This window comes from Arachis hypogaea, chromosome 11 (genome assembly GCF_003086295.3).
Source record: "Arachis hypogaea cultivar Tifrunner chromosome 11, arahy.Tifrunner.gnm2.J5K5, whole genome shotgun sequence".
Classification (NCBI taxonomy): domain Eukaryota; kingdom Viridiplantae; phylum Streptophyta; class Magnoliopsida; order Fabales; family Fabaceae; genus Arachis; species Arachis hypogaea.
The window spans coordinates 140480597-140552094 of NC_092046.1; the positions used below are offsets into that span (position 1 = coordinate 140480597).

Here is a 71498-nt window from a genome sequence, read left to right on the forward strand (position 1 = left end):
CTTGAGAGAAAAGCCTAGAGTTATTTTCAGATTTCTTTAGGTATGTCTGTGTCTTGTATCTTGTACATATGAGGTATCCCTTTCTTAGTTGGGTTAGCACTAAGAGTGAATAGTTAGGTATTAGCATAGCCAATGTCAAGTTAGGTTAGAACTTGAGTGTGAAAGGATTGTGTCAATCCTGTAGAATTGGTGTATGTAATACTTTTAACTATAATGAAAATTCTTTCATTGTTGTGGAGGAGACTGGATGTAGGTTGCATAGCACAAGGCAACCGAACCAGGATACATGCTGGTGTAAGCTTATCTCTTCTCTGCTGTGTTCTGTTTTCTGATATTCGTGAGACAAAAATAAATTGTCTCATAAATTTCTGCTGCTGAGTTCAAACAGAATCAGAATTGAAAGTTTGTTTTAAAGGGTCATTTCAGTAACATAAAAGAAAGGCATAGATTCAACCCCCCTTCTCTAAGCCTACCACAACCTTCAGTTACAATTCTCGACTCGGAGCAAACGACGACAGAACTCAACCCTTGCCTTTTATCCGGAGTCTCGAAACTCTTACTGGAGAAAGTAGATAACACCACTGCATCTTACCCGGAGTCTCGACTCATACCCGGAGCAGGTGGACAAAGCCACTGAATCTTACCCGGTCACATATACCTCAATATCATTCAATTCATTCAAATATCATACTTTAAAATCAATCATCATCATTCTTCATTCAAATTCAATCATCATTAATCCATCTCTCATTCAATTTGCAATTCATCATTATCATCATCATATTTATCAATCACTTCTTATTTAACATCACCAACACTTCATTAATTCAGTTATCTCTTCGCATATCCCCCCAATATCCCCTCAACTTATTTAACATACTCATCTTTATTCTAAGGTTTAAAGGCTTACTAATGGATCTTAAACAAGTATAAAAGAGGTTTGGAAAGCTAGTAAGTATATTTAAAACTCAAAAATATTATTTTTCCAAAACTACGCATGACCACCCCATGCGTATGCACGGATCTGATTTTAGCCAATCTTGCGTAAGCGAGCACCTCCCATCTTCTCCAAACAGAGGGGTGACTCGCGTACGTGTAAACACCTCCTCGTACGCGTAAGTTTAAATATGGGCATTCTCACGTACGCATGTATCATGCGTATGCAAGACTCATAGGTAGAGCCTAATGCTTGCGTCGCGTGGCATGTCGCGTACGCGTGAGTCCAAATTCCTTTAAAAAGCTTTTAAGCTGTAGAAAACTAATTTTACATGTCCAACTTTGAACGGGCATAAATTTTTCGTTAAAAATTATTTTTAATTCGTTCTTCGAATGTTATAAACTTCACGGATCCAATTTTTATTCAAAATGAGTTTTACAAAATTTGAGGGTCTGAAAGTCAAGTTATGGCCCACTGAAGTTGGTCAAAAATAAGTTTTTACCAAAAGTTTCCAAAACACAAGTTTTCCAAAATCCTCAATCCAATTTAATTCAACTACAACCAAAAATCACTACCAATCGCCTCTCCATCCTTCCTCAATCATTCCACACCCAATTTCTCAATTCAATCAACAATTCACATTCATAATTATACCAATCCTCACCAACTTCAATAATTATCATCATTTCATAATCATCAAATAATCATCATTTACAATTCATATATCTGAACATGTCAACATACAAATTTATTCAAAATTTTCATGTATTATCACTAATTATCAGTAATTCACATAGTTTAACTTATTCTACAGTTAACTAGCTTAATTTTTTACGTGACATTAAACATTAATTACGAGAAATCAAAACTATAGCCTGGCCGATTCCTCCCTAGCCAAAAACACCTAAAATTGCCTCTCCTTCACAAGCTCCAAGACGCTAATTACCAATTCTACAAGTCCAATCACCCGAATTTCGTTCCAAACCGCCAATTTGAACTCCAAATCAACAAGAATACAATCTACTTTTCACAATATCATTATAATCATTATAGGGTTCACTAATTCAATGATTCACAAGGGTTCGGATTTTTTTACCGTTATCCACAGAGTAATTGAACAATACCCGACTATATCTCACGCTATAGCATCCCTAAATCATCAAAATTACAAAATCTTTCAATATAAAAAAAACTAAAATTGCAGAAATTGAAGGGGGTGAGAACTAGGCACGAAATTTGTCAATCGGAGCTCCGAATTAAAAGATATGATGAATTGAAGTTGGAGAAGATTTGGGAATTAAGGTTTTGATCGTAATTATCAAATCGGATCAGACCAGCTGGTTCGACCGGAAAACACGCACATCACTCAAATTTAAAAAAATTGGAGAATATTCTAGGCGTTGCCCTTTGTATTATATTGTGTTTTTTTATAAATATATTACTAACTATTAGACATATCCTAATTAATAACTTATGTATTAATTCTTTTAGTCATGCAAATTTAAGATATTTTTTTTATCTTTTTACTCTAATGAATAGTGTTCATATTAAATTAATTTATTTTTTATTTTATATTTACTCTTTCTTAAATTAATTATTTTTTAATTATATATAATTATTAAAATAAAAATTAAACTTTTTTAAATATCTATAAATTAAAAAAGATAAACAAAATTTTTATTAATCATAACATATTTTTGTTATTGATAATTATATGACATCTATCAATATTAATATTTTTCAACATATATTTGAATAATGTAATAGATACTAATTAATTAATGAATTAGAAAATAAGTTAATTTGATATAAAAAAATTAAATTTTATACAATTATTTAATTATGACGGATCAACCGGTTTAACCTATGACTCACTGGTTGAACCAGTAACTCAGTAATCTGGCGGGATCGATTATCGGTTCGGTTCTGATAACTATGGTTTTGATTTATGTGTTCCCCCTTTCACCCATTTCAGCGTGTTTTTATTTCATTTAAGGGAAGGGAGCAGAGTGTTAGCTTCTTATATATTGAGCTTTGGGTTTGATTTGGACTCGGTCTGACTGATTCGGTCCATCATCCTAATTTTATGCCAAAATTTTTAAATTAATAGTAAAATTTGTATTTTAATTATTTCTATTTTTTTATTATAAAATTTAATTTTTTAATTTTTTAAATAATAATTAATTTATTAATTAATTATTTACTAATTACCCGAAATTTATAAGTATTTCTAATAAAAAAACAAAAAGAGAAGAAAGAAAAAGGGATCCACTAAAATGATTGTGGTTTTACTTTTGAAAAAGTCTAGGGGCCAGTAAGTTTTGTATTTTCTGACCAGCACTTAACCATTAAAACAAAAGTAAGTGATCTCCCACCATTAGATGTAATCTCACACCATTAAAAATACTATAGATAGCTAATTAATGGTTACAAAACACCAAAATTATTTATCCCTAGCATTCCTCTTTACTTTTTATTTTTTCTTTTCTTTATCTCCTCTTTTTTCTTTCTCCTTTAGTATCTTTTTCTTTTATTCAATTGTAGCTTAGGTCCTGCTTCCTTTTCATATATCCAATGAAATAAACGCAGGAACATAATATACGTATTATGTCATATAATATAACTAAATATGCATACGTGGGATGCAGTGAAAACATCCTCTCTTATTCTATTGCACGTAAATCAACTTAACAATAAAGTGTTGCATGCATAGATCCATTTTAATTAAGGTCGTGCATGACTTGTGAATTGCGAGCAACCCTTTTTGACGTTTATTATGTTTAATAAGTGCTAGTATTTTCAGGTGACGCGTTTAACTAATACATGTGATGCTCTTTCTGTGTTTTGGGAAATTTCAGTCACTATGTATGGACGTAAATCCCACGTTCAGTTTTACTATAAAGTCTTAATTACTTTTCAGATGTACATAGTAGGAACTAGGCAGTGAATACTGAATAGACTTTATGTTATGTAAGGCTCGAACGGTCGAACCTCGAAGCACTATCTTCACCTACGGAATATCCAACCTGATTAAAGTGAATATATAGGATTGAAATTAAAAGTTTTTAAGTATACCATTATATCAGTGTATCAGTGTATCAGTGTATGTTCAGTAAATTTTAATCATTGATCTTAATTATATATATTATATATATTTTTTATAATTAAGATCAACGGTTAAAAATCATTGAAACATATCAATACATTTGAAAGTTTTTCGGATTAGATTAGCACAAAAGAGTGGGTAAAATTGCTGGTACGATAAGGTTCAGTTTAAAGGCCTATTCTACTGATCAAACCGTAATTCGATATTCCTGATATATACATGTTGAATATATATATCTGTTCTGAGAATTATTTGAAACGGTGATTTGGGACTAAACGTGAGGTTTAGACTCCTTTTGAGGCAGTATCCGACTTGTGCTGATGCCGAGGTGCTGCCGTCCGAATTCTTCGTGAGGAAGTTGGGGATGGTACCTACAAGAGACTCCGATACTTAAGTTAGCAAGGGTTTTAAGCAAATTTTTAGTAGGTTGGACTTGAATATAAGTGTCAGTATATTTATAGTATAATAGATAACCACCTTTTAGTGTAGTTCCACCTTTGATGGTGGATAATTGTTCCATTTTTCTAAAAAAGTTTGTTGAGATCTCCTTTCTAGAGGGATAGGAGATATCTTAGGAAGTAGTTACTTATTTAGATAAGCGAGGCTGAATTCCGGTCGTCGTGCCCGACCTTTATAAGGTCGGGTAGGAGTAGATGAGACCACTGTCTTTGGGTGGGCTTTATTTCTTTTAGGCCTGACTTCATTTTGAGCCAGGGTATGAACAGTGTCCCTACTTGAATCCGAGCTTTTATAAGGTCAGGCTTGAGCATTTGTAAATTTTGCATGTTCTTTGGAGTGTTGACACGTCACGTCGAAAAATACCGCCTTCCATGAATAGATCAAATACTCGACGTGTTTAAAAAAAAATTTGAAGCGTTATGCCTCTTTGCGCACGTTACCTCTATGGTTACTTTGGTAACCGTGCGTCATAAATAAAGGATGGAAAATTACTCCCTTGCCCTTAGTGCCTTATAAATATCCAATTCTCTTCATTTTTTTTCTTTTTTTATTTCTTCCTGAAAAGTTTGCACTCTTCATTTTCTCTTAAAAGATTTTTTCATATCCTTTCTTCATTTCGTCATTTTGAATTTCTTACTTGGAAATTTTTCTTCGCTTGTTGGAGGTTCTTGGATCGTTGGTGTCTTGCTGTCGAAGTGCTCTTTTTTGTTTCGTATTTTTGAGATTGGTTCTTATACATGCTTTTCTTTATTTTAGCATTTTGGGTAGTGTTCTTTCTGTGTTTGTTTCGAAAGAATGGTTGCTTTGAAATGTTGCTATCTGAAATTTTACTTCTTTCTTGGTCATAAACTTTGTTGTTGCCGTTGTGATTCTGAATGGATTTTTGTGTTGTGTTGCCCCCAAATGATGCCACTTTATCTATTGAAGATGGCACCATTTCTGTATCTGTTAATGTGGTGGTGGTTGTTGTATGTATGAGAATTCGTAAGAACTATGATGTTAGTTAGTGTTGTTGATGCCGACTTCTTATAATTTTTGTAGATACTTTTCTATACCCGACTTTTCGACTTGTTGTGACAATATTGTTTGTTATATTGTAGGTATAGCTTATATGTCTCGTTCAGTAGTTCACAACATGTCCTCTAAAGTTCCGTCTGACCTGACTTGGGTAGATGTATCTGTTCTTACTCCTGTCCCTGTTATAGATAACGAGTATGTCGAGACCTTTCGCAGGTATTATAGATTATGTTTAAATTGAAAGAATGAGAGAAAATACGAAATCGTAGTTGTGGATCTTGAAGAGAGGGTTTGATTTCCGCGACTTGATAAGTCAGAGCGTCATTTCTTTTATATATATAATTGCTTTTTCACAAAATTAGGAGTTAGCCTTCCGTTTTCTGATTTTGAATCCATGGTTCTCAAGGTCTGTAATGTTGCCCTTTCCCAACTTCATCCCAACTCTTAGGATTTTCTTAAAATCTATCAACTTCTTTGCCGTGAACTTGGTGTCCTTCCTTCTCTTAAAGTTTTTTTTTTAATCTTTTTGTTCTAACCAAGCCTTTTAGTTCAAAAAAACAAGGCTGGATCTCTTTCTGAACTGTTCAATGGAGTAAGGTCTTTGCCATTTTTGATGATTCCTTCCACGACTTCAAAATTTACTTCTTTAAAATCTAGACTATTGAGGGTGTCCGATCTTTTTTTCTGGACGAAGGACGAAACCCTTTTTCTTTTGTATTTGGGAAGTGCTTCCCGTAATAGTTAAGTATAATTTGAATGACTTAAATGAAGTTGAGGAGAGCGTAATCAATTTATTCCAGAAGTGTTGGAGTTGAGCTCCTTATTTGGATACCAAAAAATTTTTAGAGAATCCAAACCAACTTCAGTCCAAACTTGGTAGCCTTCTTTTTCATTTTTATAGATACTCTTTTGTTAATTTGTTTTGGTGGTTAACATTAGGGGTCACAAAACGGGTCTAACCCGTCGGGCCGACCCGCCGAACTCGCTAAAAAGGCGGGTCAGGCTAGGATTTGGAACCCGTCAAATTTAAAAAAGTCCGCCAAACCCGCACCGCCAAATTTACGGGTTTTGGCGGGGCGGGGCGACCCGCCGGGCTAAAGCTATTTATTTCTCCTTTTTTATTAAATAAAAGAGTAATTACTACTACAAAATTAATAATTATATAATTTTTAAATACTTTTATTTATTTTTTATTTTTATTCTTTTTTTAGTTATTTACTTTATTTATTTTATTTTACAATTTCGTATATATGTTCAAATTATGTGACTTATTTTTTAAAATAAAGATGGTTCTATTGACAAATATTATTTTGAACAATTTTATTGAAGTTAAAAATTAAAAAAAAAAGTGAAAAAAATATGTTATAATTTGACTATTTTTAATTTGTATTTAATTTTTAATTATTATTTTATGGTTATTTTTAATGAATTTTATTTTTCAAAAAAAAAAAGAGTCAAACGGGCTAGCCCGCCGACCCGCCAATCCGTCATAAAGCGAGACGGGTTAGAATTTTGAACCCACCTTAGTTGGCGGGTTGGCCCGCCCCGTTTATGGTGCGGGCCCCTGCCCCGCTTTGCCACCCCTAGTTAACATGTCTGAATTTGATGTCATGTAGAAAGGATGGCTCCCAAGTCTGCTACTATAAAACTCTCCGAACTGCCAGAAAAAATGTGGTCGCTCGAAACATACAACTAAAAGAGACCGATGAACCTGACGATCTCTCTTTGCCCTCTAAGTCGGACTCGGATGCCTCGCCTTCTTTAAAGATTACTTCTGATCTGACTCCCCAGCCAATCCTTCCTCCCTTTAGTTCGGCCAAACGAACAGCTCTTCCTCCACCTCCCAATTTTGAGCCAAACCCTAAAAAACATAAGTCTTCAGACTCGGGAGTATTTATGAGTAGGGCTTTAATGCTATTGCTTGGGGTGAGAAATACATTCTTCCCCATAGCTTTATCAGCATGGATGATGTTTCAATAAAGAGCCATCTCTAGGTGCTTGCTTGAGGTGGAATTCGGACAGTTGGTGTTTGTACGACTTCGTTGAGAGAAGTCGAAAAGACTCCTCTTAGTGCCACTTAACGTACTCTGGCTGATCTACAGGCTGAAGTGGTATCTTTGAAGGAATAAAAAAAGGAGTGAGATGGTGAAAGGGAGTCTGTCATTTCTGACCTTGGCAAAGCTCGGGCGAGAGCAAAATAAGCTGAGGCCGCTTTAGCCATGGCGGAGGGTTTAAAGAAGAAGGCCGAAGAGAGTTACACCAGGGTCTTTGGGGAGAAGCTCGACTTGGTAGATGAAATTTTCAAGTCTAGAGATAAATATACAGAGCTTGAGGCGATCATAGCTAAAGATATGGATAAAATGGTGGAGAATCTAAAGGCTTAGTTCCAAGTTGTTGCTCCTGAGGCGGACCTCTCCCTTATCAGTCCTGACAATATTGTGGTTGATAGAAAGATTGTCCCTGCACCCGAAGACGATGAGGACACTCTCCCATACCCGACACGAAGATGTCAGAAATCCGAGTTGAGGGAGCTTCTCAGAGCTTTTCAACTCGGATGGAAGGTGAACCCATCCCTTCTCAGCCTGAAACTCTCCCTGCTTCTACTGTGCTAGTGTCATAATCGATCTCGACTTTCTCTGCTCAACCTGAAGTTACCATTACTGGTGAACATCTCATTCCTTTGTAATTCATAACTTTGAATGGCCCGACTTGTGGATCTTTTATGAACAATTAAATTCTTTTTAATAGTTGTAGCTTTAAACAACTTTATTTTACTGTTTAAAAATCCTTTGTCCACTAATCTGATAGTAGTTTTTTGCACGAATGATTGTATTATTAATCATCTTTTAGTTGGTACAGCTGTTAGCTCAATAAAAATTTCCATCAAGTTGTTTTAATAACTTTCAATGCTGTTTTTTGCTAAGTTGAAAAAGATGTCAGTGAAGTAGATTGGTTATTTCTAGACCTTTTTCATATAAGTATTATTTTTCCCTTAGTTGTTTGAAATCCGACTTCTAGTGGTCAGACTTTATCAAGTTACTCTTACATTTTGTTTTAGGCCCGACTCTTTTAAGGTTGGACCACGAATTGCTTATACAACTTCTGACACTAATTTGTACCTCGTCGCTTCATCTTTCCGATTATATAGGTCAGGCAATGATTTTCGCGATTTTTCGAACTTAAATTAATGCTTTATGATGGAAAAATTGGTAGAAAATGAATTATCATTAATAAAAGGAAAAGATTTAAATAAGTCAACTTGCTACTAAGGGTTTTTCTTTTTACCGTTAGCCTTTGCTATGATGTCTCGTTAAAACTCCCTCAAGAAAAACTTTTCTCAGGAAAAACCATGAAGTCAGAAAAAAGAGTACACCAGGGAGCAAGGTGCGCTTTCTAGCTGTAGTACCTCTTTAAGTTACATGCGTGCCATGACCTTGGGAGCTCGTTCCCTTTTAAGTCGGACACTTTATAGTAACATTTTTCTAAGATTTCGACAACCTTGTAAGATCGTTTCCAGTTTGCAGCAAGCTTTTCCTTGCCTGACTTCAGAACTCCGATGTCATTTCGGATTAGTATGAGGTCGTTTGTGGTGAAGCTTCTCCTGATGACTTTCTTGATATACCTCCTTAAGGTGACTTTTGTGTGAGGACTTAGTAACTCCTCCTCCTGCAAATCCTCCATTTATCATGTGTATGTGCCTATCAGGGGGTTTGTGGTGGCTAATCTCGCCGACTTCCCTATTCATCTCCTCACTTCCTTTTTCCTGGATCGTCCGACTTTTCAGCGAGGTACCTTTCAAGTCGACCTTCTCTAGCCAACTTTTCTATATCATTTTTCAGATCATAACAATCATTGGTAGAATGCCCATATATTTTGTGATACTCGCAATATTCTGTCTGACTTTCGGCCTTTTGTGTTTAATGGGGCAAGGAGGCAGAAGTTTTTCAGTGTGACAAATCTCTCTGTAAATATCAATAAGAGAAACTCAGAGTGGGGGTGTAGTTATGGTATCTTTGAGGATTCTCCGAGCTGTACTCCTCTTTTTGCTTTCTCTCCTTCTCCTTATCCCGAACTTGGTAGGAAAGGTTTTGCTTCGGGACTGGATCTCTAAGTCGAGAGTTCTCCTCCATGTTGATATACTTCTCTGTCCGTTCTTGTACTTTATATAAAGAGGTCGGGTGCCACTTTGATATGGATTGAGAGAATGATCTTTCTCTAAGGCTAATAACTAACCCCATTATTACTGCTTCAGGAGGCAAATTTTGTATTTCTATGCAGGCTTTGTTGAACCTTTTCATGTAAGTTCGGAAGATCTCTCCGACTTCTTGCTTTACCCCTAAAAGACTTGGAGCATGTTTGACTTTATCCTTCTGAATTGAAAATCGGGTAAGAAACTTCCTTGCCAGGTTGTCAAAGCAAGTCACCGACCTGGGTAGTAAGCTATCGAACCACTTCATTGCTGCTTTGGTTAATGTGCTCGGGAAAGCCCTGAAACGAATTGCATCAGACGCATCAGCCAAGTATATCCAACTTTTGAAGTTACTGAGATGATGCTTTGGGTCGGTCATGCCATCACAGAGATCCATGTCGGGGCTTTTAAAATTTCTTAGAACCCTAACCCGCATGATATCTTCTATGAATGGATCTTCTCCTCCAAAAGGGCTTTTTTCTCGTTAAGCTTTATTGGTCCGAGTTCGTAGATCAGCTTCTATTTTTAAAAGCTTTTCCTCGAGTTCTTTTCTGCGTCGTACCTCCCTTTGCAGATTTCTTTTTGCTTCTCTTTGTCACTTAATATCTTGCTCGAGTTTCTCTAACCGGATTTGATGTCCGTGTATGAGTCCCATGATCTCGGTTAGGTGTGGGGACTCTTCGTTCTCAGGTGGATGTACTTCTGACTGTTGTCGTCAGGTGTGAGAATTTTGTGATGTTCCTTCCCATTAGGATTACTTGTTCCTTCTTGTCGTGGGGGTATTACGAGGGCTCGATCGTCGTTATGAGTTTCTGGTTCGGACTCAGATGCAGTGCGTCCATCTTCAAGTTGCTCGTCCGCCATAGTGGGGTGTAGACTTCCAAGTTCCCGGCAACGGCGCCAATGTTCTGAGGGTTACCTGAAATGGTGATTTGGGCTTGAACGTGGTCCAAACTCCTTCTGAGGCAGTATCCGACTTGTGCTTGTGCCGAGGTCCGAGTTCCTCATGAGGAGGTGGAGGGTGGTACCTGCAAAAGACTCCGATGTTTAAGTTAGCAAGGACTTTAAGTAGGTTTTTAGTAGATTGGACTTGAATATACCTGAGGGTGTCAGTGTATTTATAGTAGAATAGATTACCATCTTTTAGTGTAGTCACCTTTGATGGTGGATAATTGTTCTCTTTTTTAGGCAAGTTTGTTGAGATCTCTCCTAGAGGGATAGGAGATATCTTAGGAAGTAATTACTTATTTAAATAAGCGAGACTGAATTTCTGTCGTCGCGCTCGACCTCTATGAGATCGGGTAAGAATAATGAGACCACTGTTTTTGGGTGGACTTTATTCCTTTTGGACTTGGCTTCATTTTAGGCCAGAATATGAACAATATCTATGCGTGTGATTCTAGGTTTGAAATTGGTTCTTTTTCCCCTCTAGGTTTTGGACTTCTAATATATATATTGCCAAATATACAAAAATAATATTTAATTATTATTATATTTATAAAATGTTAAATGGCTAAACATTGTTTTAAGATAAATTCACTATTAATTTTTTTCACATAAAGTTGAGTCGGATGTAGAATTATTTCTGCTGATAAAATTCTAGTAGGATAGTTTTAAATCTGAAATAGAATAAGATTGAAGTTTACAAAATATTTATCCCCACAAACCCTAAACTAGAACCCTGCATATCCTACCATTGCCAACCCAAACTTTGTTTCTCACTTACCCAAAAACGGACCTAATTTCTGCAAGCCATGCGGCCTAATCCAATTCATCATACCCAAAAGAAAAGAGGGGTTAAAAAAAAAAATACCGAGAGGTAAATAGTAAATGGTAAATGTTTGATCTTGTTCAAGTCCCACTTCACCTCCTTCCTCAAATGCCACATATTTTTGACATCATTATTTATTTATTTTCCCGAATACAAGCTCTGTGGGGCATTTCTCCATCCATTTGATGGTCCAAACTCCAAAGGTTCCGTCTCCTTTGCATTAACAAGCACAGATCATAAAACCTAACATTCTAATAACATAAAATGCCAAATAAACCGGATAATAAAGAAAACAAAAAGGAAAGAAGCATGTGATTCTAGTATGCCAGTACTAGTTAGCTAAACCCATAATTAGTAGTAATTTTTTATTTAAAAATAGAAGGAGAGGAAAAAGGGGAAGAGAATAAACAAAACAGGAAGAGTTAAGTTAGGAGTATGGCGGCAGAATCGGGAAGCTCGAAGTTCGATCTTCCCGAGGAGGTGGTACAAGTGCTACCGTCAGATCCCTTCGAGCAGCTTGATGTGGCACGCAAGATCACATCCATTGCGCTCGCGACGCGTGTCAACGCACTCGAATCTGAGACGTCTGATCTACGCGCCAAGATCGCCGACAAGGACAATCTCATCGCCCACCTCCGCTCTCAGCTCGCCTCCCTCGACGCCTCCCTCTCCCAAATCGCCGATAAGCTCGTCCAAGCCGACCAAGATAAGGTCCCAACCACCACCCACCACCCGTCGAACCCGGTTCAATTCGCTCCTTTGAACCACGTTTGACCGTTTTTCTTTTCTTTTTTTCTTTGAGATAATAGGAGAGCTTGCTGAAGGAGAATGCTTCCCTTTCCAGTACCGTCAGAAAGCTCACTCGGGAGGTCTCCAAGGTCTCAATTTCTACTCTTCATATTAAATTCTGAGTTTTAACCTAGAAATGGAAGTGAAAGAAGAAATTGGGAATTGTATTGTTAGAGTAACTTCGAGTAGAGCGTGATTGAATAATTGATGAATGTGATGTGACTGTGAATGGTTAATGGAATAGGACTAATGTGCTCTACGTTTACAGTTGGAGGGTTTCAGAAGGACGCTTATGCAATCACTTCAAGAAGATGATGATAATTCTGTAAGTGACTGTTATTGTCATCGTCATTATCATTATTTATTATTATTTTCAGGGAGAATTTTTTTTACCAGTTATGGATTTGTTTCTCATAGGGTGGAGCTCCAGAAATGGTTGCTAGAATAGAGAGTCAATCGAGCTTGACTTCCACTTCCCATTTTGGAGGTACTTTCTAGTTTCTACTCTGTTCTATTGTATATTATCCAACTTTATAAGAATGGATTTCTCTTGAGAACTGGTAGGAAACGATTTAGGTTCTCTTTGGGGGAAAACAAGAGGAAAAGATAGTTAAATGGAGGGAAAAGTTACTATTTGTTGCTCATACTGCAATTCAAACCTGATCCCTTATGGTTGAGATATAGTTTTATCGTTTCTGGCCTTGAGTAGTTCTAATTGTATTGCAGACGATGATGCTTCACGGCCACCGTCGACATCTTCATCGCAAACACATACTTCTGATGTTGGAAATTCTTTTGTCCGGGATCATGAATCTGATGGTATGCACTATTACTATCATCCATGAGGGGATGGGTAGATTATAGACATACATTTCAACTATGCATTGCCAAAGATAATAAAAAAATGAACTATGATTGTGCATTCTTGCATTTATTTTCTATTTCTGTCATTGCAGCCACAAGACCTCGAGTATCACAAAGTCTCCTCTTAGCATCCCAAACTAGCACCCCTAGAATTACTCCACCCGGTTCCCCTCCAATTCTTTCGGCATCAGTGTCCCCAAGAACATCCCAACCTGTGTCTCCAAGGAGACATTCAATTTCAGTCTTGAACTCAAGAGGCATGTATGATGACAGGTCTTCAGTGTATTCCTCAATGTCCTCGGTTCATAATTCAGTATCTAGCTCTGATGTAGGAGCTGGATCACAATTTGGTGAGTCTTTCCAACTTTTCTGTTATTGCTTTCGTATCTAGGAATATTTTTATGATGTCAGACTAGCATGGATTGCTCTCTCGGATCTTGGCCGGGCTAGTGTACTCACGAGTTTCTGTATCATTTTTATAATTGGGTGTCATAGGACGAACCCGGGTGGATGGAAAGGACTTTTTCCGCCAAGCAAGGTGAGGCCCCTGTATCATGCATGCTACTTAAACTCTTCGTTACTTGATCACTCTTAATGGCTTACCTATTAGATAATTTGATGTTATCAGATTGAAGTATTAACAACACTTAAATCTGATAACACTATGTTAAACTTCTACTGGTCATGTACGAGTCCCAAATTTAATCTATTTTTTGTTATCAATAGGAACCGTTTGTCCTATGAGCAGTTTGGAGCATTTCTGGCGAACGTTAAGGAGCTGAATTCCCATAAACAAACAAGAGAGGTAATCCCTGCCTGCTGCTTTCTTTGCCCCATCTCTTGTGCTTTCCTTGATCCTCTTAATCCTTTTTCTTTTTCAGTTAACTGAAACCTTTATCTGTGGTGAAATTGCAGGAGACGCTACAAAAAGCTGATGAAATTTTCGGGCCTGAAAATAAGGACCTTTATGCTATATTCGAGGGATTGATTACTCGCAATGTCCATTGACGTTATGGCTAGCTGAATTTTCAATCGGAGTTTGTTACAACTGATGAATTCGTGTTCGTTTACGGCTTTACATACTTCTTTGTCCCCATTGTGTGTTACATCCTGTTAATTTTTGTATGATAAAATAATTCTTTGGACATGAAAGCCTGTAAATTTATATTGACCAAGACATTTCTTCACGGGACATTTTCTTGGTTGGTTCATCCAATGTAATACCTTAATTTATCTTACTTGTATAATGGTTTGGACGAATTTAGTCAATTCACCATGAAATCCACGAGGAATTCGTGAATTATACTTCCTTGTACTATGTGATGCGATTCCTAAATAAAACAATGAACTCGAGCTAATCGCATGGTTTGCTTGTATTGTAATTGCCGAAAACCATACAAGGCTTCGAACTTCCACCGGATAATGTAGAAGTACGCACTCCTGTTCGTGTGGATGTTGTACGTGCAAGAAATCAATGTATTTTGGTTTCTTGTTTTTAACTAGTTTCTTTTTTCGCCCTCAAACTAAAAATGATTTCTTATTTTTAACCATACCTTTTTTTAGTACAGTCATAGTAGTTTCTAGCAGTTTTATATTTAGATAGATTAACTTGGAAATACTTCTAGTTTTTAGAAGCATTCATAAGTTTGTTTGGATAAAATAATAATTTTTCTTTTCAACGATTGAGTTATGGGGGAAAAAAGAGGCATTTCAAAATAGGGATTGGTAATGGTAAGAGCTAGAAAGAGAAATAATGAAATATAGTGAAAACTAAAATAATAACTAAGCAAATTAATATGAATCTAACACGCATAGAATATATTTCTCTTTTTTCTATTTTTATGAAAAAAGCCACTCTATATATGCGGCTATTATCTAGGAGTAGGAGGTCGTTTTTTTAAAGGAAAAAGAAGAAAAAAAGAGGAATAACATACGCAAATTTTGATGCACTTTATTTAGATTGGTCAAATTTCACACAATCTTGTTATGTGCAATTTACATTGGCAAAGGCAACCTGGTTATCTCCATGGAAACGAAAAACAACGAGGACGAGTTAGTATATGGAAGTTAGAACAGCTAATATAATTGACCATTTTAGGACTAGTTACTTCTCTAATGGAGTCATTTACATTACAAATTCTGTTGCAGCTGATATAACAAACGCCATCTCTGTCTTGCTTCTTTTGTTTCATCATCTCCTCTATGATGTGGTCTGCTCCTCGTTCTGCTTTATCCGCCATGGCCCTTGAGCCACCGCCCTCTCCCCAACCTTCCTCTGCCACCAGGTAACACATTTCTAAATGCAACCTCCAATCTTCCATTTCTTCTCATCCTTTCTTCCTTCCAACCATTTTGCATTCACATATTATCTTAGATATGCTATTTCTATATATGGTATAATATTTGCAGCAATGATGGATTGCAAAGCAAACAAAGAGAGCAGAATGAAGCAAAGCAGAGATCAATAATAAGGTCTCTAAGGAGGCTAACTGCGCTATCAACAGGTTCACTTCCAGGTATCAAAACATGTTGAAATTTAATTAAATGTTTCTATGTTTTTAAGGTCATTGTGTATCATACTAATGATGAATTAAAATGATTGAATACCGCATTAGATGTGGAACCTCCAAGAAGTGAGGATGTCTCTGTATCTAGTATGAAGAGTTGTCCGAGTCCAGGATCCGAAAGCTCCTCTTCCAACACCGGTAGCCCTTCTAATTCCGGGGAGCAGTCGGATTTAAAAGGCAACAATAACAATAAAATGAATGGCATTGTTAGTATTCTGAAGAAAGGATCCCAGATGCCCCTCTATACCTTAACCTCAATCAAGGAGGCTCCGTATTTCAAAAAGAGAACCTCCGCCGAACGAATCCCAGAGGAATTTTCTGCAATTCTTAAACAAGGATCATCTCTTAATCCTGAGGCTTATCGCTTTAAAGCGTCCTGGAAATTATTCACTCTCGCAGATCTCCAGGCCGCGACCAATAATTTCAGCCAGGGTGTGCAATCCTTTTAATTTCTTGCCTGACAAGAAACTCTCGTATTAACATTTTTGTTTATTTATTTATTTTTCTTTCCAAGCTGATAACCAACTTTCATACTTTTCTTTCTTGAAGAGAATTTGATCGGGCAGGGAGGTTATGGTGAGGTTTACAAAGGCCAATTGGCAGATGGAACCTTTGTAGCAATTAAAAGGCTAACAAGAGGGGACCAAGAAGAAATGACTGCAGATTTTTTGTCCGAGCTTGGGATTATAGTGCATGTGGACCACCCCAATATTGCTAAATTGATTGGATATGGAGTTGAAGGTGGAATGCATCTTGTTCTTCAGTTGTCTCCACATGGCAGCCTAGCTTCCATACTATATGGTCTGTTAACCTCTAACAAGCTTTGAATATGATCAAGCACAAGTTTTTTATAAAACAAAGTTAATTAACTGGTTTCTTCCTTTGCTTGCTTGAATTCTGAAGGACCTAGAGAGAAACTGAATTGGAACATGAGGTATAAGATTGCATTGGGGACTGCTGAAGGCCTCCACTATCTGCATGCACAATGTCAAAGAAGGATTATTCACAGAGATATCAAGGCTGCTAATATATTGCTTTCAGAGGATTTTGAGCCACAGGTGCATTTTTCTTTGATTATAAACACCAGTTACCAAATTTATATGCTTGAAACAATGTTAACTTGAATGTTGCACCAGATAGCTGATTTTGGACTATCTAAATGGTTACCTGACAAATGGACTCACCATACTGTCTCCAAAGTAGAAGGCACATTCGGGTTTTTATATCTAAGAAACTTGCCAAAGTTTTCTTTCTAATCCAGTATTTTCATTATTTGGCACTTCTAATGTTTGTTTTCTTTCTTGATGTGAGAACAGTTACCTTCCTCCTGAATACTTCATGCATGGTATTGTTGATGAAAAAACTGATGTATTTGCTTATGGAGTGCTATTATTGGAGCTCATTACCGGCCGTCCGGCTTTGGACAAAGCTCAGAAAAGTCTTGTGATGTGGGTATGTTAATGTCAGCTATTTCATGGCCTTAACTTGATATTCAAAATGTCAATATTTATATTTATTATGCCTCTGGCTAAGTAAATAATTGGTTGCAGGCAAAACCACTGATATCCAAGAGCAAAATGGACGAGCTTATTGATCCATGTCTTGCTGGTGCCTATGACGAAGAGCAGATGAAATATATAATCTTAACAGCTTCTTTGTGTATAGCGGAGTCGACCGTTCGACCGCGAATGCATCAGGTATGTCCCTTAATTGATACTTGTCAAGTTAGCTCAAGCGCGCTTAACTAATGTTATGGAGTGGATTCATGCAGGTATTGCAGATAGCAAAAGGTGAAGAAGGCAGCATGGAGTTAGTTAGGGAACTCCTGGAACCTTTATGTGATGATGAGTTCCTTGAAGAAGAGTTTCCTTCACCTGAGAGTTCCAATGACATATCTAAACATTTGCAGACTATTGGACAAGATTAAGACTCTGCTGATAACAGCAAGCATTAAAGACTAGATTATGGCCCCTCATTTCATTTCAGATATTGCAACTGTGCAAAAGTTTAGGTGTAGTGATTTTATTTGCAGAATAGGTATTTGTGTGTATATTTCGTTATTTCTTGTGTGTATTCAATGGCAATCCAAGATTTCAAATGTATGCTGATAATATTACGCAGTGAAATTCACTATGAAAGATATTTTATCTAATTTACTTTTTCCTTATGTAGCAAAATTAAGCACAATTATACATGCTTTTTTATAAATAAATTAGGAAATTTTCATATAGAAGATGACAAATGAAGAAGCTAGAAAGTGTGAACATTTTCTTACAAGTTATAATTGTTGAAGAGAAAACAGAAACCAAAATGTCAACAGGAAAATTAATAATTAAATAATCATTAATTAATTATTAATTAAACTGATAGAAGTTGAGGTCAATAATAATTAATAAAGGAAAGAAAAAAAAACAAAATCTAATCCTCCCGCTCGATGAGTTGGATTTGGAAGGAATCAGAAGGAAAACGAAAGACGAGAGAGAAATAATTTTACTGGAAAATTCAACTTCGAGATCGAATCAGAGAAGATGAGTAATCATAGGGTTCTGCTCTTGTTCTTGGTGACGTGGATCTCCCACTGCGATGAAGTGTTGAGCTCGTACGCTGGTTCGGCGAGCTCCATCATCAACCCTTCCAAGGTCAAACAGATTTCATGGAATCCAAGGTCCTCTTTCATATTATTGTTACTCATTTCGCTCTTCCTTCTAAATCTAGCAATAATCAACTAAGTTCTTGAATCTCAATCCGATATTTGCAGAGCTTTCGTTTACGAAGGTTTCCTCACCGACCTGGAATGCGATCATCTGATCTCTTTGGTGAGTAATATATAACTATAATATAATATAATATGCTCTCTTTCTCTTACGTAGAATCCGTTACTTGCTAACTGTTAGTTTTCTTTGCTAATCCGAGTTACGCGTTGTTTAATTCAGGCGAAATCAGAGCTTAAGAGATCTGCTGTAGCGGATAATCTTTCTGGAGAGAGTCAGTTGAGTGAAGTTCGAACAAGCTCTGGAATGTTCATTCCCAAGGACAAGGTTTCTTCCTCTTCTTTATAATCTATCTACTGTAATCCATTTCATTTTTGAAATTCACGTTGGAATTAGTGTGATCTACTCCCCTCCCTGCCTTGAAATTATGCTCCTGAGTTTTGTAATTAATGCTGCGTATGGAGGTTTTAATTCCCTTCTAATTTTATAGGATCCTATTATTTCTGGCATTGAGGATAAGATTTCGTCGTGGACCTTTCTTCCGAAAGGTATGTCATGCCATATAAATAATTTTCTTGGAAATATATGCTAACTTATATTAATTTCTTCATCTTCTTGCTATCCTATATATGTTTGTATCTGTGCTCAATGTTTGGTTGGTCTTGGTATCATTACATGTCAAGTGTAATGATATGCTTCTCTGTGTTGTACTTGTCACCAGTTTGTTTGTTTTTCCAGTTCATGAAGAAATGAGAAGTAAGATTTGTTAATTATAAAACATGAGAAGACAAGGTTTAATGTAGCTTTTATTTTGTCATCTGTCATAGCTTGCTGTTTTTGCATCTGCCCCGGCTTTAGCAGAAGGAAGTTGCTAAAATCTAGATTGCTCTATGCTAATATTTTCACTTGTGGAATGAGAAAGTCTGCAACATTTTAACAGATTGGTTAATTGAGTCCGAATTGTAATTTCCAGACAATTTAGAGCAATTGGGCAGAGATACTAGAAAAAAATTAGACAGGAGTTTGTTAGAAAACATAATTAACCTTTGACTGCCAATCATCTTCATACAACAACATCATTGTTCACTTGCAAGCTAGGGATTTCATAGGGGAATGAACCTGTATCTCCATGATCATTTAAATGATTTCATAGGGGCGCGTTATTGTACCAAAGACGTTAGCATTAATTAGTGTCTTGTAATATTGTTATTAAATTTCAGAAAATGGAGAAGACATTCAAGTATTGAGGTATGAGCATGGGCAGAAATATGATCCGCATTATGACTACTTCTCTGACAAAGTTAATATAGCTCGAGGTGGACACCGTGTTGCAACTGTTCTCATGTATCTCACTGATGTGACCAGTGGTGGTGAAACAGTGTTCCCTAATGCAGAGGTTTGTATAGTAATTGATGTAGTTCGTTCCTCCTAGTTATAAATATATTATTGGAAAACATTTGCAGTTCATTTCAATCTGGATAACTATATCTCTAACTATACCAAACTTTCTAGCCTGTGATCTGAATTTCTCGTGTTTCTACGAGATGCTTGTATTTTATTCCGTTGCCATCTCGGCGACCAATATTAGAAAGTAGAAACCTTTTAGGAGTTTAAAGTTTGTGTACGCTTGACTGGGCCCTCTTGGGTGGATACTTTGGCAGCATATAGTTTGACTCTGCATTTAGAAGATAGTACATGTAGTTCACACCATACACTTTTCATTTTTCATATGATATTCTCAAGATCTCCTCTTTGGTTTCTTCCACTTCAAGCAGCAGATCTAAAAGCGTTTTGGTTTTAAAGAGGAAATTGTTTCTAGCTTTAACGACCAATAGCTAATTTGATAGCTTCTGAATTTTCACTCTGTTCACAGGAAACTCCACATAGAAGAGGTTCTGAAAAAGGAACCGATCTCTCTGAGTGTGCCAAAAAAGGAATTGCAGGTGGGCAACTGTATAATATTTTTACGGATTTCTCGCCTATGTTTGCATTATACTCATTGAGCTTTATATTCTTTCCTCACCTGGCATTACACAGTGAAACCACGTAGAGGGGATGCACTTCTCTTCTTCAGTCTTCACCCAAATGCTATCCCCGACACTAATAGCCTCCATGCGGGATGCCCTGTACTTGAAGGTGAGAAATGGTCAGCAACAAAATGGATTCATGTTGATTCATTTGATAAAACAGTAGGACCTGGGGGAGACTGCACTGATAATCATCAGAGCTGCATGACATGGGCTTCCCTTGGAGAGTGCACAAACAATCCTGAGTATATGATTGGGTCTTCAGACCTTCCTGGGTACTGTAGGAAGAGTTGTAAGGCATGTTAGAAACTTCACTACAGATTCCCACATACAAGTTTCTGCCACTGGATTTCAGATTTCGGTTGGTTCTTAATTTTATTCCTCTTCTATCCTGGATTGTAAATTAATTCTGTATCATTATGGCGAGTAGTTACTAGTTATAAAGATGATACTGTTTCCTTTTTGGGGTAAAAAACTCAAAATGGCCTCTGCCACACTTCCAAGTGATAGAATTGAGTTGTAATGCGGCATCTTGCTTGTCATTTTGTTGGCTATTTTATATGGATAAACAAGCGGGAAATAATAACACATGCATAATTTGTCACTAGGGTAAATCTCAATAGTTTAAATATTATTTACAATAACTATTTTAATGCTTGCTATGCAGTATTGTTAAAGACAAATCATTGTAGACAATAGCTGGTGAGATTTCAGTTTAAATTAAACTAGTATAGTATGTACGACGTATTTTTGTTGCATTGCAATGTTACGATGAAGTAATTATCATTTTGGCTAGAGGATAATTGAATGACGTAGAAAATATTAAAACGAGGAAGAAACCAATATGATGCTTATACATAATTTACATAGGGATAGCAAGTGATAAGTAATATAATTTATTAAAATAAAAGTTATGCCATAATTTAAAGGTGGATATTCTTGGTGATATCTTTACATGAAGATGGCATTGTGAATCATTAGATAATTTGATATGTTTGATTGAACTATCTAACGGTTCACAATGCTATCTTTATACGAAGATGTTTTTATAGGAGTATTTTCTAATTTAAAAAAGAATGTTTGTTTTTAAATTATTGTTTTTTAAAGAAAGCATTTTCAGACAAATATGATAAGTGGGGTCAAAGAAGCACCAAAGTAGAGTGCGAATCCATATAGGAATAAAATTTGCAGCATTAATAGCTGATAGTAAGTGGGTGCTAGTGTTTGTGTTGTGTGACAAAAGAAGGACTAAGGCAGGAAAATCATGGAGGTGGGTCAGATGCAGAGACAGTGGATAGACTACACCAGATCATTATTCATTGAGGTTTTCAATCTAAACACACCATTTCTTTCTTTTTATCTATTTATTTTTTCTCCATTTGTTTATTTTTGTGATCTTTGGTATGATGAGAGAAGGGGTTCTTGGATGCGCAATTCCTTCAACTTGAGCAGCTACAAGATGACAACAATCCTGACTTTGTTGTTGAAGTTGTTTCTCTCTTCTTTCAAGATTCTCACAAGCTTCTCAATGATCTCACCATTGCTCTGTCAGTCTATCATATTGTTCTTCTCACAGAGATTACTATCACTAATTAGCATATATATTCTCTTATCTTCTCTTCTCATGTGCAGAGATCAGAAAAGTGTTGACTTCAAAATGGTTGATGCTCATGTTCATCAGTTAAAAGGGAGTAGCTCAAGGTATGATATAACAATATATCATTTGCCTTTAATTCAACACAATCCGAGAGAGAAAAAGAAAAAAAAAAAAACATGTTTGTTTTGTTAAGTAGCTATTGTTTTTTTTTTTTTTTTTTTGGCAGTTCTTGTCTTACTTGTTCGTTCCTACTATTACTGAACCAGTCAAAGTTAAATATTAAGCTTAGTTAATTATGGTTGTCTGTTTTTACAGCATTGGCGCTCAAAGGGTTAAAAATTGTTGCATTGCTTTTCGCAACTTCTGTGAGGAACAGAATATAGATGGGTAAGTCACTTTTTGTCCTCATTGAACTTGAGAATTGAAATTTCATTCTCTAGTCACACAAAATTTTTGTTTCTGTAGGTGCCTGAAATGTCTGCACCAAGTTAAGCAAGAATGCTGCCTTGTCAAAAATAAGCTTGAAACACTCTTCAGGGTAACCATAATAAAAAATTGCCTGAAGAACATATTCTTTCATTGTGAATTTGTTTTACATTTATGTTTATTCATTCGTGTGTACTTTAATTTGTGCAGCTTGAGCAACAGATTATGGCAGCCGGAGGATCGATCCCTATGATGGAACTTAGTTTCTGAATGATCCAATTTGTAAAAATAGAAGCTTGTAAGAGTGTTTTGGAATAGTCTTCTCCTTGGTTGAAGTTTCTCTTTTATGCTGTGATGAATGTGTGGATTCTCATGTATTGAGAACAAGGAAGTTTCCATCTTCTGTACCTTATTTAAGAAACAGAACTACTAGTGTAATTTGTCATTTTTTTGCATGGTTTAACAAAGTCTAATTAGATAGCAACAGGATCAGATGGTTTATTAGAATTTGAATCAGAAACAAGTTTCACCATATGTGAAGAAAAAATGGCCCTTTTACAAAATTTGCTTAGACTTATGTACATAGACCAATTATGCTGTGGGGATAGCCTAGTGAATATTATTGTTGTTTTCTTCTGAAACTGATAGAGACAGGTGACTATTTGGAATTGGATTGTTTCTGCTGGTATAAACTTCAACAAAAGTGAGTAGTGACATTGTTGTCATTATCACATGGCATTAGTTGGCAATGGAATCATAGGTTAATGGTAAAAGATTGTGGAGATATAAAGTCACTTTATTATATTGGAATAAGAAAATGGGGACAGCCAATAATTCTATGAAGTTGGTGGCCCAAGATAAGGTGAATCATCACAAGATATGATATGATTCTCTTCTTCACAAAGTCAAATCTATATGTGGTAGCCTTCTCCCTCTCTATTAGATGCTGCGCAAATTAAGCCCTATATTTTTGTTTGTTTATTTTTAATTTATCGCTTCTCAATCCTAATAGCAATATAAATAAGACATTATGTCAATGAGTTATAGCTCAAATGACATAGTCTCTCCATACTCACCTAAAGATCGCAAATTCGAGTCTCATTTCAAACTTATATATATATATATAAAGACATTCTCATCCTCACCCAGAAATCTCGGATTCGAGCCTTACTCCTAAATATAAAATATATATTGATTATGCACGAAATAACATATGTTTATACACAAATCTATAATAATTGATTTGGTAAATAATTTTTAATGTAAACATATTATTTTTGTTTATTTTATGGTTGAAATTTAAAATTGTAGTTATAATAAGGATTTTGATCTATATAAAAAAGGATTTTGCTAAATGCTAATTGTCAAGAATATTCATTAATGTTTTAAAAGTGTAATTTTTTTTAATAAAAAAATAAGAATTAGTTGAACCTTGAAAGACTAAAGCCCATTACTTTTTTCATAGGATTTCAACCTTTAGTCCTTTACCTTTTTTAACTTTTGTATATTTCTAAAGAGTAATATTAGGTAACTAACTTTTTATAAGTAATATCAGTTAATTGCTTTTTAATTATTTTGTTTATTTTAAATTTTAGATTCTAGATCATAAACATTTAGCTCTAAATCTTAAATTATAAACCTAAATACTAAAATTGGTTAATGTTAGCTAACTAAAAGTTGGTTTCTTGTATTTTTTTTTTCATTCCAAAATTGAAGATTAATGGCTATTGACATAGTTAGTGTAGATACAAATAGCATATGAAATATCAAGCATTGAAAATTATCAACCACACAACTAATACCATATCATACAAATATAAAACTAAATGACAAAAGATGGGTTATTATTTGCAAAATGATCACAAAGAATTGCTCTTAGCTTTGACCTTGAGGATTACTCCATTTTCTCCTCTGTTCTTCAAAGCTTGCTACCTTAGCAGACTGATTATGATCACTAAGTTTCTCTGCATACAAATCATGATAACCTTTCACATCCACCTGCCTTAAAATTCTCACTAATTTCCCATGTTCCTTATCCACCACAAGTTTTCCATCACTGGATTCAACACCATCAGCCAAAACTTTAATTGGCTTCACCTCAATTTTCGGATTAAGACTTAAATGGTTATCAGCCATGACAACTGCACCTAGAATTTCCCCCAAGAATGTGTCCTGCAACATGATATTAAAATACATTACTCATGAAGTTTTAACATAAGCTAGAAATTAGATGTGGATTTAGGAACCTATACCATATGCTGATATCTTTCATGAACTTGCTTCAAACGGTATAGCCTTGACAGCAAGCGCTTAGAAAACATAGCCTCCGGGGTTTTTGTTCCTTTTGTCCGAAGCAACCGGCTTATGATATCGGGGAAAGAACTTACATTGCGCTGGACAGTAAGTGGAATGAGTGTGATGCTAAGTTGTGATTCAAATACTGTCTTGGCAGCTAAAGGGTCCAAGAACATATTGAATTCTGCATATTGGTTTGAGGGAACAGAAAATATATTTCCTTTTTCATTGACATTGCTGTTGATATGTCCCCCAACTACATAAACCTCCTGTAACATGTTGCAATAAAAGTTATATCATTTTTCATACATCCCTATGCCAATTAAAATAATGTTATATCAATCATACCTCAATTCTAGAGCTAACATTCTTGAATGATACCACCTTTGCCAAATTAGTCAAGGGTCCATTAGTTAATACTGTGATCTTAGAATTTGGTTCAGTTTGCAATATAGAATCCCAAACTTCCATGGCTAATGGTTGTCTAAGTTCAGGGTGATCAGTATCGCGAGGAGCCCCAAACTTTACAGAGTTTTCTGCTGTATACCTGAAAAAAAAAACCAGTTTGGTCATCATGACTGAGGTAGTTACTCTATTATTGTTGATAAGGAACACTTGAAATTTTTATGATTTATGAAAGTAGTAACCTTCTTGGGCTGCGAGGTAGATAGCGAGCAAGGCCATAGAGCGTGTCAGAGTCTAGAAAGCCGCCACTTCCATGGGGAATAGCCTTAACATAATTGCATTGTCCAACAGCTGAGAAGATTGGATCTGTCTGATTCATTGCAAAAACATCTCCAAGACCAACTGGGATGTCGTCGCGCCCCATCATGTGTAGGATGTCATATATGATATCTATTGTTGCTGCATTTGCCCATCCTGTTGGGCTCACAATGATTGCCTAAGCCACAAGCCACTGATTAAGTTCAGCAAATATAAAGAGTTCTTTTTTTTCTTTTCTTCCATTCACAGAAACAACCAAAAGGGAAACATTAGAATGGATACCTTAAGATTGATGACTTCAACAGGCACTTTCAGGAGGTAAAATAGAGCAAGAAAATCTCCTGCACTCATGTCCATGTCAAACACAATAGGTTTCCCTAATCTTTTATTATGAAAACTTGGCTTGTAAGTTTCTTCTTTGTAGTAAGGAAACTGTGTAGTGAAGTTGAACCTCCCAGAATTCTGTGGTTGTTTTAGAACCTTCAATCCACCCAAGAACCAAAATCAGATTCTGATACACATAAATATTCAAATAAAAAGTGAAACTAACATTCAAGAAGCTTTTGTAATATTCTCTGTCAAGTGAACTCCCAAAATCCCGGTTAGGCTTTGCTTTTGTGGCAACAAGTACTCTCACTGAGTCAGGGCCATTTACCTCTGCTGTGTAACCATCCTATAAAACATGTTGCAGAACATATCATAAGAACTGATATTGTGTGTAACAAAATGAAGTTGCAACCTTAGAAAAGAAGCCTACCTGACATTTTCCTTTGCCATTCTTGACAAAGCAAAGAGGATCTCTTAGTCCTTGTTGAACATGACCACTATGCACCCCACCTTTCTCTAGATTGAACTTAGGAACTTTAAGATTATCAAAGAATGGATTGGATCCATCAGATAAACCGTAGGGTTTATTCGAAGTAATGACAGTTATGTTCATATACTCCATTTCAGCAAATTCATTTTCTCCATTCTGGTTATTGGGTTTACTCATGATTGAGATTGCTATACCAGCCATGAAAGAATCCCACATAAAATAACTCTACTAACAACAAAGTCATTATGCATAATATATTAGCTCTAATTCACATCCATAATCAAGTAAAACAAACAGATATTAATAACAAAATAACTTCTAAAACATATATATTTACCGAATAGAATTGGTCATCAAACCAAGTATCACGAGTTATTTTCAAGGACTTGAAACAATATTGTGCCTCATATGTGTCTTGACTCTTTTCAAATGCATCAAAGAATTGTTCATTGATGGGAATTGTGTTTGTTGCATCAAGTGGTACAAGGGTGATAGGAATTCCAGAATGAATCACCTGCAAAGTTGAGTTGTAAACTATGTTTTATTGTTTTAGTTTATTTTAATTCTCTCTCTAATATTTCAAATATATTTCATCAGTTAACATCATTAAGAAAGATTGAACTAGGCTTACATGTCAATAACAAGTCAATATCTATAATTGAAACATGTTGAAATATTGGAGGTATAATTGAACTAATGCATGTATTAACCAATGTGTGTTAACAATAAACAACAATTATAAATTCAATCATACTAGTACACCAAAAATTAGCTACCAAATTAACCATCCGTATAAAATATATATTGAAATACAAAATACATATTGAAAATAAATTAAACAACACATATATATATACATAGATACATGGTGGCTGATTTAATGGCTGGTTTTTTATATACACCTAACAATTTTGTTATAAATTACTTTGAAGAGGCATACCTGATATGCAGCAAAGGGGTCTCCAAAAATATTGAACTCTGCAAAAGGGTTGGTGTTATAATCAGTGAACATGTTGCCATGGTCACCACACTGCCTAGGCACACAGGAAGAAGAGGTTGCATTTTTGGGGCAGCAACCAGTTGGGTTGCTTGACCTTACACCTCCACCCATTATATAAATATGCTCTATGTTCTTCTTAAGGTGTGGATTACTCATAAGGAAAATGGCCATGTTTGTGTGTGTTCCACTCATAAGCAGTGTTATTGGACCCTTTGATATTTTGTCAATCAGCACTTCCTGAGAGCTTGCCTGTCTCAGAGGACTATATTTCCTTCTTCCCTAATTTCATGATCAACTCAAAAATTATTCATAGCAATTTTAGGCTCGAGCATATAGAATAATTGAGTAATAATAAGAACATCAAATCATATAATTATGTACTTTGCAATGTATCTTTTATCTTGTTATGGATGGTAACTCCTAAGCCAAGCTCCTAAGGTTGGGTTAGTGTAGATGTATATGTACTTGTTTTCCTCTCTTATGCAGTTAATAATTTCATTTTCACAGTTTGATTTTCATATAATTTTTCTTTTTATGTTATATGACTTCCAAGGTTTGTGCAAACAAACTTCTCTAAGCTAGAAGCCTAGGAGTGAGTTTACGTTTTATTAAAGGCTGAAAGGTAAACCATTAAAAATATACTGGAATTATTTTGTACTCTTAAATTTTGTCATCGACAAAAATGTTTTCAAATTATTTAAAGACGTGACAAAAATATATAACCATGAATTAAAATGTTTTATGTTAACAGAAAAAAATATAGTGGCAAATAGAGCTTCTTATATGATAAGTGAAACCATAGTTGTCAGAATCGAATCGGTGATTGAACCAATCGGACTAATGATTTATTGATTTATTGGTTTAACCGATGAGGTACTGATTGAATAGATAAAATCAATCCTAGGTAAATAAAAAATATAAAATAGTCAAAAATTTAAAATCAAAATTTAAAACATATTTTCACTATTATTTTAAAAACAATTAAATTTCAACAAATTATAATCAACAAATTATATTATAATCAACAAATTATAATTCGATTATTATTAAATAAGTATATAAAATTTTAGTATTTTTTATAATAAATATTTTTTATTTTTATATTAAAATATTTTTATATTTATTATATTATTATTTACTGTATGTATTTATTGAAAAATAATATTAATAAATATCATATAATCATAAAAAAATAATTATATTCTAATTAATAAAAATATTTGATATTTTTTATTTATACAAGTTTAATAACATTTATATTAATAATTATAAATAATAAAAATATAATTAATTTAAATATAAGTGAGTATAAAATTAAAATAATATTTAAAAAAATTACTGTGTAATTTTACTATATAATTAATAAATAAATAGTATTTCAAATAGTAAGAAATAAAATAGTTTAGTGTAAAAGAGAGTATGTAATCTAAAGAAGATCTAGGTTCAAATTACATTTTCATTAATTTTAAAATTTTTTATCAAGCAGTCCGGTTGGACTGGTGAGTCATGTCATACTTTTCGTTAATAGGGCACATTTTTAATCACAACTAGACATTTTTTGCATGTTTTTAAATTATTTAAGAGTATTTTTGTTGGTTACAAAATCTGGGAATATTTTTGTCTATATCAAGATAATTTATATGTATTTTTTGTAGTTTACCCAATATTAAAATACTGCAATGACTTAATAATTATTTTTCCTTATAAAATATCTATTTTATTATTTTGGTGAGTTAATAACTTAATACTCAACTTGACCCATAAAATTAAGGTCAAAATCAAAATAACTTTTAAAACTATAATTGACTCAATTTGGACTCCAAAATTTACAATAGTAATTCACGTCAGTTCATAAGATGATTTTCGTTAATGTTGTACTAATTTTACATGTTAACTTACGACGATTTGGGTTCTTCGCCTATGTTTTATGTGACTAAGACCTACTAGAACGCCTAAAAACTTAATTTGCTCTCCAACATTCTCACAAAAACGATAATAATAAATTTAATTTGTAAAATTTGGGGTTCTTACACAGAGCTATCAAGCTCCTAGAAACTCTAATAGGTCTTTGATCACATAGAATCAAGACAATAAATCTAAATCACAGCAAATTAACATACCAAATTAATATATTATTAATTAAGATAAATTCAGGAATTAATGCAAGTTATAATTGTAAATTTAAAGAACTAATTTAAATCAATTAAAATTTTAAATTTAATTTGAGTCCAATTTTAATTTGTAAGGATCAAATTGAATATTAACTTTTATTTTAATTCTTGTAATATATTTTTTTTTAAATTTTGATCCAATAAGACAATTTGTCGTTACTTTGATAAGTACCGATATAGCAAAACTAAAATGTTAATATAGTAACAACATTTAATCCGACATGTCAGCAATTAATATAACAAAATAAAAATAGATTAATTAATTTTAGTTTATATAAACAAAGCAAAGTATATGATGTTAAAAGTAAGGTTGTGAGAACGGGATCGGTCATCGAATCGCTCTAGTACTGTTTATTAATTTATTAATCTAATTGGTTCAATCGGTAGTTCAATCGAAAAAATCGTTTTAGAATAGAATAATAATTAAATTATAAATAAACATCCTAAAATATAATTATAATCTAATATAAATCTTAAAATATCTTCGAATAAAATATCATCAACTAAATCCATATGATCTTATCAAAATACAAACTCAAAAGTTAAATAGTAAAAAAACATATCTAAAATAGGAGGATTAGGATTAGGAGAACCTTGTGACTGACTATCGTTAGTACTAGAAAGATTAGGATTAGCAGCATCATTCGAAATAGGAGGATTAGGATTAGCAGTATCATTCGAAATAGGAAGATTGACAGACAAGTTATTATTCACAGATGCATTGTTATCAGCAATTGTTTTTTTTTTTTACAAATCAACAAAACGGCGTCGTTTTATGAAAATCGGCCGGTTACTGGTCCGGTCCAACCGACTGGTTTGACGATTTTTAAATTTGGCGGTTATAGATAGTGAATCGGACCGTTTTTATCGTCGATTTTTGATTAAATTGGTTCGACCGGTCAGTCCGGACCGATTTTTAGAACCATGGTTAAAAGTGAGTTAATTATGATTACTGATCTTTCATAATTGCTAGGAATAGATTATGAATAAAGTATTAAAATAACGACAAATGTTATTTGCATGACGAAAGTAAAAATATATAAATAAAAAAGTTTATGGGACCAAAAATTTATTTAAACTTATCACAATTAATCAATTAATTTTAATTTATATAAACTAAGCAAAGTATGATGTTAAAAGTGAGTAAATTATGATTACTGATCTTTCATAATTACTAGGAATAGATTATGAATAAAGTATCAAAATAACGACAAATGTTGTTTGCATGACGAAAACAAGCTATATATAAACTTTATAAAGTAGAATTAGGATAGATTATAGAATCTTTTTCTGCTTTGGTATATTTTCCTAGATAAGATGAGGTAATAGGGAGATAAGACTATACTATAAATATCTGTATTTTTTTTCCTTTTTAGGAGATACATTAATACCAAAAAAAAGTAAGAGATACATTTTTAAAATAAAAAATATACAAATTAAACAAGATCTGACCTTTTTAATGAACTGGTCCAACTTTTTATAAATTTCATAAATAAAAGTTATTTAATCTATTATCTTTGCGGATCTACTTTTAAATTTAAAAGTGTATTCATATTTAAAGTATATATATATTTTGCTGAGTTAACGTTTTCACATATCTAATATATTTTAAATACGATACATATTTTTTGTGTTTAATTATGTCTTAATAAAAAATAATTTTTTTAAAATATATTTAGACATACTTAAATATTATTACGTATTAATATATTTATTTTTATTTTTAATACATATTCCTGAAATAAATTTAAAAAAAAGATAAATAGATTATAACCTTTTACTTTGCAGATATTTAAATTTTAAAAAATTAAAAATACATTTAAATTTCTAAAATTCTCAAAATCTTGACCTATCAATTTGAGTTTAATTTGTCTTATTTTAAAAATTTTTTCAGGTGTGCATTCGTATATGGACCAGTTCAATACAATAGAAATCATATTTAATATTTTTGTTAGATCTAAAAGATCCAAATAAACAGAAGAATTGATACGTTCATATTTTTAAAAAATCAGAAATTTAGAGCGTGGTCTCTTTCCTGTGTCAATGTATGATAGGTGTCCATTTAAAGCGGACTAATTAACGAGTCAATCCTATGAATTTAGCCATTTTAATGACTTTAAATTAAGGGAGAAAAAATGGACAGGAGGGAAGAGTTATACACTTCTTTCCAACCAAACTGAGCATTAGGTTGGAAAAGCGCTGCTAAGAGTTCAGACTGTTATTTCGTCGTTGTAATTACGTTTTTGTACTTGAGAAATTTCCATAGATTTGGTCCGTTTTAGTTTTTGATTAGCAAAATCCTCTGACAGTGGTGTTTTATGATTTGTGAGTTATGGAGTGTAGGATTTACCTGAGGAAGGAAAGCTTTACGGATGCCATAATTTGAATTGACATCTAAGCGGCCACCAAGACCAACAGGAATGGCCTGCCTGTATCTGCAGCCTCCTGCTGTTGTGATCGCCTGTTGTATGATTGGCAGATATCCACCCACGTTTCCCAAAACGGTACCGTTTTCAAGTATTCCCCCTTCTCCGCCCACTCCCACCGCAATCTCATCCCTTCCCATCATATACAGTAAGTCGTATATCTGATTCACCGCGTGCCCGCTGTCCGTCCATGCATTCGCACTTATTGTCACACCCTGCACCATTCAATTCATTATTTTCTTTTTATCTGATTAATTCTTGAATAACAAAATTATGACGACAGAGACCTCTAATTGAAAGAGTGAAGTGTTGAGCTTTAATAGGTAGAGAAGAGCAAATAAATCGTCAGTGTCAACGTCTGTATCCAACAGAATCCGCTGAGGCTTCCCCGCCATACCGCCGCCGCCTCCTCCTATTATCAATATCACACATACCAAACACCACCTCCACCTCCGCAACAACGACAAGAGCAACATTAGCCTCTGATCTCTTTCTAGCATGCTCTCCTTAGCTGGTCAAAGATGTTCAATAGAGTAGCAATAATTCAGTATAATATATCATATATTATATTATATATATGATGGCATTGGTTGGTTGGTTGGTGTTGGTGAGGCCGCGAGGGTGTACTAGCTAGGAAATTAAAATAGCATTAAGTATGCATCACAAGGGCTCTACTATCCTTTTTCTATTGCTATTATATATTGGGTTATCTTACCTAACCAATGATTTTTTTAACTATATGAACAATCATCAATAAAATAAGAGATGTTAAAATGATATTTTTTTCCTCTCTATCTATAAAATATACATTTTTCTCTTTTTTAATTTTTAAAAAATTTCCTCCTTAATCTATTTTAAATTTTTTGTAGTTAACTTTATCTATTTTTTTTAAAAAAATATTTTTTATAAAAATACTCTTTAACAAAAATTTTATTTTTTATCATTAAATTTTACTTACCAAAATACTATTTAATAAATTATTTTTTATTTATTAAATTATATTTTTATCAAAATATTTTTTAAAAAAATTAATAATTAAAGTATTTTTTCTAAGATATCTTTCAATAATTTTTTAATTATTAAATTATAATTTTACCAAAATTTTTGTTAATAATTTTTTATATTTTACTATTAATTTTTCGATATCAATGTATATTATTTTAACATTAAATAAAAAAATTTGACCATTTTTAATATGTATAACAATTAATATATATTAATATGAAAAATAATCTTACTAAGATTTTTTTAATATTAAAATAATATATATTGATATTAAAAAATTAATAATAAAATATAAAAAAGTTGTTAACAAAAATTTTGGTAAAATTATAATTAATAATTAAAAAATTATTGAAGGGTATCTTAGAAAAAATAATTTAATTATTAAATTTTTTAAAAATATTTTGGTAAAAGTATAATTTAATTAATAAAAAAAATTTTATTAAATGGTATTTTGGTAAGTAAAATTAATGACAAAAAATAAAATTTTTGTTAAAGGGTATTTTTGTAAAAAAATAATTTATTTTTTCTTGAAAATGGATAAAGTTAAAATTAGTTAACACAAAAAATTAAAATGGATTAAAAAGGAAGTTTTTTAAAATTTATAAGGGAGATGAATGTACATTTTATAAATAAAGGGGAGAGAAGTGTCATTTTAACATCTCGTATGGGAGAGAAGTGAAATTTTCTCATAAAATAAAAATTAGGAGTGTTAGGTAAATAATGACCATCTTGAACAACATGAACAACCACCAATCAAATAAAAATACACTACATCCTAATTTAATGCTACTAATTAAATTTAAGATTAATTTACTCTTTTAACCATATTAATTCACATTGTTCAAAAATGTTATTGGTTATCTATATTTTTCCAATAAAAATACACTACACTTCTAAATTATCTATCCAAATCTTAATATTAAAATAGGAGACCACTCCGATAAGGATGTCTAAAACGTCTTTTTTTAAAGATATTTTTTTATAATTAAATTTAACACATATAATCGATTAAATCGTGTTATTTTTGTTAAAATTACGCCAGACAAATTAATTTGACCGAAAAATGGTGAATCAAATTTTGAAACGGTCTAAATTAATTTTTTTTTTATAAAAAATTACTACAATACCCATATTATAGAAAATGACTAAAATATTCTTATTATATATATTAATTTTGAGAATCCTAAATTCTAGCATTTTTCTTCTCTGTTGTCATAAGATTAGGATTTAGAGTTTTCAAAATTAATATATATAATAAGAGTATTTAGTCATTTTCTATAATAGGGGTATTGTAGTCATTTTTTATAAAAAAATATTAATTTATACCGGTTCAAAATTAAATTTATTAATTTTTTGACTAAATTGATTTGTCTGATCTAATTTTAATAAAAATAACACAGTTTAATTAATTATATGTATTAAATTTTAATTTTTAAAAAATATCTTAAAAAAAGATATTTTTGACATCTTTATCTAAGTGGCTCCCATTAAAATAACCATCTGTTGTGATAAGGATGAAAGTTGAGGTGGATGACCATCATTAATATGGGCGTTTGATTTCAATACTGAATAGTTTAACTTCTCAAGGCAAACCAAATTAATGAAGTTAAAAAATGTAAAACTTTCTTGCCTGAGATATTCCATACAGCAATAATAAAATCCTCTCTCTCTCCTTATATTACTAAAAATATCTTTTTCTTTCTTTATTCTCTATGAATAGTTTCTCTCTCTCTTTCTTTTGTTACTACTTATAAATATATGAATAATTTGTATTGAGCTAATTATATTAATATTAGAGTCTTCTATTTACACATCTTTATTTTATATTTAGTATATTTTTTATTTATTTTACAACATGTTATCAGTACGAGACTCTGATCAAATTTTAGGAAGACTTCAGGTAACAAATTTTTATTATGTCGAATCCCTTTCATCTTGAATATAATGCTTTTAATATATCTGAAAATAATTATTTATCATGGATACTAGATGATAAAATTCATCTTAATTCAATGGATCTTGGAGATACCATTAAGGCTGAAAATAATACATCTCAGAAGGATATAGCCAAAGCCATAATTTTTCTTCGTCGTTATCTTGACGTATGATTGAAAAATGAATATCCCACATTAAAAGATCCTGCAGATCTGTGGAAAGACCTTGAAGAAAGGTACAATCATCAAAAGACGGTGATACTTCCTCAAGTCCGATATGTTAGAGAAAATTTTCTCGACCTTTCATGCCTCGAATGTGCTCCTGCAACAGTAGCAGTATCGAGAAAAAGGATTTAAAATTTTTTTTGAGCTAATTTATTGCCTTCTTGTTGCTGAGCGCAACAATGAGTTACCCTTAAGAAATCATTAAGCGCGCCCAGTTGGCGCCGCCCCATTTCCTGAAGTAAATGTGGCAAATCATTACCCTAGAAGAGGTAAATCGCAAGGTTTTAGTAGCACGAAAAATTATGGAAGGAAAGGGAATTATGTTCAAAAGAGAGGATCTCACCAGAAGTGGGATAAAGAAAGAAATTCTGGGCAAAATAAATCAACAGAGGATAAGTGTTTCCGTTGTGGTGGAAAGGGTCATTGGTCACGTACCTGTCATACCTCAAGGCACCCAGTTGATCTTTATCAAGCATCCTTGAAAAATGATGACAAAAGAAAGGAAACAAATTTTGTTTCAAATGATGAAAATTCCACCACTCGTTATGATGTATCTAATTTCTTTAAGGATTATGAAGGAAATATTGGCTATTTGATCAATGATGGAATAGTTTAATATGTGTGTTTGTTAATTATTCATGTGAATAATTTTACCGTGCATGTACTTTTAATCATTTTATTATTATTATTATTATTTGTCTTTGAAGAAAAATGGCAAGGACATATAATGAAGATATTTGCCTTGTGGATAGTGCAAGTTCGCACACTATTCTTAAAAGTGATATATATTTTACCCATCTTGTGCCAAAAAAAGAATATGTTAATACTATTATTGGTTCAGGCAATGTAATAGAAGGCTCCGGAAGAGCTATAATTTTGTTTTCCGGAGGAACAAAATTTATAATAAATAATGCACTATTATCTACCAAGTCTCTGAGGAACTTGTTGAGTTTCAAAGATATTCGCCGAAATGGATATCATATTGAAACAATTAATGAGGAAAATTATGAGTATTTATGTATCACAACTCATGATTTAAATAAAAATGTTATATTAGAAAAGTTACCCTCACTTTCACCTGGGTTGTATTATACCAAGATTAGTGCAATTGAATCACATGCCATTGTAAACCAGAAGTTTACGAGTCCAAATAAATTCATAACTTGGCACAACCGATTGGGTCATCCGAGAACAACCATGATGCGGAGAATTATTGAAAACTCCCATGGACATTCACTAAAGAACCAGGAGATTCTTAAATTTAGTGAATTTTGTTGTGCTGCATGTCCTCAAGGAAAGTTAATTTTAAGGTAATCACCAGTAAAGATTTGATTTGAGTCCCCTGAATTCCTAGAAAGGATTCAAGGTGAGATATGTGGACCTATTCATCCACCATGTAGATCTTTTAGATATTTTATGGTTCTGATAGACGCATCTTCGAGATGGTCACATGTGTGCTTATTGTCTTCTCGCAACCTGGCGTTTGCGAGATTACTGGTTCAAATTATTCGATTAAAAGCACAATTTCCAGAAAATCCAATCAAAGCAATTCGTCTTAATAATGCTGGTGAATTTACTTCCCAAGCATTTGATACTTATTGTATGCTAATAGAATAAGTGTTGAACATCCAGTAGCTTATGTTCACACACAAAATGGGTTAGCATAATCACTTATTAAACGCCTCCAATTGATTGCTAGACCCCTTACTTATGAGAACAAATCTCCCAACTTCGATTTGGGGGCATGCTATTTTACATGCCACAACACTTATTCGTTTGAGGCCAACGAGTTACCATAAATTCTCTCCTATGCAATTAGCTTTTGGCCAGCAGCCAAATATTTCCTATTTAAGAATATTTGGGTGTGCAATATATGTTTCCATTGCACCACCTAATCACACCAAAATGGGACCCAAAGAAAATTGGGGATATATATTGGATATGATTCTCCCTCTATAGTGAGGTATATTGAGATACAAACTGGAGATGTATTTAAAGCCCGGTTTGCGGATTGTCATTTTGATGAATCAAAATTTCCAACATTAGGGGGAGAGGATAAGCTTCCTGAAAAGGAACTTAATTGGAATGCATCATCCTTGATGCATTTAGATCCTCGATCAGGGTAATGTGAACTAGAAGTTTAAAAGATTATACATTTGCAAAGAATAGCAAATGAATTGCCTGATGCATTTTCCGATACAAAGAGGATAACCAAATCTTATATACCAGCGGAAAATGTCCCAATTCGAATTGATGTCCCAGTAGGACAAGTAGCCACTGAAGCAAATTCACACCAGAAGTGTGGCAGGCTTGTCGGTTCCAAAGACAAAAAATCCTCGATAGCGAAAAGAGGTAAATACTATTCCTGTTGAAAAAGACATAGTAGAGACACCTGCAATTGTCCAAAATTCTGATATAATGTTAACGCCAGAAGATGTTCAGGTACCTGAAAATTGTGAAATGACGAGATCTCGATAAATTATGTCTTTACAGGAGAGAAATGGGACCGAAATAAGACAATTGTCGATGAAATATTTGCATATAATGTGACATTAAATATCATGCATGAAAGTAAGGATCTTGAGCCAAGATCAGTTGAAGAATGCCGACAAAGGAATGGTTGGCCAAAATGAAAAGAAGCCATGAAGGCTGAATTAGACTCACTTGCAAAACGTGAAGTCTTTGGACTTGTAGTCCGTACACCTGAAGATGTAAAACCTGTTGGATATCGATGGGTATTTGTGAGAAAACGAAATGAGAAAAATGAAGTTGTGTGCTATAAAGCCCGACTTGTGGCACAAGATTTTTCACAAAGGCCCGATATAGATTATGAAGAAACGTATTCCCCTGTCGTATTCCCCTGTAGTGGATGCGATAACATTGCGTTATTTGGTCAGTTTATCTGCATATCATAAACTGCATATGCATTTAATGGATGTGGTAACAGCCTACTTATATGGCTCATTAGATTGGGATATCTATATGAAAGTCCCTGAAGAACTAAAGATATCTAAACCATCCAATGAATATTCGCAATGGTTATACTCAGTTAAATTGCAAAGATCTTTATATGGTCTGAAGCAATCTGGACAAATGTGGTATAATCATCTTACTGAGTATCTGGCCAAAAACGGATTTAAGAATGATGATATCTGTCCATGTGTTTTCATAAAGAAATATGCATCTGGATTCATTATAATTGCTGTGTATGTTGATGATTTAAATATCATTGAAACTCCTGAAGAGATTCCAACAATTATAAAAACTCTAAAAGAAGAGTTTGAGATGAAAGATCTTGGAAAGACTAAATTTTGTCTCGACCTACAGATCGAGCATATAAAAAAATGGGATCTTTATTCATCAAATAACATACACAGAAAAGATTTTGAAAAGATTTTATATGGATAAGTCACATCCCTTGAATACCCCAATGATCGTAAGGTCTTTGGATGTGAAAAAGGATCAATTCCGTCCTAAAGAAGAAAATGAAGATATCCTTGGTCCTGAAGTACCATATCTTAGTGCCATTGGAGCGCTAATGTATCTTGCTAATAATACGCGACCTGACATATCATTCGCGGTGAATTTACTAGCAAGGTATAGTTCCTCTCCAACTAGAAGACATTGGAGTGGAATCAAGCAAATCTTTCGATATCTTCATGGAACGGTTGATATGAGATTGTTTTATCCATATGGATCCAAGTCACAATTAGTTGGCTATGCAGATGCACACAAAGGGAGATCTCAAACAGGATATCTATTCACATATGGTGGTATATCTATATCATGGAGGTCCACGAAACAGACGATTGCAGCAACATCCTCTAATCATGCTGAAATACTAGCGATTCATGAAGCAAGTCGTGAGTATTTTTAGCTCAGGAGTTTGATCAAATATATTTTGTCATCATGTGGACTGATTGATCATAAGATAGCTCCAACTTTCCTATTTGAAAATAATACAGCATGCATTGCTCAACTTAAAGGCGGATACATCAAAGGTGATAGAATAAAGCATATTTCTCCCAAATTCTTCTTCACTCACGACCTTCAAAATCAAGGGATGATTGATGTCCAACAGATCCGCTCAAGTGATAATCTGGCAGATTTATTCACAAAGTCACTCCCAAAATCTTCTTTTAAAAGATTGGTACATCAGATTGGGATGCGCTGATTTCGAGACATCAACTGATGTCGACAAGAGGAGGAGACTGTACTCTTTTTTCCTTGGTTAGGTTTTTTCCCATTGGGTTTTTCTTGACAAGGTTTTTAATGAGGCAGTCCCTATCACTAAAGGATATTGTACTCTTTTTTCTTCACTAAAGTTTTTTTTTCCCACTGGGGTTTTCTTTAGTAAGGTTTTAACGAGGCAATAATCCTAAATGGATATCCAAGGGGGAGTGTTGTGATAAGGATGAAAGTTGAGGTGGATGACCATCATTAATATGGGCGTTTGATTTCAATACTGAATAATTTAACTTCTCAAGGCAAACCAAACTAATGAAGTTGAAAAATGTAAAACTTCCTTGCCTATAAATAGAGAAGCAACTGATGTATTCCATACAGCAATAATAAAATCCTCTCTCTCTCCTTATATTACTAAAAACATCTTTCTCTCTCTTTATTCTCTATGAATAGTTTCTCTCTCTTTCTTTCTTTTGTTACTATTTATAAATATATGAATAATTTCTATTGAGCTAATTATATTAATATTAGAGTCTTCTATTTACACATCTTTATTTTATATTTAGTATATCTTTTATTTATTTTACAACACCATCTACACATCTAACGAAATGAACATCTGATATATCTATTATTTACATTGTTTAATATTTTCATTGTCTACCTATACTTTTCTTTATAGGATATTAAACACATTTCTCATGCATATATATTTCAAACTTTTCGTCATTTGTTGTGATGACTGGAAAAATAAAAGAGAAAGTAATGAAGAAAAAAACTAGTTATTATTGTAAAAAATATTAAATAATTAATATTTTTTATATTTATTTCAGATTTAAGTTAACATTATTTAACTAAACTCATTATTTAAATTATATAAATTTTATTTAATAATTATATAAAAATGTTTATACTGATAATGAATTAAAATTAAATCAGTAACAATTAATTAACAATAAAAATAGTGGTTGAGTACAAAACTTATAATTTTGCATACAATACCAAAGGTTTTTTAAGGTGGATTTCATGTAAAAGTACTATACAATATACCATAAAAAATACATGATTTTTTTTTTATTTCGCATCGAGAAGATTATTTCATCTACTTAATATACTAAAATTAGATTTTTTTCTTAACTAATAAAAGTGAGGTGTCAATTTTCATAAATTTTTTTCTTTCCTAAATGAAAGCATTATTCTCTCTTCTAAATTTATTTTAGAAAATTATCTTTATTATAATTATATTATAATTAGCATTTAATGAATAATGCATAATTAATTAATTATACTAATTTAGGAAAATATCTTTATTATAATTATATAAAATCAATATTTAATGCATTATCAACTAATAAAAGTGAGGTATCAATTTCTCATGAATTTATTTTCCCTCCAAAATAAAAGCATTATTCTATCTTCTAAATTTATTTTAGAAAAATATCTTTATTATAATTATATTATAATATAACAATTATATTACAATTAGCATTTAATGAATAATACATGGTTATACTAATTTAGAAAAATATCTTAATTATAATTATATAAAATCAATATTTAATGCATTATTAAACTAGTTATAAATCGAGAATATTTTAAATATTTTAATTATATTGATATAATTCTAATTCTCATCTATTATGCAATAATTTTATTAGTGAAAAGTTGTTACGTTAATAGTGACCCATTTATATTGATATCAATTGATGATGATGATGATAATATATCAATAATTAAATGCTAAAATCATTGTTAAATATTTCCTACCTAACTTCAATTAGTTAACAAATTTAATTTTAGTTGCTATGTTTTATTTTCTACATAATTATCTTAATTGTCAATCATAATATATCAAATTAGCATTTAATACATAATTATGTTAATTGTCAATAATTTTAATTTTCAATTATTGTAATATAATTTTAAATTAATCGTAATTTTTGGCAAATTGATATTAATATCTACCTTAAAAAATTAAAATAAAAAATCTATGATTCTAATCATGATAAAAATGTGTATAATATGATAATGGCTTATTCAATCACAACAAATATATGATGTATAACACAATAATAAAAAATTAACTTAATAATAATTATTTTATATAATTATTTTTATTCTAATAGAGGCCAGTTCCTACAAAAAATGCTTTTGGATTTTTTTTTGGCTACTTTTTTAAAAGTTTTGGTTGTTCTTTCACTATCTGACTTTTAAGTTGTTTCTTTTTCATATATAGTAATTTTTTTTTGTAGTTTGTGAGTATAGGTATGAAAATCATGTAAGAGTATTATACAATATACCATAAAAAAATACATGATTTTTTTATTCTGCATAAAAAAGACTCTCTCTTAATCCTATAAAATCAGGACATACATAAATGTTATTTGATGTAGTTCTATTTCTTCTTTTTTAATCCTAAAAACTAAGAAAAAATAATATCTAATATTTATCATTTGTTTTTGTCTCTGTTCTCTTTTTCAAAATAGTTTAATTGAACAAAATTGAAACATACTCATAGACGATAATGATGGCTACATGCTTTTACATTGCATTTTTCAACTGGTTTATTCTAGCGCATGTAATAAAGGTGCTTTCATGAAGTCAAATGTTTAGAATATTATGATGGGTTCCTAATATGGATGTCACCTCATCAAATCTTCACTGTGATTTTTAAAGCTCGTGTGCCCAAAATTAAAGGTGGTTGTTAATGCCTATAATAAAACGGGTAAAATATGATTTTTAAGACATTCTTTGTGCAACTTTTCGTGGTCTAGTAATGATTTATGGTTAAAGAATTAGAAATACAAGATTTTTACTAAATTAAGTCCTTCAATAGCCTGTGAAAATGAAAGTGGTTTAATTTTATGGGAATGTTTAGAACTAAATTTTGCTGATAGCAAGAAAATAATGGATGCAATTTTTATCTTGGTGAAGAAAGCAATGTATTCGATTAATAATGGAATTCAGATTATTCTACTTTTTATGTACTCTTATTATAATTAACTAATATAAATATCTATGCAATGCGAAAAATATTTATTTTCTTATATTTATGTTTAAAATATATTTTTAAATAAAATTTCATGAATATATTTAACTTATATAAAATAATTTTATATTTTTTATTATTTATGTAAATACCAAATAATAGTATAAAATAAAAAATTCATAATAATAATAGTAATATATTAATTGCATCGTTAATATTTTATATATAGTACAAAAATTTATCCTAATTATAACAATTTAACTAATATATGTTTTAGGGCAATTTATGTTTTAAATAAACTTGGCCATCAATATTACCAATATACACATTTTACAAAGTGGATACCGAAATACATTTTTTTCATAAATTATATAAACCGCGACAGTATATAAACCGCGACAGGAGTATCACGGTTTTCAAAATGCACGTAATCCGCTACAGGGTGTCGCGGATTAAGTTGGTAAAAAACATCACATAATCTGTTACAGGGGTGTCGCGGTTTATTCTTTGTCAACTTTGCCTATAAATACCAAACAAGATAGGGAGTGGGTCACTTGAGGAGAGTTATTTTCACACTTTCACAAATGGATAGTGAGGAGAGCTTGTTGGTTCTAGTCCATTGCTCTCGTAAAATAAAATAAAAAAGTAATAGGCATGGCGTTAAGTTCATGGACAAAGAACCGCTGAGCATTTTTATCCGTTTGACTGATACTATGTCGGATCTGAAGAGGAACATATTGCAGAAGGCAGAGTTGTGTGGGGCCAAGTTGGTGAATGTGTTCTACAAGATTCTGATGGCAGTTGTGTCAAGTGGTGTGCAGTATGAAACATTTTTCATAGGGTCGGATGAAGACATGGGGTCTTTTTTCATTGTTGGCGGAGTTTTTTCGAAGGTGAGAATACACGAGTTGTATGCCAAGTTGGAAGACCGTGTGGAAAGTTCCGGGACTTCAGCGCCAAATCTTCAGTCGACGACGGTGGGGGGTGCTTCTACTTCGATACCTGTCGTTGTACCTGGTTGTCTACTACCTGCACCTTCACTTGTTCTAGCACTGGCAAATAGGTCACCTGGTTTGATTACTGGTCTCGTTGGTGGTGATGAGCCAGATCACGTTGAGAACGCGATGCGGGACTATGATTCGGACGATGAGCCCGATCACATATCAGGGGATAGTGAGGAGGAGACTCCAGTTCCCCTACCTGCACCTCAGGGGCCATCCAGTTCTAGGTCCCACCAACAACCGCCGCATTTCTCGACGCTTAACCTGGAAGTAGTGAGTCAACAACCGGATGATGCACACACCTTCGGATACCAAGGATTACACGAGGGCAATGCTTTTGGGAAATTTTAGATTGGTCAATCTTTCCAGACTAAGGAGGAAGTTGTGATGAGTGTTAAGGATTATAGCATTCCTCGAGGAGTTCAGTATCGGGTTATGGAATCTGATCATCTAAAGTATCTTGGAAGATGCAAGGAGTTTGGAAATGGCTGCACCTGGATGATCCGCGTGGCACTTCGGCAACGCAAGAGTATCTGGGATGTTAGAAGGTACAACGAAGCCCACACTTGCCTGGCCACATTGATTTCGAGCGACCACCGACAGCTCGATTACCCACGTAATATGCGCGAGGATCTATCTTTTGGTTAAGACGGATGCAGCGGTTACCATAAAGGTGTTGTAAGAAGCTACTGAGTCAACCTACGGATTCATGCCTAGTTACCAGAAGGTGTGGAAGGCAAAGCAGAAGGCAGTCGCCCAGATTTACGGGGATTGGGAAGAGTCATTTGTGGAGTTGGCCCCGTGGATCCTTGGAATGCAAGCAACGATGGACGGAGCCATAGCTTTGTTGAAGACTTCTCCAGTGCGTGTAGGTGGTGAGGTTGATGAGTCTACAGAGAATTTCATCGACTTTTCTGGACATTCCCTCCATGCGTTGAGGCTTTTAAACATTACAAGCCACTAATCAGCACTGACAGAACGCATCTGTATGGGAAGTATGGCGGGACTTAGCTTCTGGCTATTGCACAAGATGAAAACTCGAATATATTCCCAATTGCGTTTGCACTTGTTGAGGGGGAGAATGCTGAGTCATAGGCTTTTTTCTTATCCCACTTGCGTCAACATGTGACCCCAGAGGAAGGGATTCTGGTGAATTCTGACAGACACAACGGTATTAAGACTGCATTGGAGGCACCAGACAGTGGTTGGAAACTGCCTCATACATATCGAGTGTATTGCATTCGACACGTTGCAGCTAATTTTGCTCTCAGTTTCAAGGGTCAGGATGCAAGGCAGATGCTCGTGAATGCGGCGTATGCCAAGACTGAGGCCGAGTTTGACTACTAGTTTGATATTATGAGGACTGAGAATCCGGCCATGTGTGATTGGGCCAACCGACTGGAGTACGATAAGTGGACCCAACAGCAGGATGGAGGTAGATGGTTCGGCCACATGATGACAAACATATCCGAGTGTGTTAACTCTGTACTGAAGGGGAGGCAGACAGCAGAGGCGCAGTTGGGATCAGACCAACGGTTTTGCCAAGCGCTGGTTTAGGCGATAGAGCGCAACCTGAAAGATGCGAGGTGCTTCACGGTTATTTTGTTCGACAGACATCAGTCTGAGTATACCGTGGCTGAGATGACTCCTACCGGTAACTTCTTGCTTGGGACGTATCGGGTTTCCCTCAGAGATCGCACTTGTGATTGCGGGTACTTTCAAGCTCTCCATTACCCTTGCTGCCATGCGATTGCATGCTGTGCTCAGCCCCGGTTAGACTGGGCTACGTACGTCCACGAGGTTTATACCATGAGTAAGGTGTTCAGCGTATACCGGATGGGGTTTTTGCCCCTTATTCCAGAGGGTCTATGGCCACCGTATGCCGGTCCTACTATCGTCCCTGATCCTAGCATGAGACGTGCCCGAGAAGGGCGACCGAGGTCAACAAGAATCCGTAACACCATGGATGAGGCTGATACTAGTCGGCCGAAGCGATGTGGGCTATGCAGACAGACAGGACACACTCGCGAGACTTGCCTCAGCGAGGATCGGCCCCCAGTGCCGAGACATAGGTGTCATTAGGTCGTCATGATTAGCTTACATTTTTCTTTCCTTGTTTGTGTCCTTGTTTTGTTTTAGTTGTACTTACTGTTAAGTAAAGTTGTACTTGCTGTTCGTTTTACAGTGACGTTGTTATTGTTAGCAATTCTCTATGTAGTTGTGATTCTCTCGGGTTAACGTGTTCTAATTTTGTTGGTAAAAAAATGAGTACAACAGACTAATTTCAATTAAATCAAAGCAGGAACCTATGTTGCGCTATGCATAAAAATTGCAAGTTAAACTTTCATCCAAAAATTATGAAAAATGAACTAAGTCAACACTAAAGCATAAACCGCGACACTCGTGTAGCAGTTTATGCACGTCTGCAAAACACACATACACCGCGACACCCCTGTAGCGAATTACGTGCATTTTGAAAACCGCGATACTCCTGTCGCGGTTTACATAGTTTATGAAAAAAATGCATTTCGGTATCCACTTTGCAAAATGTGTATTCTGGTAATATTGATGGCCAGTTTATTTAAAATAGTAAATTACCCTATATTTTATTCAATAATTATTTTATCCTATTTTCTTTCATTATTTGTAGTTCTAATGAGAAGTTATTCTATTTGAGATTTTATATAAAATAAGTGTTGAAGATATTTAATATTATTTAAAATATTTTTTGATAATAGTTGTACGCTCCTAAAATACACATGCATAGGTAGAGAGAAAATAAAGGCTATCAAAAGAAAATCATACTTAATAGGTTAAAAAATAAAATCTTAAAATAATTCTCTAAAATAAACTAATCTTAAGGTTAAGATATTTATTCCTTAAAGTGAGTCTATGCATTTAATTATTTTTAAGATAATTTAAAAATTATTAATTAATAATATAACAATTTAATTTTTTAATATAGTAACAAATAATTACGTATCATTGTAATATAATTTTATTTAGCGTAATAGTAATAAATTAGAATATTATATTTTTTTTAATAATATATTCAAATTTATTATTATCATTAATTGATTTAAAGTATTATTATACGCATTCTAACTAATAATATATAAATATTTTGTTATTCAAAATCATATATTTATATACGTACGTTCCTTACATAAGTACGATGCTTTTAAGATTAGGAAATAAATTATTATTTAATAAGTTTTTTTATTTTAATAAATAAAATTAATATGATATTCTGAAATAAATAAACTAAAAAATTATTACCGAAATAAATTACACTCTCTTATCTCGTTCTCGTTTATACGGTAAACGAGATAATTTTACACGTATTTTATTTACAGTGTAAATGAGATAAGACACGTGAACGCGACACATATATATCTCGTTTATATGCAACATATCTCGTTTACATGGGAGACGTCTTTAACTAGATGTCGTTCACAGTCTTTGACTGGATCTCAGTTTAAACTTTTCAACGACTTTCTTGACTCTTTTACCCTTTTCTAACCGTATTATCGATAAATACGACGATCGTGCGCGCAGTTGGTAACGATGGAGACATCAATAAGTTGAACGAGACTTCGCATTACGTCGGGACAGCCGACTTTGAGGTTAGTTTTGTTGTGTTAAATTTTGTGCAATCCTCTATAGACATATTTTTGTATGTAGCCATTATTAGAGTAGTCGCGAAGAACTAGAGTATAGTTTGTAGAGTTAAGAATAGATCGCTTGTAGAAATTTGGAACTCTATTTAATTGTGGTAGATTATTACTACTACATAGTTATTAGTTTGGAACTCTATTTACCTGTGGTAGGTTGTTACTACTTATATTCTTCTAGTTAGATTTTTTTTCGTATCAAATATATTAAAATTAACGGAATAATATGTCTAAAAAATATGTAATTAAAATCTTTGAAAACTGATTTGAGTAATTACTCCGCCAAAAAATATATTGGGGGTTGATTTGTCTGTTGAAATAATAATTTGGGGATTAACCTGTGTATTAATTTTTTTCTGGACTAAAATGTCCACTTTAAAAATATTTGAAAACTAATTTAGATAATTATTCATTTTAAATATTGTTTTATTCTCAAAATTCAATTTGAAAATTATGTTTTTTGGTGACTATTTGAAAATTATGTTTAATAAAATAACAAATTTACTCCTTAATTAAAATACTTTTAAAATTAAAAATAAATTATTAATTAATAATATAATAATTTAATTCTTTAATTTAAAAATAAATAAATTTTATATAATTATAATATAATTTATATAATTTATATTTAGTATAATTAATAATAAATTAAAATATTATCTTTCTCTTAATAATATGATCATATAGATTGCTACTATTAATTGATTTAAAACATTAATACACAGATTTTAATTTTAATAATATATAAATATTATCTTTCTTATTATAATCATATGTTAATATCTGCGTTCTTTCTGCAAGTATAAAACTTTTAAAATTAAGAAAAAATTAATTACTGATATAATAAAAAAATTAAAATAAAATCATACCCAATACATCTAAAAACAAAATCTTAAAATAACTTACCTAAAAGAAACTAATTAATCATGGATTTCAATGAAAAAAATTAAAATATTATTTTATTCTTAAAATTTAATTTAAAAAATATATTTAATAGAATAATATATAATTACCCCTTAATTAGAATATATGCATTTATTATTATTGACAAAGAAATATTATTATTATTTTAAATAATCTAATTTTTAATTATTAATAGATTAAAAGTATATCAAAATTATATCACACTATCATATTAGTATCAGTTTTTACTAAATTACTTGGATATATTACTAATAAAATAAATTTATAAATAATAAAAAAATAAAAAATTAATAAATTAAATATTACATATCTAAATTAAATAGAATAAACTAATAAAGTAATATCAACTTTCAAATTCTTTTAAGATTAAACTAACCAAATCCTAATATTAGAATTAAATTATTTAAATAATATTTATGATATTCAATTCTAGAACGTAAATACATATACATTAGAGTCATTTTCGTAACGATAACTAATGAAAATAGTTTGACCAGATTAAATATATAAAATTCATGCAAATTCAAACAATCCTCTTGTTAAATAAGCTCCATCACCAGTTATCCATTTAATACGGTAAGACAAGAATAACCATATTTAGCTCAATGATAAATTCAGCTTTTTTACAAAAGATAACTTCATTCATATTCTATTAGGTTGATTATATTATATAAAAAGATCCAACAATCCTTTAGCAAAATGAAATTCACTTCTTTTACTATGCTGAACTTTTATATCCATATAATTAGCACCCGAATTAACGAAATAATTCTCAGATAAAACATGATGTATGTGAGGTATTATAAATGATTGTAGTAAAAGATAATTCTATTGTAAGGACAAAAGAAAATAAATTAAGTAAGAAAACTCATTATATAATTAAAATAATAAAAATAAAGTTGACTTTATAAAAGAATGACAAAATTTTAATTTATACCTTAAAAGATCAATTTCGATAAAAAAAAAAACAAAGAATGTATTATTATTGTCTGAAATAATTAAAAAAAGAAAATTAAAAAACAAAATAAAAAATTTTGGCTTTAAAATTTATACTCATGAACAGTAAATAAAACACTCTATATACAATACTCATAGAGATATATGAAAGAATCATTGCAATTAGTAAAAAGATATAATATAAATTATTATGATTATTGACAAATCTTATCATAATTAGTTATTAAATGCTAACAAATATAATTATTTGAAATTGATGCTTTTCAAAAATAAGAAATAGAAGAAAAAGGCAAGCATATTGATACTAGAATGCGCCACGTCAGCATGTTTGGCGCCAACGTAAATATCACATAAATGATAATTATATATAATGACAATTATATTTTAATGATTGATAATTAAAATGATTGATAATTAGTATAATTATTCTTAAATATTGATTTTTATATAATTATAAAGAAGATATTTTAAATAACTTGAGAAGAGAGATATATGTATATTGACACTAAAATGTGCCATATCAATATATCTGGTGCCAATGTAAATACTAATTATGTATAATTCACAATTATATTATAATTGCCAATGAATTATAGCTCAAATGGCATAGTCTCCCCATACTCACGTGCAAATGATCTAGGTAACACTTTCTCGCAAACTAGAGCGAACCGGATGAATGAGTCCAAACAAATATTTTTTTACGTGCAATCCACTCCAATATATTTGGTTATTTCATGAAAGATGGGATTATTCGCGATGTGAATGGCTGACTAGTTGTCACATAATAGAATATTAGATTTTTAAAGTGGCAAACCAATGAAATCCATTAAGAAAGACAACTAGCCAACTTCAAAGTGGCAACAGCAAGCGGTATTCAGCTTCTGCGAAAGACTTAGCAATGGTGGTTTGCTTCTTACTCTTCCAACTAACGAAAGAGTTCCCAAGCATAAAGCAATAACCGGATCGACGAGCAGATCAAAAGTAGAGGAGAAGAATATACTAGTTGCACATCTGCCTTTTTAAGTATCGGAGTATGCAAAAAGCAGCTTGCAGATGAGAGGCAGTTGTATAGTCCAAAAACTGGCTCAAACGTCCCATAGCATATAGGAGATATCGGGTATAGTGTTTGTGATATAAAGTGTTGTCCGTTAAAATAGTACTTGACTCCTCTAAAAGTTTCTTACTATAATCAAATGGAGTGGAAAGAGACTTGCAATCTAAATAATCAAAATCATTTAAAAAGTTAATGGCGTTAGTTAGCCTTCTAATTCATAGCAATTAGTTAGTTAGAAGAATACATGAGTTAGGAGTTTATTATTAGAATATCATCATTAGAGAACAAAATCAGGAAAATATTAAAGATGATTAGAAAAAAATCAATGTAATTTATTAGGATATTATTCCATAATGAGCGTACTCTTAGGTACTCTTGGTCTATATATTGGTAAGAACCTTGTAATCACTGATGAAAAAAATATGAATAACAACAATAATTCTTCGTTTCTTTCCTAAACTCTTTGTACCATGGTAACATGGTATCAGAGCAGTGTTATGTTCTAAGGACTCAAAATCAATCATTTCTTTACAAATTGCAAATATGCTACGCAATAGTTTTGGAATGCGATCATCACAAACCAATTCTGACAATTTGTTAATTGGTTTCAAACTAAACAGATATGATTATCCATTATGGGCAACTCTGATGAAAAAAGCAATTGGTGGAAGAAGAAAGAAGAAACACACCAAAGAAAAACTACTTTAATATTGTGGGTTACCCAGATTAGTGAAAAAATAATCCCAAGTCATCAAGCAATCAGAATAAGGGAGCCACTGCTGTGAGCATCCCAGAGGTCACCAGCAGTGGTGGTGATGCCAGAAGAGAAGAAGCAAGTCACTATGGTAAGGCAACTACTGAACTCATTGGCTGCTCAGCCCAGACCGCGACTCAATAAAAAGGGAGACCCAAAATCAGAATCCAATTAAAAAGATAAATGAATGGATTTTTGATTGTGGGGCTACCGATACTATGACTCATGACCTCCATAATTTTAACAACTTGACTATACCTTCAAAAGCCCACATTGAAACAGCTAGTGGAGAATTAATTGATGTTAAAGGAGGAGGCCCTATTACTTTTTCAGAAAAATTGAAATTAAAAAATTGCCTCTATGTCCCTGCACTATCATCAAAATTATTATCTGTTAGCCAAGTAACAAAGGAACTAAATTGTGTGATACTCATGTACTCTACCTTTTGTCTTTTATAGGACATTTTTACGAAGGAGATCATTGGGCGTGGTACTGAGCGAGAAGGCCTTTACTACGTTGATGAAGTAGCACACCAGGGTCATGCCATGCTTGCTCACGGAACGGTTACTCAGCAACTTTGGTTATGGCACAGGCGTCTCGGACATCCTTCATTTGGGTACCTCAAGTTTCTATTTCCTAGTCTTTTTACAAGTAGTACTAAACCCCTCAAATGTGAAACTTGTATTCGTGCAAAAAATCACAGAGTTTCTTTTCCTTCGACTAACACTATAGTCAATTCCAGTTTTTCTCTAATAAACTCTGATGTGTTGGGGCCAGCTCCTATTTCCCATAATAATTTTCAATATTTTTGTGTTATTTGTGGATGATTTCTCTCGCATGACTTGGGTATTTTTTTAAAACACAAATCTGAAGTACCTGATAAATTCTTTGTTTTCTACTAAATGATTCAAACTCAATTCAATAAGAAAATCCAAGTACTTCACTCAGATAATGGTGGGAAATTTATAAACCAATCAATGTGCAATTTTTTTTATGAAAAATGGTCTTATCCATCAGACTTCCTGCCCAAATACACCCCAACAAAATGGTGTGGCTGAGCGGCGAAATCATAAGTTACTTGAGATGACCCGAGCCATGCTTTTTGATGCACAAGCTCCAAAAACTTTTTGGCCTGAAGCTATAGCGACCTCTGCCTACTTACTAAATCGCCTACCTACCCAAGTTCTCCACCACAAAACACCCTTACAAGTCTTTGCTACTCAGACTACAATCCCGCCTATTAGACATTACCACCTCGAGTATTTGGATGCTCCGTCTTTGTCCATATCCCCAAAGTCAATAGAACCAAACTTGATTCTTGTGCAGAAAAATGTGTTTTCGTTGGGTATGCTACACACCAAAAGGGCTATAGGTGCTACAATCCAATCACTCCTCATATTTATGTAACCATGGATTGTGATTTTTTAGAATCCGAATTTTACTTCAGCCGCCAACATGGCATTCAGGGGGAGAACAATAATGAACCACCAAGTTGGCTAAATAACCTTTGTTGCCCAGAAACTGTTCAAACAGAGTAAGTAGATGGAGCCACCGAGCATACTTCACTCAACGTAGAAAACAACTCGGTACATACAACCAGTGAGGGTCCTTTTGAGAATGTCAGACAAGAGGTAAGTAATTGTCAATCTGATAATTTACTCCTTATTTTTAGTGAGGTCACTAACAATAACAGTATAGCATTGGAACATGAAGAACTAGAGGCCAATACCTTTATTCTTCCTCCAAGAAGAAATAGAGGGATGCCTCTTGATCGGTACTCACCAGAACATGTTCCCCGTAACTCAAGATATCCGATAAGAGTGGATAGAGAAGGAATAGCAAATGTTGCAAAGACTTTTTCTACCAGACTCTTAACAGAAGACATTCCAAGAACTGTCCGAGAAGCTAATGAGAAAGCTGAATGGCGAAAAGTCATGAATACAGAAATGGAAGCTCTAGAGAAGAACGAAACTTGGGAGAAGTGTATCCCACTGACCGAAAAAAAGCTAGTCGGGTGCAAATTGGTTTTCACCATTAAACACAAGGCAGATGGCACTATTGAATGGTACAAGGCAAGGTTGGTGGCCAAAGGTTATATACAGACCTATGGTATCGACTACACTGATACTTTTTCATCAGTTGCAAAGATTAATACTATCAGGGTGTTGTTTTCAATAGCAGCAAATGAAGATTGGCCACTCCATCAATTTGACGTCAAGAATGCTTTCTTGCATGGAGAGTTGAAAGAAGAAGTGTACATGGAAGCTCCTCCAGGTTTCTCAACGAGATTTAGAAAACATGAAGTTTGCCGGTTAAAGAAGGCTCTTTATGGGCTTAAACAATCTCCATGTGCCTGGTTTGGAAGATTTACAGTTGCCATGAAAAGGTATGGGTACAAGCAAAGCAACTCTGATCATACCCTTTTTTGAAAAAAAGGGGAGATTTAATCACTTTCCTAATAATCTATGTGGATGATATGATCATAATGGGAAGTGATGCTGAAGAAATTACAAAATTGAGAAGGAACCTTCATTTACAGACTTCAAAATGAAGGATTTGGGAGGACTAAAATATTTCTTAGGAATAGAGGTTCTACGATCCAACAAAGGAATCTTTATCTCCCAAAGAAAGTACATTTTGGACCTTCTGGCAGAAACAAGAATGGTGGATTGTAAACCAATAGATACACCCATGCAAGTTAATCACAAGTTGAAGATAGTAGAAGGTGCCACCCTAGAAGATAAGGAAAGGTACCAACGACTAGTTGGAAAATTAATTTACTTATCACATACTCGGCCTGACATAGCTTATGTTGTGGGAATAGTGAGTTAGTTTATACATAAGCCACAAGAAGATCATATGGAAGCTGCCATGAGGATAGTTCGATATTTGAAGGGAGCTCCAGGAAGTGGAATCATTTTCAAAAGGAATGGCCATTTGAAGGTTGAGACATACACTGATGCAAATTGGGCGGACAACCCAAATGATAGAAGATCCACACCTGGTTACTTTACACTTGTTGGAGGCAACTTGGTAACTTAGAAAAGCAAGAAGCAGAAAGTTGTAGCTCTTTCAAGCGCAGAGGCAGAATTTTGAGGAATCGTTAAAGGCATAACTGAGGTATTGTGGATAAGACAATTGATGACTGAGATTGGATTTCCACCACAATTGTCAAGTCAGTTGAAATGTGACAACAAAGCCGCAATCAGCATTTCAGAGAATCCCGTACAACATGATAGAACAAAACATGTTAAGGTGGATCGACACTTTATCAAATAAAAAATTGAGAATGACATTATTGAGCTTCCATTTGTGATATCAGAAGATCAGTTGGCTGACATTCTTACTAAAGTAGTTTCAAGACAAGCTCTTGCTAAAGTTCTAACCAAGCTGAGTATTGGTGATCCCACTACTCACCTTGAAGGGGAGTATTAGAATATCATAATTAGGGAACAAAATAAAAAAAATATCAAAGATGATTATAAAAAAATCAATGTAATTTATTAGGATATTATTCCATAACGAGTGTACTCTTAGGTACTCTTGGTCTATATATTAGTAAGAACTTTGTAATCACTGATGAAAAAAATATGAATAACAACAATAATTCTTCGTTTCTTTCCTAAACTCTTTGTACCATGGTAACATTTATTACATATAATTAGGCACTATTAGCATATATATATATATATGTGTGTGTGTGATAGCAATGTGTTATGAGTGGATCATGAAGTTCATTTTCACATAACAAAATCTCTTCTTTCATCTATTTGCAATTCTCTTTTCTACTACTTTTAATTTCAAGCAATTGAATCTCACATATTCAACCATGGTGCAGAACTTTTAACATCATGCGGTGAGCGTGAAATTCTAATTATTTTATTTTGAATTCTAGAGTCGAAGCATGCTACTTTCATTCTCAAGAAGTACTTGAAATCAACAAGATATTTTATTTTGAATTTATCATCCAAAATCTACTTGATGAAATTACTTTCGCCAATGTTATCCCCAGTTAAAACCAAATCATCCACATATACTAGGATGGTAGTGAAACCTTCAAACTATTGCTTAATAAAAAGGGAATGATCATAAAAAAATTACTTATAACTAGCATCAACAAGAATCTTAATGAACTTAATGTTTTATTATATGCTTGCTTGCTTAAGTCCATATAGAGATTTTTACAATTTGTAGACTAGACCTAATTATGACACATCCAAATCAGGTAATATCCTCATATAAACTTTTTTGTCCAAATTTCTGTGAAGAAATATAGTATGGACATCCATCTGTTTTAAATGTCATTTCTTTACCGTTGCTAATGCTAACATTACTCGTAGAGTAGTTATTTTGACAACTGGAATAAAAGTATCACCATAATTCACTCTTTGCACTTGAGTGAATCCTTTTGCAACTAGTTTGACTTTGTGTCTTTCTATAGTGTCATCGGGATTGAATTTTACCTAAAAAAACTTATTCGCAACCCACATCCTTCTTACCTTTGAGAGTTTAGTGAGACACTAAGTTTTGTTATGATCCAGAGTTGCTAATTCAACTTGTATTACCTTTCTCCAGCATTCATATGCAGCCGCTTCCTCATAGGAGCTAGGTTCCGAATTTGAGGTGATGGCTAGAGAAAAGGACTTATATCCTGGGATTAGTTTATCATATGACAAGTGTTGTGAGATAGGATATAAAGTGCTAGAGTTGACAAAGTTGCTAGAGTGCGCTACGTAGATTATCATACAATGTTAGTCCTTCAAATAAGCAGGCGATTTCTTGACTCTTTCAAATTCTCTAGTAATGCAATCATGTATGATGCCGTAGTTTTGTGATGTAGGTGCAATGTTAGTGTGTGGTGTGCTAATGGGTGTAATGGTGTGGGAGAAAATTGGTAAATGCATTTAACTTGAGAGATGTTCAATTGAATCTGTGAGTATGGTATATGTAGGTGATTGCAAATGATGTGTGGATGGTGCATCATATTGAAAATGGTCAATGCATTGTGAAGTACGAGTGGGTGTCGTAAGAATGTCAGTGCTAGTAGAATGTGAAAATGGGAAATGAGAAGGTTACATTTATAGATATGAAAATTTCTTTTGATTTTAAATCAATAGATCGAAAATTTTGTTCCAAATTTAAAATCGAGAAAGGTTATTTTTCTGGCTTTTGTGTCTAATTTTGTTTTTGAATTTGTTAATGTGGAGGCATATGTAAAAGAACCAAATACTCTTAAATCTGAAAGTTTAGGTAAATTACCATACAAAAGCTTATAAGGACTAACATTATCCAGTTTAGTATTGGACAACCTATTAATTAGGTGAATAGCGTGATGAGCAACTCCGTATTGTTAAAAACAATGTGGAATTCCTTATTGAAATAACAGTACTCTAATAACACCTAAAATGTGCTAATATTTTCGCCCTATAATTTCGTTATGCTCTAGTGTTTCTACACAAGAAATTTGGTACATAATACCAGTTGATACAAAAAAAGATTTTAGAGTGAATTCTAGTCCATTGTCAGTCCTTATACACTTAACTTATTTTTCAAATTGTACTGACAAAATTCACAAAGTTAATAACTAACTGTCATGCCTCAAATTTTGTTTTCATAAAAAAAAGTTCAAGTGAATTTGCTCTTGTCATCTACCATAGTTAAAAATTACATCTGTCATTCATTAGAAGGGACAAAAATGGGACTCCAGATATCCATATGAACTAAGTCAAAACAATTCTTTATTTCAGTTGTACTAAAGATCAAAAGATAATTTCTTTTATTTTGCAAAATGACATAAGTCACAAGAAGTTTTGAATCAATACAATCTATAAAAGGATAATCTTTTTTCAGTAAAATCAGTCTATATATGAGTATGTGTCCTAATCTAAGATACCAAATATTGTTGTGCTTAGTGTGTGAAGGTGTTGTGCAATAATGAGTAGTGATCGCAACTGCTGCGAATGAAGCTTGCTTTATTGGAGGAGGGAGAGAGTGAGAGAATTCTAGTTCTCTACTCATTGTATATAATCCTTCTCTGTACATTACAATGCCAATCATCTTCGATATAGATCGATCTTGTATCTCACAACATTTATCATTGATTAACAGTTGACAATGTAAATTTGAGGTTAACTTTGACACAAAGAACAGTTTAAAATCAAAAGAAGGAATGTACAAAATAGTTTTGAGAAAATTTTTTTTAGAGAATGTGATTATGCCAATAATGGTACTTACAATTTTGGTTCTATTTGGCAATATCACATTGATTGGAGTAATATTTTGAAAATTTACAAAATCTTTTAAGTCAAAAGTCACAAGATCTATCGCACTGGAGTCAATGATCCATAGAACAGATTTTGGAGTGATAATGCTCATAATATTTGCATTAAAGTATAATGCAATAGTTTTACCCGGAGTGGAAGTTTGAATAGAATTAGTCAAAATCTAGTTTGCATTATGAGGTCATTGTTGCACACTTTTATCTTTGATCAAGACCAAAAAGACAAATCTTTGTTTTGAAGTGAGCTCAGAGCTTGATATTCTAATATTCTTTTGGAGGCAATTGAGCTGGAATTGGTTAATGCATGTACGTCCATCTGTCCTACGTTGTTATAGTCGTCAAAACCACCACTTGAGGATCTGTTCACCATGTCCGTCATTGTTGAAAAATTAATGAGTCACAGAATAATGAGAATTCAGATCTTCTTTCTTCCATCTCGTTGATCAGAACAACTATGTTCATAAAAAAATATCTTGCGAAAGAGTCTTTTATCAAATTCTATTGGATAAGTTCAAAAGAAGAGGTAAGAAAAGGATAAAAAAGATGTGGACAGAAAAACTAGGGAAAGAAAGAAAACTGCGACATTAGCAATGATTGGATCTCAATTCGCAACTTTTTTTTTTATTTCTATTCACAGCTTGGTTGCTCTCCACATTTACCGCACTATGAAAAAAAACTTATATCCTAAGTGATTCAGGTTTTGATGTTAATGATTTAATTTAAAAAAATTTTAAAAATAAATAAAAAAGAAAAAGAAATATTTTATAATTACATTTTATATATTTTTTATGTATTTTTACTGTAATTAATTATAATCACATATTAAACTAATAAAAAATAATTTAAATAACAAATTATTCTTTTTATGAATATTAGGATAGGAGAAGAGAGAGAAAAAAAAAGATTAAAAAAAATTTCAGTCAATTATAGAATAATAATAATCGACGCATGAAGAAATTTACAATCAACCATGTGAATAAACCTGACAATTACATCTCTTGTAAGTTATAACCATAAGGTTTTTTTTTTTGTTACTATACACTACTCACACTTTTTACTACACACACTATAGATTCTTAAACTATATTTAGTTTTAGCTGAAACTTAAACTCAAGTACGACATTAAAAAGGCATACAGATATATCATCTATACTAAATCTCTGCTCCAACCATACAAAGTTTAAAGCTCTCTTCTTGCTCTCGCTGAATTTCAAAAATCAATGTTTGCCCTCACTCAATAATACAATTCTACATATGCGGTAGTTAGCCATTTTTCATTTGGTCAAAATAAAACTACTTCATTTTGCACGCCACACACAAAAAAATGGGCCCAAATAAATAATTTATCTCTATCACCAGCATCACTGCCTTATGAAAATTCACCACCTTCCTTTTTGCAGTTGCAGCTTTGGTACACTACTGTTCCAAATAATAGTGCTATTCTCACCTTGTGTACTCAATATATATGCTCCAGAATGGACAATGGTCAACGAAATTCCTTACTCACTATAAATATGTAATAATTTCCTAATACATTACTTATTCTCTATACGCCGTAGACCGTGAGTCTTTCTTAATAATTGTCCATTCTGATGATTGGTTGCACTGTACTATTGAAATTGTTTGGGAGCATTTATATTCATGACATACATTGTGGTGTCGGTGAAGATTTTACACTATCAAACACTACAAAAAAAAATAGATCGAGTATCATTAAATTTAGTGTTGGTATTAGCATTGACTTTATCGAAAAATTTAAAGATGATTTTGATGTGGAATACGTTTGATCAAATCGTGGTAGATTTCCGATTTTGACAATAAATTCGCCAATAATACTTAGAAGAAAAATGGAGGAAATAGGCGCAAAATTTAGTGTGAGATTTACCGTCGGAATAATTCGCTGGTAAGCTCATATTAGTGAAATATTGTGTTTTGGTGACCCGCAATAAGTTACTGTCGGATTTATCCACCGGTAAATTCGATAATAACGAGCCCTAAAATTTAAAGTGCGAGTCCTCTCCCCTTTCATTTTGAAATTCTCTCTCTCTCTCTCTAACTTTTTTCTCCCTTTCTCTCTCTAACCACCTCCTCTCCCCGCCGCTCTGTCAGCCTCGCTGTCGCCTACCCCTTCTGTCGCTGCCTCCTCTCCCTCTCACCGAAACTAACCCATTCCTCTTCTCCCCTCCGTCAGCCGCAACTCCCTCTTTCTTCCTGTTTATCTGTCGCCGTCGCCATCCAGCACTGTTGCCATCGTCGTCCAGCACCAATGCGACTCCCACTTTTTCTCTGTTATTCTTCTTCTGTTCGTTCCTCAAGTTTCATGGTTCCTCTTTTTTCTTATTTAAGTTACATTAGGATTTAGTTACTTGTTAATTTAGAATTTAGTTATATGTTAATTTAGAATTTAGGGTTTGATTATTATATGCTAATTTTGGATTTAGGGTAGTTATATGTTAATTTAGGATTTAGGAAGAAGTGCAAAATGCTTGAATTTTAAAATAGAAAATGTACCAAAAAAATATTACAAGCCTTAAGTTGATATAATATAGTTAGCTATATATGCAATGTTTAATAGTAGTAATAGTTAATTTTAAATCTTGTAAAATTTGTAAGTTGAGTCTCTTTTTGCTTTTTATTCAGTCTCAAGAACTAATTAACCTTGCTAACTAGATAGTTTTATTTATCTTGAGGTAGGTTTACGTAAACATGTTTTTATATGTATAGTATAATGATGTCTACTATTTACTTTTGAAGTATAGGCTTATTTCTTAAAGGTTAACTAGTTTGGAAATATTTATATTGTGACCTAATTTTTCAATTAGAGTTCTATTATTTAAAATTTTTTAATTGAATTGAATAAATTATTGTGTTTGACATTGTAATATTATATGTACAACACACACTATATATATATATATATATATATATATATATATATATATATATATATATATATATATATATTATATTCTGCTAGAAATATTGTGAATTTAATTGTATTTTGACTAATGCTGTGGATTGAAGTTGGTTGAATTTGTGAGAATCGTAAAGGTAAAAATATGTCCAATTTTAGAGAAGGTTATGTCAATTTTTTTTTAAAATAATGTTAAACGATTTGTCTAGTATATGCTGATTAGTGTTAATAATATATTCTCTTTGCAGACATGACGACAGGTAGTAGAGGTAGATCGAGTAAGTCTCGTGGTCGTGGTAGAGGGAGGGTTTCTACCAAATTCCCAGGGACTGCTCAGTCATCGCCCTCTACCCTGACTACCCCGTTGACCCCTATGACGTCATAGGCGGGTCCAGTGGACAGCAGTTCATCATGGTTCCAAACCCAAACTATGTGCCTCCTTCTGCTACACCCCTACAGATCCAGCGACAGAGCTTGCTGTGGGCGATTCCTCTAATGCATCTTAGCAAGATGCCCCTCCACCACTGCCCGTCATCCGGTTGAGAATTTGGCCTAATGGCATGCAAGCATGAGTACATACAATTTTAATGTATTTTATCCACAATCTATTTTGGATTTGTTAAGATTTATGTGTTTCTATGTGTTTGTTAATCTTAAGTTTTTTCATTGATAGGTTTGCACTAAACAATAATGCATGTACACAGGAGATTTCTGAGGTGATTAAGTCTATGTACGACCACCCATGACCGAGCTACACGAAGATCCCTGTTGAGACTAGAGAGCGATGGTTTTAGAAGTGGACAGTAAGAACCCAATGTTGTTGAATTAACGGTATTTGAACTGCATTTTATTTCGACTAACTAATGTTGTTGAATCACTTTGTGTAGTTAAAATTCATATGAGATACGGAACATAATCTTATGATCAGAAAGATCTACAAACATCGGGTAGCTAAATGACTTCAGTAGATGATGAGCGACATTCGTCAGGGGAACGACCACCTAACGACCTAGATCTGTCCATCTATAAAAAAAGAACTAGAGACCCATTTTAGAAATGATGAGGGGTTCAACCGTCATCGTCTGACGAACGTCGCTAACAGGGCTTCGCCGAGGTCGTCAAAATATACAGGTGGATCGACAATCTTCATGAAGACAAAGAGCAGACTGATAAGTAGTTTTCTAATGTTTGTTAATAGTTACTTAAATTAGTTGTTTGTTGATTTATTTTATTGGTTGATTTGAATATGTATAGTCTAAGTTATTGGATCGTGAGGCGATACTGGCGGAGACCTTCAAGGCCAACAAGGAGAAATTTGCTGACGAGCGATCTACGGCCCATTATGTGAGTTTTTTCAATTAATTCTAAGTTTCAAATTCATTTGGTTTACAGTCAACTAACTGTTATCCTAATCACAACGTGTGTGATACAGGAGGATTACACATAGAGTTTGGAGGCCACAACCCAGCAATCTCAGCCGCCTAGTGGGAACGACAAAGCCGGCTTCAAAACCTCAGTGGTAGATCCTGATAGGGTTTGGCGTGAGACCGCCTCTGAACCCACAAGAATCGCCGCTTTGGGTTGGGGTCGTTCTTCATTAGTGGCCTCTGCTCCTCCGTATTGGTGGTTTCCTCTACCTTTGTCTCTGCCACCAGCCCTGCCAATCCCCAAGAAGTTGACGACTTGAGGGAAGAGGTGCAGAAGTTTACATAAGAGCTTCACCAACAAGCGGAGCAGTCTGAGTAGAGGTACAAAAAATTTCTTGCATATGTGGGAGGAGCCGTTGCCATCAGCTTGGACATGATGGAGAAGCTAGAGCAGCTAGATCGTTTGCGAGAGTAGATGGAAGTGTACAACAAACAGATGCGTGCTGGAGGCAACGACACTGCTGGTATCGTTGGCAATGCTGCTGGTTGGGCACCGACGTTAGCACCTACTCCGTCGGCTCAGCAGAGGGAAGACGACAATAATGACGACGATTACCGGGAACAGTAGGATTTAGGGATTTAATTTTTTTTATGTCTACTTCATTGTATTCTACTTCTGTGACATTTTATTATATTCAGATAATTTATTTTAATAATTTGTTGATTTATGGTAATTTTGAATTTCTTGCCTAATTTTGTTAACAAGAGTTTTAATTTGACTACTAATTGTGACTTAACTGTACAAAAAAAAACTACCGTAGAATTTATCTGCGGACAAATCCGACAGTAACTTGGCGCCAAAACATATAATATGGCGACAAAGTTACCGTCGAAATAATCTGATGGTTATCAGCAACTCAGTTTCGACAAATTCATTGAAAAAATCGGCGAAAAATTCGTCAGTAATTAGTGTCAAACGAAATAATTTGCCAATAGACAATTTTCGGTGCCATTTATACCATCAATTTCAAGACGACAGTACTCAACACATTTCTTATGAAAAAAAAGTAAAAGACCTCTTGCAAATTGTTATCTGTAAACCCCGCTTAAATCGGTAAATAATTAGTTAATAATTTGAATTTAATTAGAAAAACCAAAAATGCAAAACTAATATAAAAAAAGGGTAGAGCTCGTCAAAATGAGAATTTTGATACCAATTTCAAAAATTTGGCCCAAAATCAGACCGAAAAGGCCGAACCGATTGAACCAGAGCCCAAACCGAGCTCGTGGGTCCAACCGAACCCAAACACTTAAAAGAAGACAGCATCTCCTTCTTCCCCCATTTCATGCAACGAAGCAAAACAGATTTGGGGAGGAAGAAGAGCCCCCAAACCCTTAACCACCTTTGATCCACCATAACTCTTCCGTCCGGGCTCCAATCGCCGCACCGTTCACGGCGACGCGCTTAGCACGTCGAGCTCTACCTTTCTGTCGGATCAATTTCACTGGTAAGCCTCATTTTCGATTCAAAACCTCTACTCCCCTTTCTTTGGTGAAATTGAAATCCTATAGTGAAATCTTGCCCAATTTTGTGTTTTAGGTTCGAGTTAGCTTCCAAAGCTTAATGGGCTCGAGCTATTAAGCATATGGGTATGGTAAGGACACCCTAATCCTATTTAAATCTTGCATTTATTGTGGGAAAACTGAATTTGGAACATATGTACAAATTAGGTGTAGATTAAGTGGATATATATGCATTGGAAGTGAATTGGGAGTACTTGGAAGCTTGTTGGTGATTGGTGATCAAGGCTTGGTTTGTGGCTGGTTTAGTTGAAGCTTGGAGGGGCTGTGTTTTGCTTGTGAGGCTGCCTTAGGTGGAATAATGTGATCGGCCAAGGTATAGTTTAGGTTTCGCGCGTTTAATATATAAGGTTTTGTGAAAACTAAGGTTAGGGCATTATAGGATAAGATGAAATGGTAAAATGCATTGAATGTTTAGCTTGTGATGATGTTGTATGAATTGATGAGTGGAATTGTGTTGGTATTAAATAACATGAATTGTGGTGATTGTTCAATATGAGCTTTTGGAGTTATTAATGGTAAGTTAATGATGTTGTGGTATGGGTTGATGAGATTTTGGTAATTATGGCTTGTTGATTAGTTGATGAAAATTATGAGTTATAATTAATAAATTAAAGGAATAAGTTAAAGAGTGTTAAAGATGGTAAATTGTGGTTAGAATGTTGAATATTTGGATAGTTGCATGGATTTCATGGAAGAGTATGAAAATTGGTATGCTATTGGTTGGTGATAATGGAACAAGGCTTGATAAGTAGTAAAATGCAGGTTTTGTGAGTAGTGATAAGTGAGTTTGGCAAAAATGGGGTTTGATGTATTTTGGTAAAATGTGAATTTTGATGAAATTTGGTAGCCCATATCTTGCTCTACAAATTTTGAATAAAGATGAAGTTTATTTTAAATTAAAGAGTGTTTTATAAGCTTGAAATCGATATAAAGTTTGCAGAAAACCGAATTTTGTAGAGGAAGTTATGGATACCGGAACTTTGGTGCGAAAAACTGAAATTTTAAATGTTGCAGCAGAACCAGGTTTTTTTGTGTGCCCATGCACACAGCTGTGCGCGCGCACCCAATAGAAGCGAAAATCTACCTGTGCGTACACACGCCTCTGTGCGCACGCACACCTGGTATTTTTCATAAAGTATGCGTACGCACACTCTTGTGCACACGCACACGCCAGGGCGAGCCTTCTGTTGGTGGTGCTAGCACAAGTGGGGTGCTTGCACACTAAGTGATGTGTGTGCACATACGCATATGTGCGTACGCACGCGTCCTGCTTTCTTCTTTGAGCTGTGCGCACGCACAGGTGTGTGCGTACGCACACGCCCTGTTTTTCAGCACCTTTATTTTTCTGTTCTAAACATGGTTTTAAACCCTAAAACCCCTATTTTTACCTTGTGAATCCTAGATCCTACTAGTAAGTTAGTAAATAGTAGGAGTTAGGAAGTTTGAGGTAACTTTGGGAGTGAAGAAAAAGGTAAAAATGAGGAGAAGTGTAAAAATGGAGTTGTTAATGAACGAAGTTAAAATGCCATGGCTTTGATGAATGATTAAATAATGATTATAAATATGAAATGGCTTCTGAATGATATATGAGATACGAGTTTTTCTGGGTAACAGAACCGTGGCTTGCCACCATGTGTTCCAGGTTGAATCTCGATACTCTGTTGACCCTACGTCGTAAGGGTGACCGGGCACGTATAAATTCCCGGGTATGGATGGCCCCCATTAAGTGATTTATGAATGTTTGAACGATGAATGAATGTGAAATATATGCATAGACTCATGGGATGCGCGACGGGAGACAGTCTAAGGTTTTCAGACTTGTCAGATTGGCTGGATAACCGACAGATGAGCCTCATCAGCCATAGGATATGCATGCATCATGTGCATTTGTTTGTTTTGATTGCTATGCATTTTCTGAGTTTGCCTAATTGAATATATACCTCCTGCTACCTGTTATACTTGCTACTTGCGCTATCTGCTTATTACTTGTGCGTGAACTTGTTTTGGTTGCTTGTCTCTGCTAAATTATGGATGACGAAGGGACGGAGGAAGGGTGAAATGGCTTGGTGTTATGTTAGGATTAAAGTTGAGTAAGTTTAGGAAGGTTTAGATTACCTACCCCTGTTTATGGCTTCTGTTTAGTAATTAAGTTTTACAATTGTACGACGAAGTTCTAGGATTGCCTCTGGCATTCCCAGGACCTTATTTATTATACGCGTGGTACCTTTACCATGTTGAGAACCCCAGTTCTCATCCCATACTGTGTTGTTGTTTTCAGATGCAGGTCGAGAGGCTCCTCGCTAGGCGTCTGGATTTCCTGAAGCGGAGTAGTCTGGGATATTTTGGGTTTTCTGATTATTTATATATGTATATATGTACTTAGCTTGCTCTCCAAGATACTTGATTATTTTGTTCCTCATAGAGGTTACAGAAGGGCTAGGGTCCTTTTTTTGTATTTTGGGTATTTGGGATACTTATGTATATATATTCTCCGGCCAGCCTTGGCTTCGCAGGCTGAGTCAGGAGCTAGTTTCACTGTATTCTTGACTCTCTTTTCGCTCTTTCGTTTATTCATATCTTTAACTTTTAGGTTTCTTAGCTCGCAAGTAATTCTATTCTTTGAGCGTTGCAGGCTTTCATATGCTTACTACTTGCTACATAGAGAGCATAGACCAATGCCTCGGTTTGAAGATATTTGCCTCAAATGAAGTCACACCATGTTCGAATCCTAGTGTAGTTGCTAGGTTAGTGTGTGTAGGATGTTGGTGTGAGTGTGTTATATGAGAAAAAAAGTTATCGAAAGATTTTTTTAATTTTAGAATTTAATTTTGATGTGTATATAATTATGTATTATCACATCAGTAAAAATAACTATTTTTTATATTGACTATATAATAATTATCCAAAAAAATAAATTAAATGTGATTACACGAATGTGTATTGTATAAAATATTTTACATTATCAACATATTAAAATTAAACTCATCATTTTATTGTTATAAAAAATTAGGTAATTATATTAATAATTTGAAATCATATCCTTCACTCTCTATAATTTCAAAGAGACTGATACTGTAAATCCAAAAAATTGGCTTTTTCGGCATTAAAAGAGTTTAGATGAAGGTTGAACTAACATTATACATGACTTTAAATTTTAGAACAACTCCAATGAGATATTTTTTGGATATTAATTTTGATATTTACCGTAATTAAACTGATTTGAAATTGAAATTTATATTGGATGGACACAATTTTAAAATGATACTCACATCAATAAAAAATATTGTATCATTTAAAAAAAATTAGTAAAATGCTACCATTTATTTGTATATATATTAAATCTATTAAATAAACATTGTAATCTTGTTGTGTAACGTTAAATTGAAATAAAACCAATCATTAGAATGATGAATTTTACATTAAATTTCAAATCAATTTTTATGGTATAAATCCCATAAATATTTATATAGTATTGTGTAAGATCCAAAATAAAATGAAATTAAAACCAAACATTAGAGATATTCTTAAAGTTGAATTTAAATTAGGGTAATTTACTATAATAAATAATGTAGCATCTATTATTACCAGAATGCATAAAATGGAAAATGATACCAAAATGTATTTTTCTTATAATCTATGAAAACCACGACAGGGGTCCCGTGGTTTACGAATACACGTAATTCGCTATAGGGGTGTCACGGATTACGTGCTAGGGGAAATAAGCATAAACCGCGACAGGGGCTGGGTCTCCGGCACCTAATCCTATGGGGTATGTTGCTGAAAATGCAGAGGGTCATCATCCCGGATGAGATCTGCAAAGTCGGAATAGAACTGTAAACTCCCAACCTCATGGTCCATATCCATCGTGAAAGTCAGACCCGCCAGGTCATCATACATCTGTCCATGGATCTCATGGTATATCTGGAAGCTCGAAACATGTGTAAGAGGAACCTCCTGGGTCTCCGCCCCTGCCTGCTCAGTGGGTCTATCACCAGGACCACCAGATGCGACCCCTGATGAACCACCCCGACGCTGAGGACGGCCACGCCGGACACGGTGATCGGCATGTCCGTCGCCACCAGCTCTGTCATCCTGAATCATGTCGTCGAGCCATCGCCACTCTCGGTCTGTAGCCCGGGTACCAACGCATGGTCGCTGCTCGACACGCCTGTTATCAGGCACGGATGGCATCGGAACCCTAGAAGGCGCCTATGACGACCCTCTTTCAACAACATCCTGACTGATCTCCTCGGCTCTAGGATCGGCAAACAAGGAATCCGGCGACAGAAACCTATGGGCCACTCTGTACCACCATCGCAGAAAGTTTACGGACGGCCCGGGATCAGGCACTCGGGGGATACTCAGGACAGCATCAACCCTGTTCTGCCAACTAAGGTGCCATACCTGATAGTAGCTCGAGAACCATCTGTCCCCATCCCTCCCATTCTTGGCATGGAGCCAGTCGATATTCGAGGCCAGCTCAGGCTCGTGCTGAACGCCACCCAACTGTGGCAGCACCCTATCCACCTGGTGCCACTCAATGACGGCGAAGTATATCAAGCAAGTACATGCACTCCATAACCAACTGTGCTCCCCTGAGAGAATCTTTGGGTGAACAACAGCCATCACGTCGAGCGAAGCATAAGGCTCCCAAACAATCTACAGACGTTGACTGAATACATTTATTAGTCCATTAACTAACAAATATATAGTTAATTACTAGATAAAAATTGAAACAAAATGAATAAACTTACATCTCGATCACCTAAGCAGTCCAACGCTAGGCGACACTGGACAACTCTCTCCTCCTTGCGGTCGGATGTCGACAGGTAGGTGGCCCACCTGAACGAATACAATGTTATACAGTGTTAACAGGTAGAATGATAATAAAAAAAGTTACAGTTCAAGTCTAACTGTACAGATATGTATACCTGGAAGCCAATGGGAAGGAATATGTGTCGAATCCCCGCGACCTGAGGCTAGGAAACCGCCAGAAAATCCATGACTGCAGTGGCTACAGGGGCCTGCCAAGTTTGTCATGTTGAGCCTGTAAAGACTGTGTGCTTCCGCCATAGTCCCGGCTCCGATCTCAACTCAACCAACCCACACTTTTCTCTCTTTTCCTCTCTCTAGAAAACATCTCCTTCTCTCTCTAAAAAACTTTATCTCCAGCACAAATGTAATCCGCGATACCCCTTCAGCGTATTTATACTCACGCATAAACCGCTAGACCCCTATCGCGGTTTATGCTTATTTCCCTTAACACATAATCTGCGATACCCCTATAGCGGATTACGTGTATTCGTAAACCGCAGGACCTCTGTCGCGGTTTACATAAATTATGGAAAAAATATATTTTAGTATCCATTTTCTATATGCATTTTGGTAATAATAGATGCTACATTATTTATTATAGTAAATTGTCCTTCAAATTATGAAATAGTTATTGATATATTTATTATATTAAATTACCTACCTTTTTCATCATAACAGGATTAATTTTTTTAGTTATGAAAATTCAAAATGTGTTATATCCAATTATAAAAAATTATGTATTTCTTATGGATATAAAGATATTTTTTTTAATTAGAATTCACAAATAGGAGACTTAATTTTGTCTTGAAAACAAAACTTGCCCGATTTGAGGTCATGAAAATATTTGAGTCTCAAATTTTTGTGGGTTAAAATTTAAGTGATAAGTAAATCGGTGAGTCAATTTTATGAAAAAAAAAATTATAAACCACAAATTTAACTTTTATATTTGTATTTAAAAAAAATTAAAAACCATAAATTTAAGGATCAAATTTATAGTATTTTAAAAAAATTACCAAATATTCATATTATCGAAAAATATCACTTGAACCATAACACTAAAAATAAAAAGCGGTACAACAGATAGGGGTGGCAAACGGGCCTAAATCTGTCGGGTCGGTCCGCATAAACCGCCAAAAAAAGTGGGTCGGACTGGAAAATTTGGACTGCCAAATAGCAAAAGTCCGCTTAAACCGCGGGTTTTGGCGGGGTGGGGTGGGCTTCCCTGCCGGACTTAGTATTTTTTTTTGCAAGGGATATTTTTACAATTTTTTTTACCAAAACCTAACTTCCCCCAACCCAACTTACAAGAGAATGAAGATGAAAATTGAGTGTTTTAGATTATGTTTATTTTGTTTTAGAGACAATATTGTTAATTATGTTTTGGAACTCCGCCTATGTTACACTTGTGGTACATAGCCGGTCCCAAGCCCGGATAAAGGAGGAGGGTTGTGTTAGGTCTTCGGCAACCAACATAAAATTATAGCCGAACCCCCATGACACGAATCAAATACATTATTGCGCTAAAGCTAGGTCGTTGCCCGGAAGCAACGCGCCATATGGCTCGAGTACGGTGTCAAAGCAGGAGCCGCTGCATCGGTGCCCGGATGTAGTGTTAAATGAGCAAGGGTTCTCGCGTTTTCGTGAACGGACGAGGGTAAATAAGCTAGTTCACAAAGTAAAAGGTAAAGGTCGAAGTGACAGAAAGTTGAGATTTGGGACATGGAACATAGGCACTCTAACAGGAAAATCTATGGAGGTGGTGGACACCATGAAAAGGAGGAAGATTAACATTATGTGCCTACAAGAAACAAATTGGGTTGGTGCAAAGGTTAGGGAGTTGGATACTTCTGGTTTCAAACTTTGGTATACAGGAAAGGTGAAGAATAGGAATGAGGTTGGAATAATTGTGGATAAGTAGTGGAAGAATGACGTAGTGGATGTCAAGAGGGTGGGAGATCGGATCATCTCTATCAAACTTGTGGTGGAGGGAGGTGCTTTCCATGTGATTAGCGCCTATGCACCGCAGGTGGGTTCGGACGAACAACACAAGATAATGTTTTGGGAGAATCTAGAGAGTTTGGTTCAAGGCATACCTTTGGGAGATAAGATTTTCTTAGGAGGAGATTTAAATGGCCATGTTGGGAGAGAAGTAACTGGATATGGGAGTATTCACGGAGGCCATGGTTTCGGGGTGATCAATGCCGAGGGTAAAACTATTTTGGACTTTTCCTCAACCTTTGATCTTCTCATCGCAAATACATGTTTTAAAAAGAGAGACGAACATCTTATAACCTATAAGAGTGGCATGACAAGCTCTCAAATCGACTTCTTCTTGTTGAGGAGAGTCGACCGGAAATTTTGCATTAACTGTAAAATTATCCCAGGAGAGAGTTTGACAACACAACATAGGGTGCTCGTCATGGATTTTCGCGTTGAGCAAAAGTTGAGGAAAAGACATCATACGAAGAACCCAAGGACGAGGTGGTGGCGGATGAAAGGTGAGGAACAAAGAAGCTTCCTAAGACGGGTAGGAGAAGAGGCAAAGTGGGATGGGAATGGAAGCGCGGAAGAGATGTGGAGGGAGATGGCAGAAGTTATTAGAAGAACAGCAAAAGAAAGTTTTGGTGAATCTAAAGGAATAGGACCAAGAGACAAGGAGTCCTGGTGGTGGAATGCGAGTATACAAGAAAAGATAAAGATAAAAAGGGAATGCTTTAAAGAGTGGTCTTTATGCCGCAATGCAGATAATTGGGAAAAATATAAGGCGGCTAAGAAAGAGACAAAAGTGGCTGTAAGTGAAGCAAGAACAAGAGCATATGAGGGTCTCTACCAGTCTTTGGGCACGAATGAAGGAGAAAAAGGTATATATAGAATCGCAAAGAGCCGGGAAAGAAGAACGAGAGATTTGGATCATGTTAAGTGCATAAAGGATAAGGATGGAGAGGTGTTGGCTCAAGAGGAGAAGATTAATGAAAGGTGGAAGAGCTACTTCTACGAGTTATTTAATGAGGGACAGAAGACTCTTCCGAGCCTTGGTCGATTATGCACAAGGGAAGAAGATAAAAACTTTGACTATTATCGAAGGATTCGAGACTTCGAAGTAAAAGAGGCTCTAAAGCAGATGAAAAATGGCAGGGCAGTAGGACCTGATAACATCCCGATTGAGGTTTGGAAGGGTCTTGGAGAAAAAGGCATCAACTGGTTAACCAAGCTTTTTAATGAGATTTTAAGGTCAAAGAAGATGCCTGATGAGTGGAGAAAGAGCACCTTGGTACCTATCTACAAGAATAAGGGGGATATACAAAGTTGCGGAAACTATAGAGGGATTAAGCTTATGAGTCATACTATGAAGTTATGGGAAAGGGTGATAGAACGGAGGTTGAGAAAAGAGACACAAGTAACAGAGAACCAATTTGGATTTATGCCAGGAAGATCTACCACTGAAGCGATATACCTATTAAGAAGGATGATGGAGAGGTATCGTAGTAATAAAAGGGATCTACATATGGTGTTTATTGATTTGGAAAAAGCGTATGATAGGGTACCAAGGGAGGTCTTATGGAAGGTTTTAGAAAAGAGGAGAGTAAGGATCGCATATATTCGGGCAATTAAAGACATGTATGATGGGGCCACAACTAGTGTGAAGACTCAAGGTGGTGTGACAGAAGAATTCCCTATTGGTATAGGATTACACCAGGGATCATCCTTAAGTCCATACCTTTTCACATTAGTCTTGGAAGTACTCACAGAGCACATCCAAGAGCCTGTGCCATGGTGCATGCTTTTTGCTGATGATATTGTCCTTATGGGGGAGTCAAGGAAAGACCTAAATAAGAAGTTGGAGTTATGGAGAGAAGCTCTAGAAGTGTATGGTCTGCGCATAAGCCGTAGCAAGACGGAATATATGGAATGTAAGTTCAGTCTGAGAAGGGAAAACCCCAATA

At 34.1% G+C, this 71498-nt stretch overlaps 6 protein-coding genes across 8 annotated transcripts; 5 read left to right on the plus strand and 1 right to left on the minus strand.

Moving 5' to 3' along the window:
* The first annotated feature begins 11589 nt into the window (after positions 1-11589).
* On the plus strand, positions 11590-14435 carry LOC112723019 (uncharacterized protein At4g15545). Its single transcript, XM_025774238.3, has 9 exons — positions 11590-12190; positions 12289-12357; positions 12537-12593; positions 12686-12755; positions 12995-13087; positions 13225-13482; positions 13628-13670; positions 13859-13937; positions 14048-14435. Exons 1-9 carry the CDS (start codon positions 11915-11917, stop codon positions 14138-14140), a joined length of 1038 nt encoding a protein of 345 aa, XP_025630023.1. The 5' UTR covers positions 11590-11914; the 3' UTR covers positions 14141-14435.
* A 768-nt stretch (positions 14436-15203) lies between these two features.
* LOC112723020 (receptor-like cytosolic serine/threonine-protein kinase RBK2) lies at positions 15204-17851 on the plus strand. Its single transcript, XM_025774239.3, has 9 exons — positions 15204-15417; positions 15542-15648; positions 15748-16131; positions 16249-16500; positions 16603-16757; positions 16836-16915; positions 17016-17151; positions 17250-17396; positions 17471-17851. Exons 1-9 carry the CDS (start codon positions 15335-15337, stop codon positions 17624-17626), a joined length of 1500 nt encoding a protein of 499 aa, XP_025630024.1. The 5' UTR covers positions 15204-15334; the 3' UTR covers positions 17627-17851.
* A 34-nt stretch (positions 17852-17885) lies between these two features.
* LOC112723021 (probable prolyl 4-hydroxylase 4) lies at positions 17886-21044 on the plus strand. The gene is made up of 7 exons (XM_025774240.3): positions 17886-18364; positions 18458-18515; positions 18633-18737; positions 18901-18958; positions 19631-19806; positions 20284-20353; positions 20448-21044. The coding sequence occupies exons 1-7, from the start codon at positions 18228-18230 to the stop codon at positions 20741-20743; spliced, it is 900 nt and encodes a 299-aa protein (XP_025630025.1). The 5' UTR covers positions 17886-18227; the 3' UTR covers positions 20744-21044.
* A 281-nt stretch (positions 21045-21325) lies between these two features.
* Positions 21326-23023, plus strand: LOC112723023 (histidine-containing phosphotransfer protein 1). The gene is made up of 6 exons (XM_025774241.3): positions 21326-21761; positions 21854-21984; positions 22070-22138; positions 22350-22421; positions 22500-22572; positions 22671-23023. The coding sequence occupies exons 1-6, from the start codon at positions 21702-21704 to the stop codon at positions 22728-22730; spliced, it is 465 nt and encodes a 154-aa protein (XP_025630026.1). The 5' UTR covers positions 21326-21701; the 3' UTR covers positions 22731-23023.
* A 1118-nt stretch (positions 23024-24141) lies between these two features.
* Positions 24142-32564, minus strand: LOC112723024 (nucleoside hydrolase 3). Of its 3 annotated transcripts, none has more exons than XR_011867945.1 (11): positions 32180-32562; positions 31817-32107; positions 27236-27574; positions 26633-26809; positions 26236-26520; positions 26029-26151; positions 25761-25958; positions 25403-25671; positions 25104-25302; positions 24713-25024; positions 24142-24632 (listed from the first exon to the last, which is right to left on the minus strand). XR_011867945.1 is itself a non-coding variant. In XM_025774242.3 (11 exons), the coding sequence occupies exons 1-11, from the start codon at positions 32390-32392 to the stop codon at positions 24336-24338; spliced, it is 2688 nt and encodes an 895-aa protein (XP_025630027.1). In that variant the 5' UTR covers positions 32393-32564; the 3' UTR covers positions 24142-24335. The 3 variants fall into 3 exon arrangements, 2 of the variants coding, with proteins under 2 accessions (XP_025630027.1, XP_025630028.1); XM_025774242.3 differs by having other exon boundaries at positions 25403-25656; positions 32180-32564; XM_025774243.3 differs by having other exon boundaries at positions 25403-25656; positions 31817-32093; positions 32180-32438.
* A 12044-nt stretch (positions 32565-44608) lies between these two features.
* LOC140176247 (uncharacterized) lies at positions 44609-45313 on the plus strand. Its single transcript, XM_072206184.1, has 2 exons — positions 44609-44766; positions 44845-45313. Exons 1-2 carry the CDS (start codon positions 44609-44611, stop codon positions 45311-45313), a joined length of 627 nt encoding a protein of 208 aa, XP_072062285.1.
* Positions 45314-71498: the final 26185 nt, after the last annotated feature.

Excerpts from the sequence above, each read along its gene's own strand:
- LOC112723019 (XM_025774238.3), top strand. The coding sequence starts at position 11,915 with ATGGCGGCAGAATCGGGAAGCTCGAAGTTCGATCTTCCCGAGGAGGTG. Across the intron at positions 12,191-12,288 it reads TCCAAGCCGACCAAGATAAG|GAGAGCTTGCTGAAGGAGAA; the intron begins GTCCCAACCACC and ends TTGAGATAATAG. Across the intron at positions 13,671-13,858 it reads GACTTTTTCCGCCAAGCAAG|GAACCGTTTGTCCTATGAGC; the intron begins GTGAGGCCCCTG and ends TGTTATCAATAG.
- LOC112723020 (XM_025774239.3), top strand. The coding sequence starts at position 15,335 with ATGATGTGGTCTGCTCCTCGTTCTGCTTTATCCGCCATGGCCCTTGAG. Across the intron at positions 16,132-16,248 it reads GACCAATAATTTCAGCCAGG|AGAATTTGATCGGGCAGGGA; the intron begins GTGTGCAATCCT and ends TCTTTCTTGAAG. Across the intron at positions 17,397-17,470 it reads TTCGACCGCGAATGCATCAG|GTATTGCAGATAGCAAAAGG; the intron begins GTATGTCCCTTA and ends GGATTCATGCAG.
- LOC112723021 (XM_025774240.3), top strand. The coding sequence starts at position 18,228 with ATGAGTAATCATAGGGTTCTGCTCTTGTTCTTGGTGACGTGGATCTCC. Across the intron at positions 18,516-18,632 it reads GCGATCATCTGATCTCTTTG|GCGAAATCAGAGCTTAAGAG; the intron begins GTGAGTAATATA and ends TGTTTAATTCAG. Across the intron at positions 18,959-19,630 it reads GTGGACCTTTCTTCCGAAAG|AAAATGGAGAAGACATTCAA; the intron begins GTATGTCATGCC and ends ATTAAATTTCAG.
- LOC112723023 (XM_025774241.3), top strand. The coding sequence starts at position 21,702 with ATGGAGGTGGGTCAGATGCAGAGACAGTGGATAGACTACACCAGATCA. Across the intron at positions 21,762-21,853 it reads CCAGATCATTATTCATTGAG|GGGTTCTTGGATGCGCAATT; the intron begins GTTTTCAATCTA and ends TGATGAGAGAAG. Across the intron at positions 21,985-22,069 it reads AATGATCTCACCATTGCTCT|AGATCAGAAAAGTGTTGACT; the intron begins GTCAGTCTATCA and ends TCTCATGTGCAG.
- LOC112723024 (XM_025774242.3), bottom strand. The coding sequence starts at position 32,392 with ATGCTAGAAAGAGATCAGAGGCTAATGTTGCTCTTGTCGTTGTTGCGG. Across the intron at positions 26,152-26,235 it reads ATGGCAAAGGAAAATGTCAG|GATGGTTACACAGCAGAGGT; the intron begins GTAGGCTTCTTT and ends CATGTTTTATAG. Across the intron at positions 25,959-26,028 it reads ATTACAAAAGCTTCTTGAAT|GTTCTAAAACAACCACAGAA; the intron begins GTTAGTTTCACT and ends GGTGGATTGAAG.
- LOC140176247 (XM_072206184.1), top strand. The coding sequence starts at position 44,609 with ATGTGTGATTGGGCCAACCGACTGGAGTACGATAAGTGGACCCAACAG. Across the intron at positions 44,767-44,844 it reads CAGTTGGGATCAGACCAACG|ACATCAGTCTGAGTATACCG; the intron begins GTTTTGCCAAGC and ends TTTGTTCGACAG.